This window comes from Olea europaea, chromosome 7, assembly GCF_002742605.1.
Source record: "Olea europaea var. sylvestris chromosome 7, O_europaea_v1, whole genome shotgun sequence".
In the NCBI taxonomy this organism is placed as follows: domain Eukaryota; kingdom Viridiplantae; phylum Streptophyta; class Magnoliopsida; order Lamiales; family Oleaceae; genus Olea; species Olea europaea.
The window spans coordinates 15628555-15700643 of NC_036243.1; the positions used below are offsets into that span (position 1 = coordinate 15628555).

A 72089-nucleotide genomic window follows, 5' to 3' on the forward strand; every position below is an offset into this window, starting at 1 on the left:
AGATGTCAATTTGGGACGGCGAGTGTGAATTGGTGATAAATTAAAAGGGGTGTTTTAATTTGTCAATTTTAATTAGATCAAAATAATATTTCACGTCGTCCGGCATCGTGATTGGGAACCTGATAGGTCGCACACAAAAAGAGAACTGGAAGATTGTGATTTGTTAATTAATTAATTTAATAAGCGCTGGATAAATTAATTAATTGAATTGCTTATTTATAAGCCTAAATTAATTAATTGGATTAATTAATTCACGGACCGAATTTAATTAAATGAGTTGATTAAATATTAGATCGGGTCAAACCAAGCCCGTTCGGACTTATATAAATATAACTAGGATTTTCAATATTTAATGAGAATATTCATTCTTCTTGCTAGCACAAGAAAGAAAATCATAATCTTACAATCTTGTTCTTTGTGTGGATCACCGTTAGATGCTGGACAATTAAACAGTTGTGGGTGGCAGATCAAGGCTGCTGGAACAAAGAAAAACAAAGAAGTTTGCAAATCTAGAAAAATGTACATCTTTTATCACAATTTCTATCTAAATACAAAGATGAATCTTGGTGGGAATCGAAATTTATTTTATTTTCCACTGCACACGTTAAGTAGATTCCCAACAACAACTACCTTCGCCATCTCTTTCTCTTTTCCTTTCGGCAAAAATCTCTTCATTTTTGCAGCATCCTTCATGCTATCAATATCCCCGTCATAAAATCCCTCTACAGCCAAAGACACAAAACTCGGGTCATGCTTCAAAAACATGCTAAAGACACCGGAACCATCACTTTCGCTCTATGCATATTCTTATATGCGCGATCAGGGTATTTATCGATTTTCTTACTCAAATGCGATTGAATTGCTTCAGGAGCTTTCATATCACCATCATTAACAATCAAGAATTTAGCAAAGTCTAATAAATCTGGGATGGTAGGAAAATGTATGGGAGAAATAATATGTAGGAGACCGCAGCGAATAAAAAGGTCTCAGGGTTCATCCATGACGAATTTCACATGTGGCCAGTTAAATATGTCTGACTAAGGAATTAAATGCCACGTCAGTAAATCCCAAACATGGCTCTGTGAGCATGCATTGAAATCGTGAGAAGAAACCCTCATTTCCAACACGACTTCCATTTCTTGCAGAAATCACAACAGCTTCGAAATCTAAAATTCCCAAAATGGCCGTGAACCCTGACCCCCAAATCGAATTCGATCCACAATCAACAGACCGAAAAGCGTGATTGTCCGTGGTGCAAGTATCGTTGTTGCTGAAAGCACCAAATTTCTGGTGGCCAGTTTCAGAATTTAATGGACTTCAGCTCTCTTCTGGGTCAAGTGGAGGGCAATTCACAGATTTTTCTCAATGGTCTGAGCCCAAATTGTTCAAAATGCAGTCAAGACAGTTTACAAATTCTTATCATTTCTCTCATACTTTCTTTTTCTCTCTAGCCTTAAAGTTAAATGCCGCCCTTTCTCATTCTCTCTCGTTCAAGTCTATCGATCGTCATCAACTCTATGTACATTTAAGCTTGATGCTAATTGCCAGCCTTTACTCCTTTTGGTACTCTTAATTTTAAACTTTAAGTTTATTATTCATTTTATGTTTTGCAAATGTAGATTTTGGGCTTATTTTTCCTTTAAGCAAGGTTATAATTTGTATAATATACACATTTTCTTTATGCATGCTTACAAGTTTTTATTCATGGTTGAATGGTTGTGGTCGATAAGTTTTTATTATCGAGAATATTTTTATAATTTTTAATGTCTAAAACAACCAACTTGATTGAAATTCGATCAGGTTGGATTGGGTTAAAAATCGACCCGGCCCAATCCAACCCTATTTAGAATGGGTAGTGTAGTTTTAACATTTTGAATGTTCTTAACGAACAATTTAAAAAATATTTAAAATGTGAAAAACAAAATTTTTAAAGAATAAAAAAATAAAATTTTAACAAATAAAATTATAAAATTTATAAAAAAAAATTTTAATTCAAAATAGTATATTCAAAAAATAAAACTGATAAATTCTAAAAAAATTAAAAACTTAGAAAAAATAAATTCTAAAATTCTAAAAAAATTAAAATTCTAATGAATTAAAATTGAAATTTTGAAAAAAAATAAAATTTTAAAAAGTTAAAGAAAAATAAAAATATTGAAATATAAAAAAAAATATAGTTCTTACTAATGATTGTTTACATAAAGATTTAAAAAAATATATTTAAATGAACACAGACAAAAATATTTTAAGTTCACGTCGTTAATTTTTTTTATTTTTCTATATTTAATATTAATTTATTATTTTAATTTTTTTAGCAAGAAAAAATATTATAAGTTTCAACAATTTTAAAATGTATATAATATTTGATAATATATTAACATAAAATTATTCTATTTTTACTGGATAAATAAATTTAATGGAATGAAATATAAAAAAACAATTTTTCAAAATTTCAAATCAAACATTTTTTTTTCTAGTTTTTAGATTTGAGAAATAATTTTTCAGAATGACTAATCAAACGCGCTTTTAAAATTTTAAAATAGAAACTCAAAATGGAAAATAGAAAATAAACTCAAAACTCAAAATTGAAACCAAAACATAAACCAAGGGGTCCAAATTTTCATGTTGAAAATTGATAACTCTTTGTTTGTTGAATATAATTTTATTAAATTTTTCATGGGTTAATTTCACAAACGGTTACTGAACTTACAAAAAATTACAAAACATTCACTGAAGTTTAAAACTTTCAGTAACGGTCACTTAAATATTGCGACGCTTTCAAAAATGGTCACTGAAGTTTAAAAATTTTTGAGATTAAGTGATCGTTACTGAAAGTTTTAAACTTTAGTGACCATTTTGTAATTTTTCTGTAAGTTCAGTGACCGTTTGTGAAATTAACTCTTCAATTGTTCAAACTCGTAATCATGGTGGAAAGTAAAGTGAGAAATGTGCCAAATGGACCTGGTGCAAACTGAGTACTCGACGTCACTTGAAAATTGAGTTACATTATTTTTACTTTCAGTTAATACTTTTTCACACTTGCAATTTATTTTTCTTTTGTTCGAAAGAACAGCTGACTCATTCTCTTGCAGGAAAGGACCCAAACAAGGCTCCCAATCCTTTCTCAACCTGGTCAGTTGGCTTTGACGCTCATACGCCAATCAATGATCAAGATCATGGTCGAAATTAATTTTTTCGCTTAAAAAGACTATTACTTCATACTTATTACACATTTTTTCGAACATATTTTACATTTATACTTTCTACCCAAAAATGATTCATCGATTGAATAGTGACTTGCCGATTGAACCATTGACCTTGATACCTTGGACTCGTTTGTAACCAAAACGGTTGTGAAAACCGTGTTCAAAATTACTTGGAACTAAGAATGATGGATTCCTCTACTCAATTTATTTACTTTCTGGCAATTTACATGTATACACTATAATACTCGAAATTGACATGTACTGGCTCATCAAAAAATGGGGAAAAATACTCTTAATTGATACTTCTTATTTGAAAATTAATTCACAATAAAGAGGCCGTTTAGTTTTTAAAGGTCTTTCCCATTTGAAATCTATTCAACTTTTACTTCTTCAAATAACCTTCCACGGAATAAGCTAATCTAAATTAAAATTTCAAAAATGCTAAAAAGACTTTCCATGAGTAAGAACCCAAGACGTTGGCCTCAGCCGAATGTTTGAAGAAAGAATCGTAAAAAATGCAAAGAAGAAGCATCTTTTACCTAATAGCACCAAAACTGGCCTCCTCACACTTATTGAATGAAAATCTCTTTCGCGGGGGTCAAGCCACTCTCCTTAAAGCATTAAACCCCTTCTTTGTTTGTGGTGCCCCCTCTATCCGAGAGAAACCTAAGTGACAGGAGTAGACGTTTAAAAGACGATGAATCATAATAATCGTTTACTAATATCAGAGCTATTTTACAACTGAAATAACTATTACAATGAAAAGAAAATTACAATTCAAACTTGAACTAATATTTACAATGTGCGTCGAAGTTGGGCAAACTATGGCTACGATAGTGTCCAAGGAGCCATCTCTAATTTCGGGCAAACCATCCATTTTGATTGTTGAAATTCTTGCCAATCTCAACAGTTAGTTTTGGGTATATAGTTCATTCATGATTTATAACAGTGGTATCAGAGTATGTCATCATGTCCCTCCATTGCACTCATGCAATGGGAATGGTGACGTCGACTTAGTTGTGTTTGTACTTCGTACGAGACTAGCCATGGCTAGTGTAAAGTCAGTTTGATGTGGCCACTGAGAGCAAGGAGGGAGGAGGGTTTGTCATGGTAATAATTTAAGATATGGATCTTAAATTCCACATTTAAAAATAGACATTTTATATCGAGTTTATCTGGATTTGGTCTCTCCAACCTCAACCTAACTAGCTTCATGGGTATTTTTCTCCATAATCCATAACGAGGCAATGGAATCTTAGCTAGGTTATGGAAGAAAGTAAATGAGAAGGGATCTTTGAGAGACAATGAAAAAAATAAGTTTTAGGAAAATTTATGTTTTTATTAACATTAAACTAAAATACTATTGTGCTACATGTACATAATTAGTTTACATATACATAATGTAGTGAGATATTATAGGGTCAGATTTTTTTTCACCAAATTAAAAAAAACTTTCACTCTCTTTTTGACACCTCATCTGTATATAAATATATACAAGTAGGATTATTCTTATAAGTTTACAAGAGCTAATGTATCCTAAACTAAAGGAAAGTAAAATAAAGATCTTAACTAATTTAAGGTTGGCAACAAGGCTGGTTCGAACAGGGCTGGCTCCCCCGTCCCCCCTCCCGTCAGGCATTTTCCCACCCTGTACCCGCCCGTTACCCATTTAAGGCGGGGTGGGGCAAGGCGGTTGCCCCGTTTACACATCCATTTATTTATTTATTATTATTTTTATAATTTTTGATAATTCAGTTTATTGTCCCCACAATAATATAGTTATTAAATTTTTTAATTAATTAATTTATTTTTAAAAGTTAAATTATTTGAATATATTTGATAAACTAAGATTTTTATTGTTTATCACATTCCTCAGATAATTTTAGTTGCCATCTTCTAATAGAATTAATGAAATTTCGTGGAGTTTTTCCATTTAAAGTATTGAATTTAAAAAAAAAAAAAAAAAAAGACAGGGACGGTGCGGGCCCTTGTTACCCGTACTTGTCTCGGGATGGAATTCTCCTCCCTCTACCTGACTCGATTACCTAATTAAGTGGTTAGTTTCAGTCCCGTTCAGGATGGGGTCTGTTGATATCGAATTTGACGAGTATTTTTGTCATCTCTAAACTAATTTACTTATAGAAAGGGATTACAAATCACCTAAAAACATGAAATAATATCATTTAGTTACTCAAATCATAGGTTATATGGTCTTAACACTCCCCTTGAGTTGGAACATGTATATCCAGTACATTCAACTTGGTTCTTTGCTTCTCAAACACATTCCTTCAAGAGCTTTTGTAATGTTATTTGCTAGCTGCAAATGAGATTGTACGAGATTGGGGATGATTTGACCTGACCATATTTTATCTTTTCTCTTACAACGTGATAGTCAATTTCTATGTATTTGGTGCGTGGGCGATATACTGGATTTGCTGCTATGTGGAGAGCAGCTTGATTGTCACATACCAAGCTTGTTGGTCCTATAGAAACTTGCATATCATTCAGCAAAAACTGAGCTAAGTTAGCTCACATGCATGTTGCTTTTTTAATAAAATAATATTATATATAAATTCATTTTTTTTAATTTTCTAATCGCGCATTATTCATCAATTTATTATTTCAAAATGCATTCTTAACCAAAATATGAGGCTCAAACACATATGATTGAAAATGGGGAAATGATAAAAAAGAGAGGAAAAAAGGAAAACGAGAACTAATGTAATTGATAGAAGGAAAAAATGAAAATTAGTTTCTTAGAAGAAAAGAAGAAAGAGAAATATTGAACGAACAAAATACGTATTTAAAAATTTCTTTTGTGAAAGTCCCATAATCTTGAAGTGAATGAGAGACGGCTTTTGAGATTTTGTTATTAGATTATCTCCAACCATTATGCCATCTTTCACCAAAAATTTGGTGCAACCCCTATTCAACCAAACACCATAATTTGCACAATTTTGGTGCAAAATGGTTAATGTCCCTCTTGTCCTTTTTTCATTTTGCACCAAATAGTTGTTAAGGGTATTTGTGTACATTTTTTTATACAATAAATTTCAATTTTAATTTATTAATAATAAAAATTATTATTATTATTATTATTTTGATACTACTACTACTACAACAACAACAATTACTACTACTACTATTTTAATTACGTATATTTGTAATAAACTTTAATCAAGTAATCAATAATAATCAATGAATGAATTAAAATAAAAGTACTCAAGAAGTTCTAAAATTGTTAACGATACATAGTTAATTAATATTTTCATTAACGAATTCAATAGTTAATATTTTTGTTATATATTAATAATCAATGAATTAATTAGTTATTTTTCTTAATGAAACGTAATTATTTATTTAGTAATATATGTACTAGTAAACTAAATGAATAAATAAATTCTCAGATAAATAAATTGTTTAGAATGAAAAAAATGAAGAAATTAATTAAATACTATTCATTTGGTGTAATGAATTGAATATTATCTTCAGTTTGATACAAGACGGTGCAAAATTTATCTCAAAATTTAATACAATGTTAGAGATTGTCTTATACTTTTAGCTTGAAAGTTGGTATCTAAATGCTTTTATAAAAACTTTTAAAAGTCATTAACATTTTGAATATCTCAAGACTTATAGAGATTTTTACAAACGTTTAATTGTATACATGGTAACTTTTAAATACTTTTTAAAAATGTCTATTAAGTACAATAATATTTTTAGAGAGTATTAAAAAGTCTCTATGAATACTCTTAATTTTTTTTTTTAAAAAAAAATTAGAAGTTTTAATTGAATACTCCTAATAATGCAAGGAGATATTTTATCTTTTTATACAAAAAAAATTAAAGTTTGAGCAATTCTTATCTTCATCTCTAATGATTTGGTGATACGTCAATTTCATCTCCAGAGTTTCATTTGATTGGAAATCAATTTATCAGAAGAATAAAACTTAGGTCAAAATCTAATACATTAATCTCAATTTATGGCAGGCAAAAGCTATAATTAAGGAGCCCATTTGGTGTTTGGTCATATATCACAGTGGGGTGTAAAGTTTATCTTTTTAATGACGTTTCCCAATCCAACTACTCTGTTTGGTTTGACTAAATATCAGATATTAACAAATTTTGATAAAAATTGATGAATTATGTGGTTAAAAAGTTAATAAAAATCTGTGTATCTCATAAAATGTGTGATTAAAAAAGAATTTGGAAAAAATAAGTTTTAAAAAATTGAGATCAAATACGAACTCAATAAGTTATATATAATTTGACGGTAATATATTATACATTAAAGAACGATATGGTAACTTGTCATTATGTTCGTAAAAATGGTTTTTTCTACAATACTTAGAAAATCACCATTGTGATGATTTTTCTTGCGTCTATGTAAAGGATTAATGAATGCAAAGGTCTATGAGTAACTTGTAAGCACACAAACTTGACATGAGATTGAGGTCATAATAAAAACAGTACGAATTATACTTCTAATTGCAATACTAATGTGGAGAAAAATTTTAATGGAACAACCTTATATGTACACATGATAGGATTGTTCATTTAAATTACGGCATTTCAAATTTTATGTATTGTAATTTAAATGAATTATCCTACAACGTGTGCATATATAACTATTTTATCAGTAGACATCCTTGCTATAGTCTCTAAAAAAAAGTTAATTTTAAGTAATTTTAATATCTATGCATGATTAAGCCCATGTTTGACAACCATTATAATAATTTCTTTCCTTCTCAAATTCATTTTCAATCAAAGATTTACACAATAAAATATTTTGTATATAAACCCCAAATTTTTTTTTCTACTTTTTAACCACAAATTTTCCAAAAAATCACTAATCAAAAGCTCATTTTCTTAAAAAAAAAATCTTTTTAATGGTTGTTAAACATGGACCAAGTAACTTACCATTTTCAATTTTAAAAAATAAAAAATTTATTTACTTTAAAATTTTCTTTTACTTATAAGTAAACCTTTTAGACATTGCCAAACATGCTCGAAGCAAATTGGCTTTAAATTTATAAAACTCTTAAGCAAGTATTGTTTATAAACAATTTATCTCAATAATATATTTTTAGAGATTTGAAAACAAATTTAAATCATGATACGTAGACCAAAAAAAAAATAAAGGTAATAAAAAATTGTAACAAAATTTATCATTTATCCAATATAATCTATTAGTATGGCTTATCAAACATGTCTTGATTGTTTTAAAGAGTCAACCTTTGATTCATAATCTTTCGATATTTCACCAATTTTATTTTATTTTAATGAAAACAACAAATATTGTGGGACACTATCCGAGGACGTTAAATACATCATATCAATAGTAACTCATTCAGGGTTTCAAACACAATAAACAGCCAAATGAAAGGGTCTTGCACATGGTAAGAATTCTATTCGAAGACTTTAGAGTTGCACTCGAAGTCTCTCAATGAAACCAACTAAACATGAGGGTTCTCTATGTTGTGAGACTTAGCCCCTATCTCGTTTGATCAAGCATTTCAGTAAATTTTGATAAAAATAAAATAAAATAAAATAAAAAATTAAAGAAATGTGTGGTTGAAAAGTTGATAAATTTGTGGATCTCATGCAATGATTAAAAATAAATTTTAAAAAATAAGCTTGAAAAAACTCGGGCCAAACTGGAGTTAATGCAAAACCTTACTGTACAGATCAAAGAAAGCCGTGCTTAACCAGTAACAACCCATAGGTTCTTGAAGCTTAAAGGGTTCTTGAAGTTAAAAAGTTCCACTAGTCTAACCTTAGCTCAGCCACTCATTATTGCTGCATTAACCCCCAATTAAATTAAAGTAAAAAAGGAGCTGAAACTTCATAATTAAGGAACCCTACGTTTGAGAAGGACACTAGTGACATGTCCTCCAATAGAAACCCACTGTTTTAACGGCCATCTGATAAGGATATTCTTGTCATTTCATTACTCCCATAGCTACGGTTTCTCGTGGCCCAAGCGGTCACAAAATACCAGAATAAAGAGCTGATAAGAAGATGCTGTTGTCAGCTATCTTGCTCACTCTCGCCCCCACTTACCTCACATTCACTTTCACATTCACACCTCTTCCTCTAGTTAAAACCCAGGACTTTATCTCTCTTCTTCTTGAAATCAGGAAGATTGTGAAAAACGAAGGAAAAATAGATTTTTGTTGGAAAAAAGAAATTGAATCATTAGGAAGTGGGTCGAGCTTATAAATGGCAAATATGGGTGATAGAGAAAAGGGTCAGAAGCTTGGTTCTGTTCTGGAACCAAAGATTAAGCCTTTTGCACCAAGAAAAGGGCATGATCCAAGGGAGTTGAGATCTTGGGCTAAGAAGACTGGTTTTGTGTCAACTTTTTCTGGTGAGACTGAGAGAAATATGAGTGGAAGGAGAGATTTGAATGAGAGATTTAATAATGATGTTTTTGTTGATAGGGTTGATGTGGAGAAGGGTGGTCTTGAGAAGCACGAGTCCATATCACCCAAGATTGAGATTGATCCAATTCTGGGGAGGACTAGAGATAGGGGAGTTGAGATTGAGCCCGTTCGAGGGGGTGGAAATGGAAGGGATAATAATGGGGTTTTGGGGTTAAGGGATGGAACAGTGAGGGGTGAGAATGAGAGGAGGAAAAACAATTTATCTCAATAATATATTTTTAGAGATTTGAAAACAAATTTAAATCATGATACGTAGACCAAAAAAAAAATAAAGGTAATAAAAAATTGTAACAAAATTTATCATTTATCCAATATAATCTATTAGTATGGCTTATCAAACATGTCTAATGGGAATGGAAATGCAGCAGCGAACAGAAATGGGAATATGAATGGACGTGGTGCGGAGGTGAATGAGCCGGTTGTAGAGGAAAAGAAAGATGATGGAAATTTCGATAGAGAAGTGGGAATTAATGTGTATCCAGATGGGGAGAATTCAGGTGATGGAGGGGGGTTGAATCAGTCCCCAAAAATAATATGCGGACCAAGGGATAATCCGGGTGTTGGTTAGTTTGCATTTAGCTTTAATATTGTTGATTTTGTTCTTACTTACTTTTAAATAGCATTTTTGGTTTTCCCAACCCTTATCTTGTGCAGGCTTGTTGGAAATTTTGAGATTGCCTAGTGTAGTTTGTTAGGAGAATATAAATAATTGTCATTACTCTAAAGAATTTGGTGCTGGAAAAGACAAATCTTTTTGACACTGCTGATATTAGTAGTGGAAGACGCGAACAAAAATATTATCATCTGCCTTTGATAATAAATCAGTCGTATATGGAATAAATATAACAACAATGCTCGTCATTGTAGCGAGAACCTGCAGTATCTTTGTTTCTCAGAATTGATATCGTACCAAGTTCCAATTTGTTGGTACTTAAAATAAGTTTATATTTGAATATTTCGTGAAAGGAATTTCTATTGAAGCCTGAGAAGGTAAACACACATGACACAACTGAAAATAGGAGGAAACAACATTGTTTAGTCCGTTCTTTAATTTGTATTATTTGGATCTATCTGATTGGAAGGCAAAAATAAAGAGCAAACAAAAATGAGAATTTTACAAATAAAATCCTGCACAAGGTCTAGTTAGTGGGGAATCATCTGATTCCAAGCTGCACTGTGTCACCTGTCATAGAAATACTTTATCATCTTTGCAAGTGGATTATAAACGAAGGAAAAATTACACCCCACATCCAACTTTGTGCACATTGATTAAAAACTCACTCGACCAATTTTTGTTCCCGTATTGGTGAGTGCAAGAAATATTTATTCTATCAGTGAACTAGTACCGAACTATTGTTTTTGTTCATAATATCCAAATTTTGTTTTGTTACAACAAATAGGCTGATTATTTGGCCCTGTATTCAGTTAATAGAAAATGACATTGCAAGAAGACTACGTGCTATGTAATGTTTAGAAAATCTCTCACCCTTGTTGGTAGGACCAGTTTGAAAGAGCTACAGATTGTTTAAAGCATCAAGAAAAGCCTCTTGTTTGGCTAGTTTCTCTTCTTTCCTTTTCCAATTATTCTTATCCATTAGTATTAGGCGATCATTCAATTATGACAAGTTATTGTCTTCTGTCTATGGGAATCCTAATTAACATTAGATGTTTTATACTTTCTATTGACTTTCGTTGGTCTGTAAACTGCAGTGCCCCTTATATTATATGGTTTGCAGCACTATTTATCCATGGCTGGTTCACTTATTTTCATCCCTCTGTTATTTGTACCTGCCATGGGCGGAACTGATGTAAGCATATGCTGTCAAATTTTCTCTTTGAGATTAGAGGATATAATTGCATCATCTCATTCAACCCCCTACCCCCATGACAGAAAGATACTGCCTATGTAATTTCCACAATGCTGCTAGTTTCTGGTGTTACCACAATACTGCATTCATATTTTGGTACTAGACTCCCGTTGGTTCAAGGCAGTTCGTTTGTGTATCTGGCACCTGCACTAGCTATCATGAATTCTAGGGAGTACCGGAATCTCACTGAACATGTAAGTTTATTTCATTGCATAAGGCCATTCTCTCGAATAATTGAGACCTCTTTTGCTATTAAATAAGTTTCTGTTACAACGTTGCTCAGAGGTGTGCAACGCATAAGGAATACAAACGGCAGCTATTTTTCTGTTCATCATTTTAAAAAATAAATATTAGTTGCTGCCCCACACACACACACACAGGGGAAACAAGGCTACTGGTTATCAGAAAATGAGTGATCAAGCAGTGTTTTTTTCTCTCTGTTTTATTATCTCTGTTACTTCTCCATTCACCAATAACTCTTTGACTTGACTTTCTCACTACTAAATTGACTATTGAGAAGTTCAGAAGATTTTTAAAGCACTGTAATTTCCTTGCTCTAAGCTTTTGGATTTTTGTGTTCTATTAAAAGAAAAGCAAGATATTTACACCATTCAGGTGGTTAACCCGGTGATTGAAGGTGTAATGGAGTTGAGGTTACTATGCCAAACTTTGATTTGTTACTCCCTTCATTCTTAATCTCTTTAAATACGCTTTGATGTATATTTGGTTATCTACAGAAATTTAGGCACATTATGAGGGAGCTTCAAGGTGCTATAATTATCGGTTCAATTTTTCAGAGTATCTTGGGTTTCAGTGGTTTGATGTCTATACTTTTAAGGTAATATGTAATGGAGTGGTTACTTCGCAATGTTTCATTGTCTTATTCTTTCTTTAAAAGGACCGATTACCCTTGTTGTTTTATCAATACAACCTTTTAAATCCAAATATTTAAAGGTCCAGTTCAAGGGGCTCATATTTCAAGAAATCTAATTTTATTATATAACTTTTTGAAGGTTCATAAACCCTGTTGTGGTTGCACCAACAGTTGCCGCAGTGGGTTTAGCATTTTTCAGCTATGGCTTCCCCCAAGCTGGTGCCTGTGTGGAAATAAGCCTTCCAGAGATATTATTAGTTCTTATTTTTACCTTGGTAAGCATCTACAGCTGATATCTTTGGTAAATAAGTTCTGGTATGAATGTATTTTTTGATTAATAAGGATGTTACGTTTCTATTTATGTTCAGCTAGGAGACTTCACATAGCTTAATATCCTTATTTTAATTTGCAGTATCTTAGAGGGATATCGATTTTTGGTCACAGAGTTTTCCGAATATATGCGGTATGCACCTTAATTTCAATCATGTTAATGATTAGACAAAAGTATGCTAAACAACTCTTCCTCCACCTCTAGCAAATTTACAAAATTGCAAAATATTTCCCTTATTTTATTTTACTTTGTACTCAACACATTCTCAAAAATTGACTATTGCAGGTCCCTCTAAGCGTTGTAATTATTTGGACATATGCATTCTTTCTAACGGCTGGTGGGGCATATAATTACAAAGGTTGCAGTCCTGATATACCGAGTTCCAATATTCTAGTAGATGTTTGCAGAAGACATGCATACACCATGAGGCATTGCAGGACAGACGTTTCTGATGCAATGAGGACAGCTGCATGGGTTAGGATCCCTTACCCTTTGCAGTGGGGTATACCTATCTACCGATTGAGAACTTCGATCATAATGATCATCGTATCACTCGTTGCATCAATTGACTCGGTTAGTAATCAGCCATTGTAGGACTAAAAATGCAGTGTTATACTAATACATATTCTTGGAATGAATTCCACTTCTCCAACCCCCACCCCTACCCCAACACATACACACACTCACACACGCACACAAAAGAAAAAACACAGCTACCTTCTGGCAGAAATTATAGGCCGCACAGTGGCAGGATAGGAGTTTCTTAAATCAAATGGTAGCAAAGTAATAATATCTAGTTTTTATAAAATATTCTGACCAGCTTGATTATTGAAAGTCAGAAGTTATCTTAATTGAATTAATATGCCAAACAACGTTGTAAAGGGGGAAGTTCATTTATAAAGAAATATTTATCCCATCAGTTAGATTTTTGATTCTTAAGAACAAGTTTTTTTTACAGCTAATAAATTAACGGAAACTAATTAAAGAGAAAAGCTTGAATACTGTCCACCAGGGTATATCATGCACACACATGCTTTTTCTTTCTTTATTTCCTTTTTGATATATTAAGAGGTACACATCCTGTCTTAACATATATTTGAAGTTTCTATTTTGATTTTTAAAGATAAACTGAACCAAACCCGAATTTTCGAGTATTTAATAAATAGAACCATGGGTCCATATTTAAGTATGGATCCGTTTGGATTCGAATCCATTCAGTTAGGTTTAGCTTGGTTTGGTTCCATTCGGTTCCCGAGTTTCGTACAATAATTAATATTTTATATTTACAGCAACGCTACATTAATTCAACTTGATATGTTCAATCTTAAATCTAACAAAATAACATAGTCCAATCCCATAATATCTTTTGTGCATCTCTTTGTTGAGTGTTTAATAGATTTAATTGTTAAAATCACAAGAATAGAAAGATAGTGAGCTCACAATAATGAAGAGAGGCACAATCGAGCTTCCAAGTTGAGTTCTCCAGAATGGCAGAAACGATAGAATTAGTTTTTTGGTAAAACTTAGGTCAATTTAATTAAATTTATCTTGGTTGGAAATTAGAAATAGGAAAATCATATTTTGTTAGTTAGCAAATTCATTTAATAAAATAAAATAATTTGACTTATTTAAGATAATAAAATTTAAAAAATTAGGGAGATTCGATTCTTCAATTTTTGGTCTAAAATCGAGAATTGAATCGAACCTGTCAGTTCTCGATTTAAATATCCCGTTCAGGTATTTAACTTGAGAAGGCCTTTTGGTCCGATTCTATTCGGTTATTCGGTTTAGGAATTTTGTCCAGCCCTAGCTATTCCTTTCAATGGGAGATCCTACCTTGGTCCTTGTTATGGATTATCTTCCGTGGTCTTGTGTTCCCAAGATCCTCTATCACCAACTTTGAACCTACGGTTAAATAAGTAGGAGATTAATATTTTACTGAATGATGGTTTCTATAATTTAGAAAATGAACCGGAGACAAATTTTGTTAAGTTGTGGAGACTAATAATTGTCGCCCTAAGGAGTTAGTACGTGGATCGACCTATGCGTTGTGGTTGCCTGGGGTGATAGGAGGGGAGAGGAGAGGAAGCTGGGGTTGCCCCCTAATCACAATTTCATTAAGGGCAGTTAAGAAATTTTTGTCCTTGTAGATTCCATTTTGAGGAATTTAATCATTGTAAATTTCGATTTTACCTTAATTTATCTTATAAATGGAGAGTCGTCATTAGGCTTTTAAATTACCGTGGAGAATGGGTTAGAAAAGTTAGGTGTGTGATTTTCTCTTGTAAACTTCTAATCATCATATTGAATTACTGCAACTGTGGAAGAGGATATAATCACAGATTGAGGCCAATATTTATAAATAGTGTGTTTTTTTTTTTCTCTTTATTAATTGATTGTTAGAACAGAATTAGGATTTCTAATTTTCAACAAATTTACAAACAAATAAAACTACTAAGAGTTAACAATAGATATTAATGCATAAATTTCTATCGTCTACCATTTCTAGAATATATTTTGGTGACAGCTAGTTTTGAATTCTTGGTACTTTTTATAGTATGTAGACTGAGAATTTTTGAGGTGACTATGCTACAATGCAAAAGCAGGTTGGTACTTATCACTCTGCATCCATGAGAATAAATTTGAAGGCTCCAACACCTGGCATTGTCAGTAGAGGAATTGGTTTGGAAGGTTTTTGCAGTATACTTGCTGGACTTTGGGGATCGGGGACCGGGTCGACCACCTTGACAGAGAATATACATACTATTGACATCACGAAAATGGCAAGCCGAAGAGTTGTGGAAGTTGGAGCAGCTCTCATGATCCTTCTCTCATTCATCGGTATAATAATCTCAGCATACTTTTTACAGAATATAATGTTGACATTGTGATGCTCTCTGTGTGTGTGTAAAACTCGGAGCTGGGTTCATTCAATCTCATTTTTGTGTCTCAACAGAGAAAATGCACTAAAGTTGCTTTCTTATCACAAGCACTTTTGCAGAGTTCCGTTAAATTCACTCATTCAATAGTTTTCTTGATGTTTTAAAACCGTCAATACTCTGTCATTTGGAAAATTCATGAGATTCTCATTCTTGGAATTCTAGTGTGAGCATCTTTGGAACGCCGGTAAGTTTTATCTGTATGAACAATAAATAGCAGAAAACCACATAAAGCATTTGTAGCACTGGACAGTCAAGTTCAATCTGTATTTATATGTGAATTACCAAACATGCACTTGTACTTGTAATTTGAGTTCCCAACAAGTTTAGATGTGTAATTTGACTTCTCAACTTGTATTTGGTAGGTAAAGTGGGTGCTATTCTTGCTACGATACCACAAGCTTTAGCTGCTGCTGTATTATGCTTCATGTGGGCTCTGACTATTGCCTTGGGTCTCTCAACACTGCAGTATACTCAAACAACAAGTTTCAGAAACATTACAATAGTTGGTGTTTCTTTGTTCCTTGGTTTATCCATCCCAGCTTATTTTCAACAGTATCAACCCAACTCCAGTTTAATTCTTCCCAGTTATCTCATTCCCTATTCAGCAGCATCAGACGGACCAGCCCGCACTGGAAATAAAGATGTAAGCCATCAATCTCGTTCTTCTCTTTTTTTTTTCTACTATATTCATTTGGCGTTGAAATCCAGGGTCATTTTTCTTCGAAGCAAATAAAGTTGCTTATTTCCAACTTTGACCAATGAAGATTAATCCTCTTGTTTCCTTTGTGGATTGCTTTCAGCTAGATTTTGCCATAAATGCACTTCTGTCACTGAACATGGTGGTGGCACTCATGATTGCATTTTTACTCGACAACACTGTCCCAGGTAGCAGGCAAGAACGTGGTGTTTATGCATGGTCAAGTAAAGATGAAATAAAAACAGATCCAGCTTCTCTTTCTGACTATAAACTACCAAATCGAGTTGCAAGGTGTTTTCGGTGGGCAAAATGCTTGGGTGTATAGTGTTCTGAACGCTGGTATATAGATTATACATGCATTGAAGCAATGCATATAAAGTAGATTTGTCTTTTATTTTGTTGTCAAACAGAATTCAAGTTGCTTATTTCAGTATGGCATTTTAGTTGTAAAAGAGAAACAGAAGATGGGATAATCCCACAATATTACATTAATATTTAATTCATCTGTATTGTGAAGTCTTTAGTTCCTCACTTTTACTATTAAGAACTACCAGCTTCTCCTTGCAGAATTTCCCAACTGAGATCACAAAAATGGCACATTCTGCCATTTGATGAAAAAAAATATAGGAATCGAACTCCAAAGAATGAGTCTCTTTCCTTGTCCGCCCCTCAGGTGCCTCGAGAGAGGTCAGGGGTTCTAGTGCCTAGTTTGCAACTTGAATGGAGTCTCTTTTCTCTCAAGCTTTAGGTTGAGATAGGAGAATTTCCTTGCTTGATCATGTCAAATTATGAAGGTCATGTAATGTCTAAGGGATCTAAATATGGGGAAAAAAATTTCACAAAGAAAGGGGAAAAAAAAAATCATTTGGAAAGACAATGGTAAAGATATTGTGAAATGGTTTTATCACTTTTGAGATGAGCTTAATAAATGATAATAAATCTCTTACTCGTATTCTTAGATAAAATCATCAAATTCCACGTTATACGCTTCCTGATGATGGATGAATCAAGCATTCAATATGATTTTATTGAGAACTCATCTAGCATATCTATGTTGAAAAATCTCTCACTAACTTTGACTTACTTGAAATGAAACTAGAAGTTTAATAAGTTGTCCTTTGTTAGGCAAATTGTTGTCAAACGACCTCCTCGAGCTATGATGTTAACTCGATATATTTTTTAGCCGGCATTGACCAAATGATTGAAAGGTATATCAATGCCTCAAATTGAAACGACCCGACCCGAAATCTAATTGAGTCATTTGAAGCAGCCTAAATTAAGAGGAAAGGACATAAACTAAGAGATTTAAAGATTCAATTTCATTAATCATATATTAAGTTTATTATTTCAAAAATCAGAGGCTTATTTTAATTAATTACTCCATAAAAATCAATTAATATACCCATCCCATTCGAAGCCCTAATTCATTCATTTTCTTCAACCCTTTATCTCCACTCTCTCTCTATCCTATATCTCTCAAACGTCTCCTTCTTTCCATTGACACCAGCACCAGCACTGATCGTCACAGTGGCTGCTGCGAAATCGTCAACGGTGTCAGCGCTCAGATACCGCAACTGAGGGCTATTAGATTCTCTCCATCTCAGTGGTGTCGGCGCTCAAATTCTTACCATTTTCCTTCTACCCCGGCTGCTGCAAAACTATTGATTTCGATCTGACTTTTGAGCCCCGCTGTGAGCATTGGAGGCAGCTCTCATAGCGGCCAATCTAAGTGTCGTTGTAAGCGATGCTCACAACAGTGCCAGCACTCAGATAACGGGATTTGTACCTCTCTAATCGAGAATGCAGTAGCGTGGTGATGACGATGTGATGTTGTTCGGATGTGTGGTGCAGTGGTGTGGTGGGGTGTGCAGTGCGAGTGGTGTTGTGTTGTTGTGTGGTGATGGGTTTTCATGTTTTGGTGTTGGGATTTTGAGGTGATTTCTATTGGTGGATCTAGTGATGAAGGTGGTGGATATAGCGGTGTCATAAACAATGTTGGAATTGGCGGTGTGGTCACAAACTAGGTGGTGTAGATGGCGATGGTGCGGGTGGTGGTGGTGAGTTAGTGTGGCTAGATCTCCTTCCTCTTCGCTCGCGGCACAGCCTCGCACTAGTGGTGCGACGGTGTGGTGGCGGTTTCTGTGATGGTTAATTTGTTTAAGGTGGTGGTATTACTGTCGGCGATAGTGTCGAGAGGCAGCAGTGTTGGTTCGTATGAGATGGGGATGGTGCTGCTGAAGTCATGAAGTGGTAATTGTCATAGATAAATTTTTGATTTGTGACCAATGAATAAATCGTGACTTATAAAATTTTTAAATTGTGATCGAAAAATAATTTGTGACTGTAAAATTAATTGTGACAAATTATTTTGATAATTTATGATCAACAAATAAGTTGTGATCAGTAAAAATTTTGATCTTGTGACCAATCAATTAATTGTGATTTAAGAAAATTTTGATTTGTGATTGACAAATGAGTTGTGACCAATTAAAATTTTGATTTTGTGACCGATCAATGAATTGTGATTTATGAAATTTTTTATTTGTAACTGACAAATGAGTTGTGATCAATAAAAATTTTAATTTTGTGATCAATCAACTAATTGTGACCTATGAAATTTTCGATATGTGATCGACAAATAATTTGTGACCTATAGAATTTTCGATTTGTGACTTAAAAATAATTTGTAACCAATTAATTTGATAAGCTGTGACCAAATTTAATAGATTTGTGACCTCAATATGCTTAATTAATAAAATATTTTTTTAATCAATTATTACAGAAATAAATTTTAATAATATCTAAATTTTGAAATGTAAACCTTCTTTTCTTAGTTTTGAAATAGGGAACAGATAAACTCTTATAAATGAATTTTTCCACTAAGCTAATTAGTACTGCTCATTGTCCGATTTTTCCCTTACTTGGATGGTTAATAGTTGGGGATCCACTTGATGATCCGCTTACTATCAATTGGGCCTTTGACCCGTTATTGTGACCTGATGGACTTACCTTATTTACTCGTTTAGCTTGGTTATATTCGTATGTTTTCTTTTGCCTCTAGTAAGCCATATGATTTTGGGTGATTTCTATGGTTCTCTCTGCCATCTCAGCTTCATTCACTTCACTACCTTCGTGGTCTTTTTTATGATCTTGCCTTTCTTTGTGGTGGTTCTTTAAGTGTGTGAACCTTAAGCAATTGTAAGTGAGGGTTTGTGGAGTTTGGGTAGATTTTGGTTGGAGGTGTCAATTAGTTGAAGAACAGAGCCCTGTAAAGCCTTAGTGGCCTTCATCTTTTGCTTAACATCTGGTGTCAGAGTTGGGTTAGGTCGTTTCGGCTAACGATTGACCAGAAAACACAAAACTCACGGCAGTTTTTCAAAGAAGTCGAGCTTACTTCTCAAAATTTCGAACAAACCACTTACCTACGGACAAATCAAGGCCATACCTATAATCTGCAGGTGGAGGCGGTCCTCCCTACACGACGCATGACAGGGAATTTTAGTGAGCTTCCTTCAGGCAGTTTTCTTATTTCAATATCTTAAACGTACTCATATCGTTTGTTTCGTGTTTCAGGTTACACAGGAAAACTTGGACCATTTTGCCTCTGGATGTCAATCTGCGTTCGTTGGCCAATTGCATTTATCTATTTTTTGAATCTTTAGGGTGAATAGTGATGGCTCTAAAGTAACAAATTCGCATCTCTCTATATTACAGACTTGAGACATGTCTGCTCTGGTAAATTGGTTTTCCCTGTTGAATTTATACATTAGCACGTCATCATGTGGGGGTAATAATAGGATTTGGGATTACTGTGTGGTCAATCATTGTTTGTGCTAGAAATTAGAAACTATCTGCTCTTACTTGATTGCAATACTTTGCTCTTTGATAAAATTCATATATTAGCTTTATGATATACTATGTGTGGGATTGCCGTGGTTTTGAAATTGATTTTGTTTTGACATTTCTCATTGTTGCCCAGTTAATTTCGTAGGACATTCAGACTTTACTCGTTCAAATATTCTCTTGATATGAAATCGCGAATCTCACGAAACCCTGGGAATCTAGAACGACATATAATATCTGTAATCCTATGACTACTTTGTGCGGTCTAATTGTGATTTTGTACATTTCTGAATTGAATTTTAAAAATGACAACTCACAATTTTGAGTTGAGATTTTTTAACGAAAATGAGAGATTTTTCAATATGACAACAAAAGATTAGGAGTATTTGGTCCAACAAAAAGCTTCAAAAGTCATTGAAAGCAATTTTCTTACTAATTTTTCAAAAGAAAAAAAAAAGCTGATGAACTTGCCTATGCTTCAATCATTTTACACTTGTTTGACGCTATTTTGAGAAAAAAGGGTAAATGAAAACCACAAAAGAATTTTGGAAAAAGTTAAAGGACTTGTATTTGCTCAAATATACTCCAAACAAGCTTTACTTATTTGAGCGTTTTTTTCAGTTTTAAAATGGATCATTCAAAAGATCTGATGACAATTTAGACGTATTTAACAAACTTGTCCAAGATATCATTAACTAAGAGATGGTATCAAAAACCTATAAAACTATAATTCTACTTAATTTCATTCCTGACACTTATAAAGAAGTTAAAAATGCGATCAAATATGGTAGGAACACTTTGACGTCTGAAATTGTCATAGACTCTCTCAAAAATAAGGAGATAGAGATTAATGATAAGAAAGGTGGTGAGATCCATATGGTAAGGGATAGAATTCAGTTTAGGCAAAACAGTCATGAAGGTTTCCATAGTAGTGGCGAGTCTAGTAGTAATAGAAGAAAAAAGACGGGCAATGTAGGTCTAGATCAAAATCTAGAATTATGGTTAGAAAATGTTTTGGCTGTGGAAATACAGGGCATTTTAAGAAAGACTGCTATAAGAAGAAGGGTAAGTTGAAGGGAAGAAAGAGAGAGAGTGAATGTATTGCCTTTCGCTTTTGATGTTGATGAGGGTGAAGTGTACATGATCACGTCCTGTTTTTTATCCTGCTGAATTGAATCTAATTGCCAATTCTCGTTTGCATGACTAAATAATTGATTCTGGTGTATCTTTTCATGTAACATCACAAAAAGATTGGTTTGAAAATTTACATGAATCAGATGATGGGCATGTTGTACTGTGTGACTATTCTTCTTATACTGTTGTTGGGGTTGGTGACATTACTTTAAAGTTTGACAGTGGCTTTGTGTATACTTTAAAGGATGTTAGATGTATTCATGTACTATCTAGGAACCTGATTTCAGTAGGAAGATTTGAAAAGACTAACTTCATCGTTAAAATTGGAAATGGAATCTTAAAACTGATTAAGGGTGCTCTTGTTTCCATTAAAGAAGCCAGGAAAAATGATATTTATATCACTATTGGAGAAGTGATAAGAGGCCTAGATTCCTTTATCTTTTCTGCTAAGGTCAATCACACACATAAATGGTACAATAGACTTACACATGTAGGTATTAATGGTCTTAAACTACTTAATGAAAATAGTACTTTTGGTAATGATTATGTGTTTGATTTATCTTTCGGTGATCACTATGTGTTTGGTAAACATCATTGATCTTCTTTCTCCAGGAGTGTTCATGAAACTAAAGGCATGCTTGAATATGTGCATTTAGATTTATAGGGTCCTGCTAGCAATCTCACCTCGAGTAAAAATATGTATTTCTTGTCTGTTATTAATGATTACATGAGGAAAGTGTGGGTCTATCTTTTAAAAGATAAGTCTAATACCTTTCATATGAAAATACAAGTATAGAATCAAATTGGCAAGAGGATCAAATATTTAAGAACAGATAACGGCCTAGAGTTTTGTAACACTAAATTTGATAATATGTGTCGAGAAAACGGAATAATAAGGCATAAAACTGTTCCTTACACTTCTAATAAAACGGGATAGCTGAAAGGATAAATGAATCATACTTGATCAATTGCGTTGCATGGTGTTAAGTTCTGGTGTCCCAAATTCTTTTTGAGGTGAAGCTGTTATGATTGCTTATTATTTGATTAATTTAACTTCATCTGCTGCATTGAATGGTGATACTCCTCATGAAAAATAGTCTGGTAAACTAAGTGATTACTCATTGTTTAGAACTTTTGGCTATGATACTTTTTTTCATCAAAGTGAGGGAAAGCTTAAAACTAGAGTTAGAAAGTGTATTTTTCTACATTACCCTAAAGGTGTTAAGGGATACAAGTTATGGGATGAAGCCATAAAGGGTTGAGTTCATTGTAAGTAGGTATATCATGTTTAACAAGGCTAAAATGCATTGCCTTAAGACTAAATCTAAACCTATGAGTAAGAAAGAGAAATGTGAAGAGAGAGATCAATTGAAGGTGGAGTTTAAAAAATTTAGCACATCTATACCCACCACCCTAATGAGGTGGAGACTCAGACTTAACAGGCTAAAGTGGAGAATAGAAAGCAAGTAAAGATAGAAGAGCATCGTGAGAAAGAAAACTCTCAAGTAGATTATAATCTAATTAGGGATATAGAGAGGAGACAATCAAGACCCCTTAGAAGGTTTGGATATGAGTTTGAGTTAGCTTTTTCTCATCCTAGCTATGAGGAGCCAGCTGACAAAGAGCCAAATATCTTTGAAAAGGCAATAAGAAGTGAACAATCAGAAAAGTGGTTTAAGTAAGACAATGAAAGAGGAGATGAGCTCTTTACGAAAAAATCCAACTTGGGAACTAATAACTAAACTTAAGAATAAATCTACAGTTGATTGTAAATGTGTTTTTAAGGTTAAAGAAGGTGCTAGTGAATCTGAACCTTTAAGATTTTAAGCTAGATTAGTGACCAATGGATACACACAGAAAGAAGGTGTTGATTATAGTGAGACCGTTTCACCTGTTGTTAAATATACTATTATTAGGGTCATGCTTGCATTAGTTGCACACTTTGACTAGGAACTTGAATAACTTGATGTAGAAACTATCTTTTTACATGTTGAATTTGATGGGTAAATCTTTATGAATCAACCTAAATGTTTTAAAAATAAACTAAAACCTGATCATGTGTTTCTTGAAAATATCCCTATATGGCTTGAAGCAATCACCTAGACATTCGTATAAAAGATTTGATTCTTTTGTACTTATTATAGGGTTTCGAAGGAGTAAGTTTGACCATTGCCTGTATTTCCAATATGATGATGCAAATAATAATTGTGTTTTTATTGTTATATGTGAAGGACATGCTCTTAGTTGATTTATCACTTAAATGGATAAACAAGATAAAAACAAAGTTGAATGGAAAATTTCACATAAAAGACCTAGGTAAAACAAAGAGAATATTTGGTATAGAAATTCAAAGAGATTGGTCAAATTCTATTTGTTTTTGCATCAATCTTCATATGTTTCAAAGATGTTGAAAAGATTTGACATGCATGAGTATAAACTAGTTACATTTTCTTTAGCTAATTATTTTGTGTTATCTAAAAACCAAGCACCATGTAATGAAAAAGAAATAGAATACATGAGTAGGATCCCATATTCTAATATTATTGGATCTATTATGTATTTGATAATTTGCACTAAATCGAATTTAGCTTTTACAGTTAGTACTCTTAGTAGATACATGTATAATCTAGGTCTTGAGCAGTAAGCAGCCTTAAAATAGATGTTAAAGTATTTAAAGGGAACTAGTCATAAAGGTCTAAAGTTTAGTGTTAATAAAGAAGATGTAAAATTAAAAGGCTATGTAGATGCGGACTATGCGGGGGGTAGAAATAATAGAAAATCTACTTCTTCATATGTGTTTACCTTGTCTAACTCTTGCATTAGTTGGAAGTCAAAATTACAACACATAGTTGTACTATCCACAACCGAATCAGAATATATTGCTACCACTGAAACAATTAAAGAAGCTTTGTGGCTTAGAAGTTTGCTGCATGATGATGGATGAATCAAGCATTCTGTATGATTTTATTGAAAATTCATCCAACATATCTATGTTGAAAAATCTCCCACTAACTTTGATTTAACTTCTGTTGTACTTACTTGAAATAAAACTAGAAGTTTAATAGGTTGTGGTTTGTTAGGCAAAAATTGTTGTCAAATGATCTTCTTGGGCTATGATGTTAACTCGATATATTTTTCAGTCAGCATTAACCAAATGATCGAACGATATATCGATACCTCAAATTGAAAGGCCCGACCCAAAAGCTAATTGGGCCATTGGAAGCAGTCTAAATTAATTATTGTTGCTCGTGGCCCGATTTTTCACTTACTTGGATGGCTAATAGTTGGGGATCTACTCGATAACCCATTTACTATCTATTGGGCCTTTAACCCGTTACTGTGACCTAAGGGACTTACCTTTACCCATTGCTTGGTTATATTTGTGTGTTTTCTACTGTCTCCAGTAAGCCGTATGATTTTGGGTGATTTCTTTGGTTCTCTCTACTGTCTCTGCTTCATTCACCTCACTACCTTCGTGGTCTTCCTTGTGATCTTACCTTCCTCTGTGGTGGTTCTTGAAGTGTGTGAACCTTAAGCAACCAGTGAGGATTTGTGGATTTTTGGGTTGGTTTTGGTTGGAGTAGTTGATTGGTTAAGGAATTGAGCCGCGTAAAACCTTGGCGGCCTTCATCTTTTGCTTAACATTTGTTCCTTAAACTTTTAGCCTAGTTCTCAATCTTATCTTTTGTGCCAACAATGAGATAAAGGGGCTGTTATTGAGCTTGGACCTTCTTATTCAAATGTACCTGCAGAGAGTGCGTAGGAAAGATTGCTCTTAAACCAAATCAAAGAGCAAATATTCCTAATTTCTATATGGATGGAGAATCTTCAAATTCATCAACGATTTATTTAGAAAATGAACACATTGAGGGGGTGTAGCTCATATGGTAGAGAGCTTGCTTTGCATGGGAAAGGCACGGGGTTCGATTCCACACCTCCATTTTCATTATTCTTTGCCTTATTATAAGGTGCATTTATCCCTACCTTTGAGACCCATAGTGCAAAATCCCCCACCTTCTGGAATCGACGGAAAACATTCTTATTAGAAAATTAAAGTGCGGAAACAACCTATAAAGAGAAGAAAACCCCACTACATGAACTTTGAGAAATTTAATGAAAATAATGATTTTTGCAATGGAATGTGTAATATGGGTGAAAATGCAATAAATAAATAAATAAATAAAAATAAAAGGTAGAGACATTTTGTACAATAAACTTCAAATATGGGGACGTTTTGTGCTAATACTTTGACTCATTGTTTCTATGTGCTTATAAATAGCTTGGTCAAAAATACTTTCGATCAAATCGCATTTTTTTGCACATAATTCATACAATTCACAAGTACTATTTGCTGCTCATCTACCCTTATTTATAAACAATTTGCCAAACATACTCTAAGTAACCCATAGTTACTATTGCCTAGGATGTCCGAAGTAACATGCTTGAAACGAAAGCTTGGATGTGTTCCACCGATGGCCTGCCGAATATGTAACTGACTACATATGAAACTAGGGTGTTTGCTGCATTGTTTCCCTATGTAAATATGAGATACTTTGAATTCCATTTGAGAAATAAAGGTCAAACATTGTGCCATTTCGACTACAGTTGCAATGCTATTGACTTTTTCTTCTCCTTTTTTATTAGGTTCACCGAAAATGTTGTGTCACTTTCGAATCGAAGGTAAGGCCATCCTTTCTCCCATGCAAAGGCTCATTTGGGATGGCAATTAAGTTGAGCAACTTATCGGTTTGTTTGATCGACTCATCTAGGCTCTGCTCATGGGCTAGTCTAGGGACGAGCTCAAGCGCGAGCAGTGCCTCAAAAAAATATAGACATGCATGGCACATGGATCAAATTGCGTTTGATTAAGTACATGAGTATAAAGAATTGTCAAGACACTGAGTAATGAGTCCAAAATAAATATGCTCAAATTGTGTTTGATGATGTAAATGATGTTTAAATTTGTCATACATTGTTATTTTGTTAATAATATTCATTTTCTTTAAAAAATAATTATACGTACCAAGTTGTAAGTTTATAATTTTAACTCCGCCTATTTGAACATTAAGTAGCCCACCCCAAGCCCAAAAAAGGAAGTATTTTTAAATTTAAAAAAAAAGAAGAATTTAATTGAGGGAGCTCGTGGACGAGCTAGGCTAGATCTGTGGGCAAGAGCCGAGCCGGCTCGCTTCGGCTCATTGCCATCACTAGGCCTATATTACTACTTGTAAGTATAATTATATTTGTACAACCATGGATTACAACTTTGTTAACAATTGGTATGTTGGCATACTATTTGTCAAAAGAACAACTTTGTGTTAAAACTATACAATGACAGAATATTACTTGATATTCTATAAACAAAGTTGAGTTCTCCTACTTGTAATTATTTCAAAAGCTCAACTGACCAAACGACATCATAAAACATCCACTTAGTAAATCTTATATATGTGAAAGTACTACCCCGCCGGGGGGGCCTAGTCTCCTAAAAAATGCAGCATCAATATTTACCTTAGTCCAACCTGAAAATTCTACCACAATCCAAGACTTGTTTACAGCACTTGCTACCAACACTCACATACGTAAGGTCTATTGTGGAAATTTATTTGCTAGATCGAGATGCATCATTTGGTTTGACAATATTACGACTCGAAAAGAAATATATATTTATATGCGTCAGTCGCTTCAAGCCGATGAAGATGGCTTTCTGGTATATTTTCAGATGTGCAATTGAAGACTACTAATACAATATTGTTAGTATATTTAATTTTCTTTCATTATTAAATTATATTTATTTTATCTTTGTATGAAAAATTGTAAACGAAATATTAATTTGCCACGATTTTAACTTCATCTGCTATACAGTAGCCATCGCAAACCCAATAAAAAATGAGATTGTTTATAATTCTTTTGAAAAAAATCAAATATTCCTTGCAAATTCACACTTTCATTATATTTGGGGTGGAAAAATGTCAATTTTTAGCTTTTCAGAAAAATGAAAAAAGAAACAAAAACAATGGCACCAATCAGGGAGTTGGTAGGACAAGCAAACTCGAGATATTTAGAAACGAGCAAGCTCTGACTCGGCTCGCATCGTAAGAGAGTGCGAGCTAGCTCACTGTTGGGAATTTACTTATCATGCACAGCGGAAATAAAACAAATTTCAATTCCCACTAAAAATCTTCTTTGTATTTAGATAGAAATTGTGATAAAAATTATACATTTGCCTAGATCTGCAAACTCATTTACTTTTCCTTTTATTCCAGCAACCTTGATCTGCCACACACAGCTATCTAATTATCCAGTCTCTAACCGAATTTCACACAAAGAACAAAATTGTAGTCACCAGGGTTTTCTCCTCTTGTGCTAGTAAGAATGAATTCTCTACAAAACTGTAAACTCTAACTACTTATTTATATAAACTCAAACGGGTTTGGCCTGACCCGATCCAATATTTAATTAAATTCGGTTCATGAATTAATTAATCCAATTACTTAATTCGGGCCGATAAATAAGCAACCCAATTTATTAATTTATTCAACGATTATTAAATTAATTAATTAATAAATCACAATATTCCAGTTCTCCTTTTGTCCTTTTGTGTGCGATTTATCATGTTCTCGATCTTGATGTCTAACGACGTGAAATATTTTTTTGATCTAATTAAAATTGATAAATTAAAACATCCTTTTAATTTATTATCAATTCACACTCGCCGTTCCAAATTGACATCTAGCTATGTGTCAGGGCAATAAATATGATGGGAAATGTCACGTGGTATGACAAAACTAAACTTATTCGTTTACCGTGAAACTATAATTCATTTGTCAATATGATCTGATCAATTATGAGATATGGAAGTGTGTCAATCCCAATTATCGATCATATCTTTCATTCTTCTATTAAGTCAATATAAGTCGAAAACTCATTTTCCACTTCTGATTACACATTGGCCAATGATTTCGTTATCAACTCAATTGAATGAATTGTGGATCATAATCTCTTATTATCTAAGAGTAACGAATCTTCTATTGGTAATTCACAACATTCATACGATTCTTGACATATCCGAGCGATGCCGTATTAGCGGCTCTTGATAGAGCAATATCAAATACCGTTAAAGTATGACTGTCCTCATATAAGGGACTATGATGGTCTCAAGTTAAAGGACCAATTCCACTACTGAATGTTAGAAATTAACCACTAACATTCAAATAGTTATCCATGTGGAATCTCCCAGCGGGTCTCCAATGTTTTGTTCTATAACAAAAAATTCACGCGTTCATTTAAGTGTCACCAAATTTTAACTTGTGAGATCAGTTACTTACTTCATAAGTAAGAAATTCCACACGTGATGGTCTATCTGTAATAACAATATCTGTATCTCGTTATTATTTACAACCATGGATTATTCAAGATTCAATCATATGTAATTTATATCTCACAATCACAACTCTTTGTAATTAACAATTTACTGAAACTTAAATCTTCAGACTCTATTATTTAATATTATTCATTAGAATATTAATTTAAATAATAATAGATCTTGCCAAAAAATAAATACATTAAATATATTAAAGTGTTTACAACCTAAATCGATTGGACCTAGGACATTAACACTTAAACTCGCACCGGGGCATGTCGAACTCAGCAATTGAGCAACTTGACTCCGCACATATAATACACCTACTTTGATGTGTGTTTATAGCCTTTATGTGTGCTGTGGGAGCCCCTCTTGCTCCACTAAGCGCTGCAAATGACTAATTCAAATTCTTCAAAAAAATTCATCCTACTGTTTCCAACCTCACTACCGTCTTTGAAAACATTAAGTCATTTGCCTCCGTAAGTATAGCTGGTTCAAGATCGTTTCAGACTTAGAGGATGTTTGATGGGGATTAAAATTAGATTTTTTTAGTAGATTGTGATAAAAGTTTTTGATATGTGTTGTTAAAAAGATGTGGAGTCTATAAAAATGTGGTTAATATTAATTATTTGACGTTGACATTTTAATCCAAACCAAACAGGCTCTTAACTAATTATGGCACTGTTTGATTTAGTTAAAAAATTTATAAAATTTTAAGTTAAAGTCAACAATTAGTTTAATTATACATTTAATGAAATTCAAATTTTATGAACTTTTAAATCATACATGTCATCAATATCTAATTTTTTAACAAAAGTTAACATGGGCTGTATTTCATATAGATTTCAGTGTCACAGCTTATTGGCATATGATCTAATGGGATGCTGATCTTTGGTTTCTATGGAATCAACTTTTTTCTAATTCCATCATTGTTCCCTCTCGCACACTCTCATACCATCAATGGCTTCTGTCAAGATATCTAGAAAGACAATCGCAGTCACTATCCCAAACAATCTTGCCACCGAACAATGCAAGTAAAAGGATAACCATCAAATCTATTCCTTTGCAGCTGATATATAGATTTCGTCAGTTAATGCATCATGTCAAGTGTTACTGCATTATATACATGGCAACCTTCATGAGGGTATCTCACTTTGGCGCTCATATTCTTGCTAGCTTGCATTTGCTGACACTGACTGAGCTGAGAACATTGATGACATGACATCATCCACAAGTGTTTATATCCATGTTTTGTTCAACTAAAAAAGTGAATTAAAATTCAAGTCAAAGCGAACGAGAATTTTAATCATATATTTCGTAGAATTCATAACTTTTTAATTACACATTTGATAAAATTTTATCAAAATCTGATAAAAATATGATTTTTATCTAAACTAAACAGGGACTACGTAATTTTTCATAGTTCCTAGAAACAATAATTTGTTACACGAGTATAGCAAACTTACCTCAACCATCTTTGAATTGCTCTGGCTCACACAACTATGCCCTGTTTCGGTTTTGTTAAAAATTAAATTTTTAGTAGATTATGATAAAAGTTAATAAAATGTTGTGGTTGAAAGTTGATAAAATTTGTGAGCCTATAAATGTGAGGCTAAAATTAATTCTTGATTTTAAATTAAATTTTATCAACTTTTTTTTAACTATATTTTAGACTAAATGAGATATGCCATTTTGTTTTTCATCAAATCTAATAGAAGTATCAAATATGCCATTTTGTTCTTTTATGAATGTGTTTTGTTGTTTAAATATGTCATTTTGTTCTTTATTGGCGTACGTATACTTTGGACATATTCAAGATTCTTTGTACTTGCAATAAAAATAAACAAATAAAAGCCAAGAATTCTCACACTCAGTGTGTCCAATCCAATTCGGTGGAAATCATCCACTTGTTGCAGTACATGACATGATCCTATGAATTTCGAGAAATTTAATGAAATTTTCAATGTAACAATCATGTAATTTTCAATCTCCAAATATTTCCCTAATCTCTTTAGCATTGCCTCGAATTTTCTTTCCCCCACTTTCAACCATGACCAACTTTATCGAATTGGACACCGAACTTCTTGTATATGATCCATCTTCATCGTTTTTCGGGATTTCTATCTCGACCTGCTTATCAGCAATAACTCTAGCATTCAAACCTTGGTCTACAACAAAGGGTAAGGCAATTAAGGGGTGACCAAAAGTGAGTCCCTCTATAATAGAACTCCAACCACAATGAGTCAAGAATGAACCTACCGAGGCATGACTCAGTATGTTTAACTGAGGGGCCCAACTCTTCCACACCATACCCTGGCCCTTAATTCTTTCCTCAAAGCCCTCTGGTAAATCCACTGAGCTAGACTTACCTGCCTGAGATGGCTTCCTCAGTGCCCAAAAGAAGGGTACCCCAGATAATTCCAATCCGAGAGCTAACTCATTGAGTTGATCTTGACTCAACGTTAACTCACTTCCTAATGCCACGTAAACCACTGCTTCCATATTTTGATTATCAAGCCAAGTTTTGATTGACACCCATGATTCATTGTCATTTTCTTCCAGTTGGGGGAGCATTAAACCTACTGGAATCACTGGCTTATGGTGAAGCTCTTCGAGCAATTTCAACCAATCTGGTTCGAACTCGCGGCAGTGTCTTAGAAGAATAACCTCGGATCCATCAATTATCTTACCATTAACGTATGCATCTGAAAATTCTGAATCATTCTTCTGAGTTGACCCAACAAACCAGCGTGCTTCATATCGTCGATAAGCCACTTTCGTCTTAAATCGAACCCATTTTGGAGGGATCATGAAATCTTCCACTTTTTTCCTTTCATCTAGGCCGTTCATCATAGTCTCTGATGGTCCAAAAAATGCTAAAAACCATGCACTGACGGCCCGAAAAGTGGCACGAGAAATTCCAAGCCTTACCGCAATTGGAGGCAACCAGTGTGGAGTAAAATCATATATAATCCAGTCTGGACGTGACTCTTCCAAGAAACGAGTCAACCCAGTTTCCATCCCACAAAATGCTTTCTTCAAATAGGGCATATCTTCATTGCTGATATCCATGGTTGCCTCTGCAGATTCAGGGAGCCCTTCAACTTTCGGCAATGAAATCTTAACTAGGGTTATCAAAGAAACTAAATGGAGAGGTAATCTTGGGAGACGATCTATGTTTCTCGGAGTGGAAACAAATGAGATTTTGTGACCCTTTTGAGATATGAATTTGGAGAGCTCAAAGAATGGCATTATATGCCCAAAGGCCAGCCACGGGAACATCACAACATGTAATTTAGTGTTGTTGGCCATGAAATCGGAATCCATTATTGCAGGCTTTGAATTCTCTGTGTTGAATGAGCGGTGCAAATCAATGAGATATTGCCCTTTTAAAGGGAATAATTATTTCTTTCAATTGGAGATTCATCGTGCATATATTTTGCCATTTGCATATTACAAAAGTAAAGCCATTGATTGACACCATGAGAAAGGGCTTTCGTTTTACACAGAGCATATGGTAGGAGAGGCATCAAAGGAATAAACAATGTGAAAGTTGATAAAGGCCGTTTAAGAAAAAAGATAAATTAATATATTGTAATGGAGACAAGTAGAAATCGTCAAACCACGGAATTCATTACTTCCTAGTTTCTATCAAATCATCTGTATAATTGTTGTCATAATCATATTTTTTTCCACGCAGATATTACAGAAAAATCATAAACAAATAATTATGGATGATTGTTTTGTTCAGGTAATCCTCGTCCCATATTATAAATCAGTTTTGCAATACTTATATAATGATTGACGATTTTGTTTACATTCTTTGACATAACACACAGTCTTACCATTAATTTTAACAATATTTATTTAAATCAATGACATTGATTTTAACACTTCAAAGAGTGTCAAATTGGATGTACAACAAAACAAACTTAATTCATTATATGAATTATGAATACTTTCGGCTTTTGTTACATGATAATTAAATGCATACATCTAAACTTAATTACAGCATGAGATAGCCAAATTGTAAAATTTCAACATTATTGGATTATCTTTGTGCTCGAAATAACAATAGAAGTAAAGAATTATGAGATTCTAATGGTTCAATAAAGAAGAAAGTATCCACTTGTAGCAGCACTTGGGATGATCCAGTGATTTCCGAGAAAATTAATCACGTTATTTATGTAAAGATCATGTAATTTTTTGTCTCCAAATATTGCACTCATTTCTCTAGCTTTGTCTCAAGATTTCTTTCCCTCATTTTCAACAATTACCAAATTAATCTTCGTCGTTTTTCAAGATTTCTATCCCTACTAGACTCTGTTGCATTGCCAGAAGAGAAGCAACGGAAGCCCTGACTGACCCTGACGTTTGGGGGTGGGGTTTGCTTCTTTCTTCCAATTATTTATCATGTGGGCCCCGGTATTGTGATAATCTGTCAAAACCCCATGTCAAAAATTTTCTGGCACTTCAGCATTTTCCATCCCAACCTGCTTGTCAACAATGATTCTAGCGTTCAAACCCTGGTCGACAAGAAATGGTAGACCAAAAGTGTGTCCCCCTATAAAAGAACTCCAACAACAGTGAGTCAAGAATGCACCAATCGAGTCATGGCTTAGTATCGTCAACTGAGGTGCCCAATTGTTGAGCGGAAGAAAAGGTCACCAAGGCTTTATCCGAGCTCAGTTTCTCCAATAATTGACACCACTATGAAATCAACTCGAAATTCCTCAAACAACTTCTCACTTACGATTACTCCTTGTTCACCCACTTAGAATATGCACAGAAAGAGATAATCACAAAGAAAAAAAAACCACAAAGGCAGTGAAAAGCAGTAGGCAAAAACCACAAAGAAAGCCACCCGTTTTCACACATAGGGGAGAGAGACAGAGAGTGAAATCATATGACCAAGAGATGAGGCAGTCCAGGATATATAGGTATCAATTAGGTTATAGTGATAGGTCGAGCCCAATATGGAGGTAAGTGGGCTGCTAAGTAGGTTACTAAATGTTAGCCGTCCAAGTAAGTGAAATGGGCCATGGGTAGCACTAATTAAATTAGGCTACTTCAAATGGCTCAAATGGTTTTTTGGGTCAGGCTATTTCATTATGGCGTCAATTTACCGTTCAGCCATTTGGTTGATGTCGATTGAGAAAACATACTGAGTATGGAAGTCATTTGACAACAATTTGTCATTTATGTGTGTGATCGGCCTTGTTAGAAAAGATACGGGAATCTAGACCTCTTTTCACTTCTCCGATAGTGATATAAATATCATTTCTCTTAGTTCTCTTAATAGAAACAAGAGCACTCTTAACCAATTTTAAAACTCCATTTCCAACCAATTTTAAAACTCCATTTCCAATTTTATTAGTGAAATCAGCAATATCAAGTCTCCTTACTAAGATTAAGTTCCTAAACAGTTCAGGAATATATCTAACATCTTTTAAAGTATCCACAAAATCGATCCCAAACTTTAAGGTAATGTCACCAATCGCAACTACAGTATAAGCAGAATTGTCACATAGCACAACATGCCCATTATTTGATTTATGTAAGTTTTCAAACCAATCTTTTTGTGACATTACACGAAAAGATGCACCAGAATTAAGTAATCACTTATGCTCAATTCATCAGGATAAGCAATAAGACTTGTAATAATATAAACTTCACCATCATCTATGTTGAAAACAAAAGATGGCATATTTACTTCATCTATCTTTTTTTCCTTCAACTTACCATTCTCTTTATAGCAGTCTTTTATAAACTCATGTTCTCACAACCATAGCATTTTCTAACTTTAATCCTAAATTTTGATCTTGACCTACTCTTACCCTTCTTTTTACTTTCATTACTACTTGCTCGCTACTACCATGGAACTCTTCATAACTATTTTGCCAAAATTGAGGTCTACCCCTCACCATGTGAATTTCATTGCCTTTCTTATCATATTTTTCAGTTTTAATCTTCATTTCCTTACTTTTGAGATAGCCAATAACAATTTTAGGCAACAAAGCGTCCATACCATACTTGATCGCATTTTTAACTTCCTTATAAGTGCTAGGTATTGAATTAAACAAAATTATAACCTTATAGGCTTTCGATACCGTCTATTCATAGCAAACAATATCTTGAATAAGTTTGTTAAAATCGTCTAAATTGTCATCAAAATCCTTTGAAAGATCCATTTTAAAATTGAAAAATGCTCAACTAAAGCTTGTTTGGAGTAGATTTGAGCAAATACAAGTCTACTAATTTTGTCTAAAGTTCTTTTTTGGTTTTCAGTTTACCCACTTTCCTCAAAATAGCTTTAAAAAAGTAAAATAATTGAAGTAGAGGCAAGCTCATTGACTTCCTCTTTTTGTTCTTTTGAAAAATCAACAGAAAAATTACTTTCAACGACTTTTGAAACATTTTGTTGGATCTTTTGTCGCCATATATAAAAAAATCACATTTTTCGTTAAAAATTGTCAAATCAAAATTGTGAGTTGTCATTTTTACAAATCAATTAAAAAAATGTACAGAATCACAATTAAGCCACACAAAGTAGTTCTGGAGTCACAAACAATATACATCATTCTAGATTCCCAGAGTTTCGTGAGATTGCGATCTCAGATCAAGGGAATGTTCGAATATGTAAGGTTTAGGTATTCTGACGGAATTAACTAGGCAACAACGTAGTATGTCAATCAAAAGATGGTTTCAACCAAAACAATTCCAAAATAGAGTATACTACAGAGATAATAAATGAATTTTATATATAAAAAAAAAAATGCTTCAATTATGTAAAAGCAAATAGTTCCTAATTTTTGACACAAGCAATGGTTACCCCCATACGAAAACCTTAAATCATATTGTCACCTCACACGATAGAAATTTAACAGGGATAAGCCAATTTACCAGAGCAGACCACTTCTGAAGTCCATAAAATTGAGAGATGCGAATCTACTATTTTAGGACCACCACTATTCACTCTAAAAGTTCAGAAAATATTTTAATGCGATTGACCAATGATCACAAATCAAGCGTCCAAGGGCAAAATCATCCAAAAAAACTTACGTATAACCTAGAACACGAAATTAACGATAGTAGTACGTTCAAAAAATTAAAAGGAGCAACCTGCCTGAAGAAAGCTTCTCCAGATTCGCTATCACACATCGTCGCCACCAGTTGTCACCGTCGCCACATGCCACGCAAAGAGGAGCGCCTCCACCTATTGAAGCTAGGTCTGGACTTAATTTGCTTGGTCGATGATTGGTTTGGCCAGAATTGCAGCCTTCAGGTTCCATCCCTTCAAAAATCGACGAGATTTGGACGCTGTTCAATCGATTTTCGATCGGTAAAAGCACACCGATGATCTGATACTAGATTTTGAGCAAAATAGATGGTAGGGTTGGGGCAAACTCTCGAACCAAGCTGAACCGAACCGGACTCGAACTGAACTGAGCAGTTCTTCTTACGTTAAATACTCGAATAGGTATCTGAATCAAGAACCGACGGGTTCGATTCTCGGTTCTAGATCTAGAATCGAATCTTTCCAAATTTTTTGATCTATTTATTTTTAAAAAAGCCAAATTATTTTATTTTTTTCTAAATAAATTTACTAACTAGTTAATTTAGTTCAAACCCAAAAATATGATTTACCTATTTCTAATTTTCAATACAAGCCCAACATAATCAAATTGATCTAAATTTTATCCAAATTTATTATTCTGTCATTTCTATCGTTCTGGAGAAATTGAACTAAAGCTCGACAACGTCTCTCTTAATTATTGTGAGCTCGCTATTTTCATCTTCTTGTGATTCTAACAATCAAAACTACGAAGAACTCAGTAAAGAGAAATGCAAAAGACACGTAAAATTGGACTGCATTATTTTGTAAGAGCTAAAATTGAACTTGTCATTAGTATAATTAATGTAGCTTTGTAAATATTAAAAAAATTAATTATAGTACAAAACCTAAAAATCAAATGGAACCGAATCGAACTAAACCGAATAGAACCAAACCAGCACGGTTCCACTTACTAAATACCCAAAAATTTTGGGGAATCGAACCAGACCATACCCAATCATAATAGAGTGTCACCAAGGCTTTATCGGGCTCAATTTCTCCAGTAATCGACACCACTATGAAATCAACCCAAAATCTCTTAAACCACTTCTCACTCACGATTGCTTCTCGTTCACCCACTTAGGATATGCATAGGAAGAGATAATACAAAGAAGAAAATAACCATAAAGGCGGTGAAAGGGAGCAGTAGGCAGAATTCACAAATAAAGTCGCTCATTTTCACATGCAGGGGGGAGAGACAGATAGTGAAATCATATGACCAAGAGACGAGGTAGCTCAAGATATATAAGTATTAATTAGGGTACAGTAATGAGTCGAGCCCAATATGGAGGTAAATGGACTGCTAAATGGCTTACCAAATATTAGCCGTCCAAGTAAGTGAAATGAGCCGTGAGTAGCACTAATTAAATTAGACTACTTCAAATGGCTCAAACAGTTTTTGGATAGAGCTATTTCATTATAGCGTCAATTTTTTGTTCAGTCATTTGGTCAATACCAACTGAGAAAACATACCTAGTAATATCATAGCTTGAAGAGGTCGTTTAACAATAATTTGCCCAATACCAACTCTTCACACCATGCCTCGGCCATTAACTTTTTCCTTGAACCCATCTCGTAAAACAACCAAGTAAGACTCACCCCAGCCGGATGGCTTCCTCAATACCTAAAGAAAGGGGAATAACAACTCCAATCCAAGAGCTAACTCATTGAGTTGATCCTGATTCGGTGTCACCTCACTCCCTAAAGCAACTTAAACAACTGACCGTTTATTTTGATGATCAAGCCAAGTTTTGATTGAAACCCAGGATTGATTGTAATCTTCTTTCACTTGGGGAGGCATTAAACCTACTAGAATCACTGGCTTACGGTGAAGCTCCTTGAGTAATTTCAACTAGACCAATTCAAACTCATTGTAATGTCTTATGAAAATAGCCTCGCATCCATCAATTACCTTATCGTTACGATGCTTATCTGAAACTCCTGACTCATTCTACTGAGTTACCGCGATAATCCAGTTTGCTTCGTATCGTCGATAAGATGCTTTTGTCTCAAACCGTACCTACTTTGGGGGAATTATGAAATCTTCTACTCTTCTCCTCTCATCATAGCCGTTAATCCTGATCTTTGTTGATCCGAGAAATGCTAAAAACCATGCGTAAATGATCATGAAAAAAGCAAGAGAAATTCCACGTATAATGGGTTGTTTATAGTTGAATTTGCAGCATGATTTTGTTGGGTGCCATTGACATTTACCTAGAGAAGCTCTACTTTTAACAAAGATAACAAGGTGAATTCTACGTTTTGGTTCCTCAATGCTTGCTTACCCTGGAATGTGTATATTAATTGCTTTTATACGATTACAATGCAAACAAAGTGTCATAATAGCTATATTTTTGGTGTCCTACGGATTTTCTCATTACCTATAGAAGCTAACCCAAATTTAGAACATAAAATTTGTGAAAGTCATGTGTTCTTTCTGGGATCTACAAACCAAGAGGATCAACAGAAAGTCCCAATGATGCAACCATGGAAATTAAAGAGGGCTCTGTTCTAGCAACAGACAACACATCGATCCATCATGATGAAGCCTTCTTGATCGAATATTCCCTTTTGAGTTCAGGTTTACAGTATCCTGTTAGTTCACGTAAAGGCAGACATTGAAGAAATAGGCGGGAATCATATCGGGAAATTTTTGGAGGTGGACACAGATCAAACTTGTTTTTGTTGGCTGGATGCCAACTAAAATACTTATTGGGGAGTTGCAGAAATATTGGAGTCATACCCGATCAAAAACTAATGTGATTTCGAGGACATTTACACAGCGGATGTCACATTAGTTTTGAAGACAATTATGTAATGTACAAAGAATAATGCTATCTGGAGGAAAATTTAGACATTATGAATCCTTTTGAACTAAATCTTAACCTTCGGCTTGGAGTTGAAGATCAAATGTTTAAACTTGATTTTAATGTTAAAAGTAACAGACTTGTGCTCCTCATGTGGAAATTTTAGGAATCGCAACCGGGTAAGAATTAAAACATCTTAATTTCACATCGCTTTTTTTTTTCATTTATTTATTTAAATTTTGCTACTTTTTTTTATTTTAACACATGATTAAATCTAAAAATTAAAGTTAAAGAATAAGCCTATCCCCTCCCCAATTTCCCTACTAACTGGGAAAATCCGTGTCAAAAATTTATTGTTATTTATTCTCATGATCAGTGAACTTGAACCTGAACGGGTAACGATTGAATTAAAATAAAAAATAAAAAAGGGCACCAACATTTCTCCTTTTTTCTCTCTTATTCTCCATTTTCTCTTGTGCAGCAGCATATTATGTTTATTCGCAGTTGATAGCGGTATCATAGCCCTTTTTAGACTAAATCTGTCTGTCGTTTCAAGTATTTGAAGTGCGAAAATCCAATCCATTTTGCATTGATTTACTCATTATTGTAGGAGCAATAACAATTAACAAACTCATTTAGATATATTTTTTTTTCCCCTTTCCTGTCATATACATATATATATATGCCCACTATGATCATTGGAGCATGCTAATGGAGAACTTCTTAAGATCCAAGGAGTACTGCCATGTTGTTGAACACGGTTTAGCAGCACTTGCTGCTAAAGTGGCACTCATAGAAGCTCAAAAAACATTGTTGGAGCAATCGAAGTTGGAAGACAGCTAATAGAATATTTAATTGTAAAAAGAAGTATGTACAAGAAATTTATTATATAAATGCACATTAGTTCTTAGTGACCTAATCTCGGGGAAATTTATTTATTTATTATTATTATTATTATTATTTTGACTTAGCACTAGTTGAATATATAAGACATAATCGTTGAACTTGTGGCTGAACTTATAGTCAATGGTGATAAGATATTTCCTCAGGATTTTATGCATAATTCTATTATACGAACGACTTTAAAGCCCCTCGGTTGAATTAAAACCTCCATTTTTCTCTTATTCTCCATTTTCTCATGTGCATATCGTGTTTATTATCCATTGACATTCCCACTCTATATGAACAGGACAGAGACAAAACATTTTAAGAAACAATTATGCTTGATGTACGTCGTTGTTAACATTTTATCACATGTTATTATTCAATTGGACTGTTCAAAAAAATAGTTTTTCATCCAGTTATTTGTTGATAGTATAAATAAATCAACGAATGGATGGTATATAATCTTTCGAGAAATGGGCAATTTTGTTGAGTGTTTGGAAAAAGTGTGTGAAATTTATTGGACAATGATTGAAACCACACGGGGGAGACAAGACAACATAGAGGACATATTCCTCACATGACGAGTCCGAACAATTACAGTATCTTGTTCTCCATGTTTAAAGACTATTTATAATTTATAGAGCATCCAATGAAACAAAAAAATTTAAATCCTTCAACATCCTCTTTATTTTTAACATTTAGCCCATGTTTGACTCTCTATAAAATAAAATAATTTATTTTTCATACTCATTTTAAACCACTTATTCACACAATAAGATATTTTGTTCGTAAATCTAAATTTTTTCCAATTTTTAACCACATATTCTTTAAAAAAATATCATTTTTACACAATAAGAATCATCAAATGATGATAATTTTACTCCTCAACAATGCAATCATTATTTTTTTCATGTTTTTTTCATTTTCACTTACTTACCTCTGTATCATTATACTATTTCCCCCCCCATTTTCTTCGTAGATATTATATTCGTGCCATGATAGATTTGATTTCCCTTTTTTATCTGTCCCAAATTATAGATCAATTTCATTTCTGACAATTTAGTTGATTTCTTGGTTTTCTAATATGTCCTTATTTAATGTGTCTTGCTATTAACAAATATGAACTATTCACATTTTGATTGTTATTTAATATAGGGTATATTAGAAAACAAGTAAGAAAAATTTATATTTCTAATTATCTTAATTACATTTTCTTAACCGTAAAATGGAAGCAAATCTATTTTTGTGGAATGGATGGAATACTATTTAGTTGGGGTCAATAAATAGAGCATTGGAAATTGAAATATCTTGAATGTAACGATCTGATCTCTATGGTAAAATCATTAACTTTGGTACTATTCACTATGAGAGAGTTAAAGTCCATCTTACCCCTCACGAATTTCTATTGCATTCTCAAGATTCGAACTTAGGGGAGATGATAGAAATTCATGAAGAGTAAGATGGCTTAAGTTCTCCCATAATGAATAGTACGTAAGTTAACGACTTGAGCAAAGATACTGGATCATTACATTAAATGTATTTTTTTTAAAGAAAGATTGGCTTTTCAATTTTGGGGAGTTAAATTCACTATCTATTTTAAAATATTAATCTGAAGAGTTTTCAAAATTTTAACTATTAACTTTTTAAAATAAAGACAAAATAGAAATATCCACTTTTATAAAGTCTCTTGAAAATGTGCTTATAGTTCCAAGTCTTTCCACTTGAGTTCAAAATCAGCAATTGTAGAATCCCAATGCAAATGAATTAAATATTTTTTCATTGATAATATACAACCCTACTGTAGGCACAGAAGCCTGCTAGAACACACGTATATGAGTTGGGTGAGGGTAATTTTTGGCAATTTTTTATTTATGGTAGGTCCCACACATGAGAGAAATATGGCCAAATACTGTGGAAAATTTTCTGTACAAATGACTAAATACGATAATAAATATTGTTTCTGCTATGGATATTTAACTGGATTATTGAATTTTATATACTTGATATGAACTAAAATTTCGTTTTAAACACAAATTTCATTGTACATTTATTCCCTTTTAATCATATTTCTTGCAACTCATCAACATAAATAACTCCTTAAGTTCAAAACATAAAATCATATATATAGCTTAATACAGCCAAATAGCAACATTTTAACATAATTAGAAATTCTTTGTGCTCCAAGGAACAATAAAAGTGAAGCATTATGAGATTTTAATGATCCAACATACAGGAAATTATCTTGTAGCAGCCCTACAAGATCCTATGATTTTCGAGAAACTTAATAAAATTCTCTATGTAACGATGATGTAAATTTTTATCTCCAAATATTGGACTCATTTCTTTGGCTCGATCTCGAAATTTCTTTCCCTCGTTTTCCAACATCACCAACTTTATTGAATTGGACACCGAGTTCCTTGTATATGATCCATCTTCGTCATTTTTTGGGATTTCTAGTCCAACCTGTTTATCGGCAATGATTCTAGCATTCAAACCTTGATCTACTAGAAAAGGTAAGGCAATTAAGGGGAGACCATAAATGAGTCCCTCTATAAAAGAACCCCAACCACAGTGAGTCAAGAATGCACCCACCGAGTCATGGCTTAGTATCTTCAACTGAGGTGCCCAACTCTTCCACACCATACCCCTGCCCTTAACTCTCTCCTCGAACCCGTCTGGCAAAACCACCGAGTAGGAATCGTCTGACCCAGATGGCTTCCTCAGTGCCCAAAAGAAGGGAACATCAGATAACTCCAATCCAAGAGCTAACTCGTTGATTTGATCTTGACTCGGCGTCACCTCGCTCCCTAATGCCACGTAAACAACTGACTGTTTATTTTGATCATCAAGCCAAGTTTTGATTGAAACCCATGATTGACTGTAATCTTCTTCCACTTGTGGTGGCATTAAACCTACTGGAATCACTGGCTTATGGTAAAGCTCTTCAAGTAATTTCAACCAATCTGGTTCAAACTCATTGCAGTGTCTTATGAAAACAGCTTCGGACCCCTCAACTACTTTGCCAGTTCGATAAAGATCCGTAAATCCTGATTCATTCTGCCGAGTTGCTCCGACGATCCAGTTTGCTTCGTACCGTCTATAAGCTGCTTTTGTCTCAAACTGGATCCACTTTGGTGGGATCATAAAATCTTCTGCTCTTTTCCTCTCATCAGAACCGTAAATCATGGTATCTGGTGGTCCAAGGAAAGCTAAAAACCAAGCGTTTATGATGAAGAACATAGCACGAGAAATTCCAAGTCTTGCTGCAACTGGAGGCAACCAGTGTGGAGCAAAATCGTATAAAATCCAATCGGGTGCTGAGTCTTCCAAGAAACGAGTCAATCCAGTTTCCATTCCATCAAATGCTTTCTTCAAATAAGGCATATCTTCATTTTTTATATCCATGGTCGCCTCTGCAGATTCAGGGAGTTGTTCAACCTTAGGCAATGGAATCTTAACGAAGGTTATGGAAGTAGCTAAATGAGAAGGGATTTTTGGGAGACGATCAATATTTCTTGGAGCGGAAACAAATGAGATTTTGTGGCCCTTTTGAGCTAAGAATTTGGAGAGCTCAAGGAATGGAATGATGTGCCCAAAAGCCAGCCATGGGAACATCACTACATGTAATTTGGAATCCATTGTTGCAGTAATTTTCACTGGTGGTGATTTGTATATATAAGGGAGTGAGTATTGCAACTCAACCGAGTTACTACCCAATTTAAAGGGGCTTCTAACAAGACAAAACAATGCTACGCGTATAGAATTTTTGGACAAAAATTTTTTACAGACATTACATGACGTGAAATCATTGAAAGATAAAAAAAAAAAGGAAAAATTATTCAATCATGATTTATCACATCAACGTCGGCACAATTTTTCTCGTGACTTTTTTTGACTAGAGAACGTTTAGTTTATTATTATTCCTTAAATAAGAATGAACGGCGAGAATCATGTGGTGCCATTTGCAATGGTGAAAGAAGTTGTCTCTATTCTTCTTGATAATGATGCGCAATCAATTTTAGACTTTTACCGACTCTGAAGGCGGGCAATATAGCCCTTGTTTGCCTCCATTTTACCCGTTGTTTGATGATCTTTAATTTAGTCCTATTTGATTTTCATCTTTATCAAAATGTATTTTTCAATCTCTTCATTTTAATCACACAATTTTCATTAAAATAATATTTCACATAAATAAAAAACTTTTTTTTTATTTTTTATTTACACATTCTCCATCAATTTACTATTTTCATTTTTTTAACAAAAGGGGTGTCAAGCACCCTCTTATTTTTTATAATCATTTTTAACTACAGATTTCTACAATAAAATATTTCACAAATAATTAAAAAAAATTCACTTTTAAACGTTAAGGGTGTATTTGATTACATTTATTTTCCATGGAAAATATCAGTTTTCAATCCAAATTTTCACTTAGAGTGTTTGATTGCTATTTTTTTCCATGGAAAACATTTTCCAACTTTTGAAAATATGCCTAATTTTCCTTATTTTTAAGGAAAATATTTTTCTTGTGTAGAGGTGGTTTTTATTTTCCACAAAAGATGGAAAATATTTTCTTTTTTAGGTAATATTTTCCATGTCAATCAAACACACTCTAAATTCTAAAAAAATAAAAAATACTATTCAAAATATAGCATTTTCAAATTAAAGGCCACCAAATAGGGGCTTGATGAGGTTTTGAGAAAATTATATTTTGAAATGATAATCTTTTTGAGATTGTATATGATTAATAAGTAAGAAAATATTTTGAATTTACGCATAACGTTATTTTATTGAAGGATGTATGATTAAAAAGAAAAATATATTAAATTTTTAATGGAACCCATGGGATTACTGTAATAAAAGGAAAATGACGTTTTCCATTTTAGCACGTTTGATTTCTATCAATGCACTTATTCGAATCAAATCGAGCTTTCAGTTGGATTCTTCTTTAACTTTAGATTGAATAGTTGTATTAGCATTGATTTTTAGACCCAGAATCAATGCTATATATCCACGTTAGTATTTGGAACAGTCTAAATATTTCTCTAAAAGAGAGCAGGTTTGCTGATTTTTTATTCAATTTTAGAAATTTGGGGTCTTATTGCTGTAATTGAAAATACGGAATAAGGCTTGTTTGATCCTTTTTTTTTTTTTTTTTTTCAAAAAATACATTTTGTAATAGTGTTATGATGAATAATATGTAATTGAAAAATAAGAAAATTTTTGTATTTGCGTATAATATTATTTTGTTAAAGAATATGTGATTAAAATATGATTAGATTACTATTCAATAATATATTTTGATAAAAAGTATGGCTCAAACAAAGATCAAATTTCACGCATCATGTGTATGTCATATAGAACCGTTGCCGTAATGTAGAGTTACTAATAGCAATACTCTATTGAAAAATTACTAATCCCAATTATCCCATAATTGAAATTGGAACAATGATTAGATATTCGATTTTCTTTAAAATTTCTGTTCATAAGTTTGACAATAAGGATGAAAACAACTCTGAATTTTATACTGTTAAATGGCACGTTCTTGAAGAGATGTGTCACGGCTCTTGGTCCATTTGAGCCCACCCACGTGTCCTTTTATTATCATGCGGTGCAGTGCATGATGGACTTGGAACACTGCCAGCAAAACACGTGCACGGAAGCAACTAAGACTAAAAACTATTTATACCTTTGACTCGTCCAACGTTTTATATTTGTATTATTTTTGCGTTTTAAGATTTTGACGGAAATCTTGAGACAACAACGATAATATTATAAAATTTTGGCCAAGATTTTGATCCAATTACGAGCCAAAACTTGGAGAATTCGTGTCAGATTCTCGTTATCTGTCTCCCAGCTAATCATTTACAGAGATACATATATAATAGTTAATATAATTCTTGACATAATATCACGTAGGGATGTCAACGAGTCGAGTCGAGTCAAGTCGGCTCATGAGCCGAAATTTTAGGCTCGAGCTCGACTCAAATAAAATATCCAAGCTTTTTTCCGAACCCGAGTCGGGCCTAGCAAAAGATCGGCAAAAAAATTATGCTCGATCCGAACTTTCAGCTCGGGTTTTGTATGGTTTTGAATATTTTTTAATTAAAAATGGCAACTTATTTAAGCTGTCATTTAAGTCAGCAAGTTGCTGCCAAATAAGGCAACAACCTGCCACGCTGCCTTTAAATTTTTTTTAATTAAATATCTGCTTGGTTGTCTCGAGTCAGCGAGCTATACGGGTCGGCTCGGGCTTTGCCTTGCATCTAAAAGTGGGGCTCGATTTGAGCCTCGAGCCAGGCTGATTCGAGCTTTTTTCAAGCCGAGCCACGGACGATCTGAGTCGACGAGCCCAATTGTCATCCCTAATATCACTTGATAACTTATCATTTGACTATTTAAAATATATTCAACTTTTTCATCCAATTAAAGGGCATGTTCTAAATTAAGGAGGGCCCGTTTGATTGTAAAGATGGAATTTGGGTGGAAAAAAAAAAGAATTATAAGGAATTGAATTGCTTAGAAATTGTTTTATTTGGAATTGTCAATTTATTGTGTTTGATGGGTATAATTTTTCAAATAAAAATGTTGAAATAAATTTTTTTTTGTACTCGTTTGGCTTTGTTTTACATGAAATTTGTCAATTAAAGGGATAAAATTTACTGATTTTTGGGGATGAAGTTTATTTCCATTGCAAAAATAATAATAATAATAAAGCCAACAAAATCATCTATCTTTTGGTGTTCACTTGACTTTAAACCAACAAAATCATTTATCTTTTGGTGTTCGCTTGACTTTGATTTACATGAAAATTGTCAATTAACGAAAAATTTTTTTACAGTTCGAGATAGAATTTATTTCCATTACAAAAAAAAAAAAAAAAAAAAAAAAAAGCAATAACCAAGAAAACCAATTCCCTAACCCACAGAAATACAAATTCCTCATTTTCGTGGAAAATAGGGTCACGTGCCAAAAAACAAATTGCCAAGAAAATATTGCCTATCAAACATAGCAAAAAGTGGAAAATGACATTTTCAATTCCAACTTCCATGGAAAATATGGTATATCAAACGGAGCCTAAGATTTTAATAAATTTTAAAATATTATGAATTCTAATGAATTCCATGGATTTGAATGGATTCTTACAAATTTCATAAGAATCTCATCAAATATGGTGAAATTTCAAAAGATTTGGAAATATGTACTTTTAAGTTTAAAATTCATCCAAATATTTTAAAATTCTTCGATTAATGAAACTTTTACAAATCCACTAGTTATTGATTACACTTAAATTTTAATAGATTTTATTAAATTTTATTAAAATCTCAATTGGAGATACTTAAATTTAATGAAATTTGTTAAAATATATTAAAGTCTCAATTGAAGACATCTAAATTTAGAATGACTTACAAAATCCATCACAATTTTAATTGCCCTCCCCAAATCTTGTCAACACCTATTATATAACTATATCTGTCACCTACTTTTGGACAAGGTAACATTTTTCATCTCCCAGTACAAGAGATCTTCAAATCAGGTTCTTTGAAGCATAAATTGATTAAGGAACAGGAGAGGGGGTGACTATTGATTTCACTTTGATCATTATATCTGCCTGTAACTAATACGGGTTAGTAGAAAGAGAATTGTTACGTGTTTGCACACTTGGGCAACCCACCAGGGCTTACAGTCAACTCATGTCGAACCACGTGGCACTCAAGTCAAGGTGATTTGCATAGCCAAGGCTCACAAACCGAGGTCCACAGAAGCCTAGGCCCATATATACCAAGGCCCATCTATCATTGCCTCTTGAGGAGTTTCCGAATACCATATGCCGAGGCCCCTTGAAGGTGGACGAGGCCTTGTTGGCCGAAGCTCTGTAGCTGAGGTACCAACCTCCGAATCACAAAGCAACATCTTCCGTAGACACTTCTCCTAAGAGATTCTCTGCACAAAGATCTTACTCGAATGATTTATAGGACATTTGTCATGAGTGCAAATATTAAGTTTTGTCACTAATAGAGGCGGCTCTGCCAATCAATAAGTGTATAGCAGGTTAGGTACGGCTGATGCCTACAATTTGACATGTAAATTAACCAGATGAGGTCACATGTACCTCGAACCAAAAGTCACGATCTAACTTATGACATTATAAATACTCCCCCATGTACCCCATACAAAGGCTAATGCAAGAATCAATACAAGAAATCATATTTTACTCAACTCTTTCTTTCTTATTATCTTGCAACATAAACAAGTTCATACATATTTAGATACACATTTAGAAATATCGATTGGTAATTATTGTACAATCGGTCTAAGAACATCCCACCCAATTCCGAATGTTCTCGTCCCGCGCCGTTGAGCTACTCCCACGCCCTTGATTTGTCCGTTTTAGACCGTTCATGTGTCTTAGCGTATTGGATTTTCGCTCACGTGTGCACGAGTGGGTCCGACGTCTGTTGATAACATTTTTGGGGTCAACAGATTGACGCCGTTATGTGGGAATCCATACAATAATCACGAACAACATTGTGGTGAAAGCTTATTGAAGAGAAACATTTGGGTATCCCTATTGAAAAAAGATTTGTTCTTGAAAAATAACAAGAGGAAGCCCCACAACTTAGCAAGAATTTGAAGGTCAAACAAAGAAAATGAGTTCAAACGAAGATACACCCCCTAGGAGGGTAAGAGAAAAAGCAGGTCTGCCCCCTCCAGCAACTGCCCCAACAGCTCGGCACCGACTCCACCACTGCCATAGAATAGGTGGAATGCGAGTGACAGCCCGGCTATCAAGAGAAATGGCCATTATGACAACCAACATGAGGGACATTGCTAACCAGAACATGGCTATGAGGGAACTCATGGCCCAAATGCAAGGCCATGGATGCTTCTTTATTCCTCCAAATGCCCCCCAAGGGCACTACCAGCAAGAAGATGAAGTTCAAAGTCAGAGGATTGCCTCGCCGGACTATAGTCGAAGTAGAAGCCCATTCGAAAGGGAAGTGGAAGTTGATGTTTATTCCAACTACGCTTCTGGGCGACCCACCGAGGTCCTTTGAACCATGATAACTTCTCACCTCCATATGAGCAAAAGCGAAGATATAAGAGATCAGGTAGTGTATTTGACAAAATCATCCTTACAGAACTAAGGCCTAGGCAACAACAGCCTCACGAGCCTTGGACAAGGCCACAGTTCCCACCTCCAATGCCTCAACAGTCGGAAGAAAGGCATGAAAATGCCCCCCCGGTGCTGCATCGCCTAGAAATAGGCGCCACCCGGCACCTCTCACCAACCACCAAGGTATGAGGCCGATGAAAACGATTCAGATGAGCAGCAGAGGTCTTGTGACTTAGACGATGATGATAAAAACCTACCATTCTCAAGGGAACTAAAGAGTGCCCAGGTCTCGAACCACTACGCTATGCCCAAGATACCAAAGTATGACGGGAGAGGCGACCCAGAGAAGTACCTGAATGCTTACAAAACTCACATGAGCCTAAGCGGCGCCACCCCAGCTGTGAAATGCAGACCTTTCCACTTAGCACTTAGTGAAGCAGCTGAAATTTGGTATAGTAGGTTACCACTTGGGAGCATAAGAAGTTGGCTTGGATTCAAAACCACCTTCTTGAAGAGGTTCGCTGTGAACAAAGAGGGAGAGGCTCCCATCCAACATCTCCAAGATATGAGACAGGCACATGGGGAGTCCCTGAAGAGCTTCTTATCACGCTTCACTGATGAGATGACGTACTGTGTACAAGTCACCGATCGTGAGGCATTATCTACACTGAGAGGAGGCCTGAACATGAACAAACTGTTTTGAAGGGACGTGCAAAATCAAGACCCCACCACCTATGACGCCCTACTCGAGATGATGAGACGAGAGATCATCAATGAAGAATTGATTGAGCATAGGAACAAGGTAAGTAGAGGCCTCCCATCTCCGCAAAGATAGCGTGCTAGAGGGTCGACCTCCCACTTGATGGATTACCAAATGAACCAAGCCGGTAATGAGAGTTCTAGGCAAGCACTTGCCACCACCACTCTGAACGCATTTCCTACCTTGGCATATGAGGATATCAACCTAGTCACTAACACCCAGCAGATGGGAACTCCGCAAGGATCCTGCAGGGGAAGACGCCAAGGCCGAGGTTCGGGACCTAGAAATAGGTTAAATTCGAACCTTTCCGAATACTACATATACCACCGGTCCTATGGTCACGACACAGAAAATTGTCGAGACTATGCTTACTGTACCCGGTAAGTACCTCCCAGGGATAAAAATGAATCGCCCCAGACGAACATGCTCCCACCTAGGTATGACAATCGACTTGAACGTGAAGAGACCGCTCCCCGTCAAAGGGATGTTTCCCCGTGACGAAAGGAGCATGATGCAGAGAGGCCCAGGGAAGGGCACAGACACCGAAGAAATCGGCAAACTCATGATAAGACCCTTATCCATGAGGTGGATACCATATTTGGAGGCCCATATGTGTGCAGTGAAACGCGAAACGCTAAAAGGAATTACGCCAGTGAGGCTAAGCACCCCCCGCTGACCGGCTATATTGTGGACCACAGCTCCCGGAGGAATCAAGTTCCATATATTGTCTCCACCCAGGAGGACGATGAAAGAATTCAACCTCCACAAGTCTCGCATGTTCGATTTCTCAAACCACCTCGGCTTCATCATTCTTCCACAATAGCACATTTATAACTCCAACCATAATATAAATATCTATACTTGGACTTGAGGGACTATTATTTGGGGTAGAAAAATTTCTTTCAACTTAACTGGCTGGCTTTACTTCATCAAAATCCTCGTATTACATAAATGATTATATTTGGATTTAGGGGACTATTGTTATGTGTTTGCATACCTGGGCAACCCACCGGGGCCCACAGCCAACTCATGTCGAACTAAGTGGCACTCAAGTCGAGGTGATTTGCATAGTCAAGGCCCACAAACCGAGTCCACAGAAGCCTAGGCACATATATACCGAGGCCCATCTATCATTGCCTCTTGAGGAGCTTCCGAAGCCCATATGTCGAGGCCCCTTGAAGGTGGACGAGGTCCTGTTGGCCGAAGCTCTATAGCCGAGGTAGTAGCCTCCGAATCACAAAGCAGCATCTTCCGTAGACACTTCTCCCAAGAGATCCTCTGCACAAAGATCTTACTTGAATGATTGAAAGGATGTTTGTCATGAGTGTAAATGTTAAGTTTTGCCACTAGTAGAGGCGGCTCTGCCGATCAATAAATGTATAGCAGGTTAGGTGCGGCTGATGCCTACAATTTGACATGTAAATTATTCGGATGAGGCCACGTGTACCCTGAACCAAAGGTCACGATCTAACTTGTGACGCTATAAATACTCCCCCATATACCCCATACAAAGGCTAATGCAAGAATCAATACAAAAAAATCATACTTTACTCAACTCTTTCTTTCTTATTATCTTGCAACATAAACGAGTTCATACATATTTAGATACACATTTACAAATAATGATTGGTAATTATTGTACAATCGGTTTACAAAACATCTCGTTGGATTCCAAAAGTTCTCGTCCCGCACCGTTGAGCTATTCCCACGCCCTTGATCTGTCCGTTTTAGATCATCCATGTGTTTTGGCATATTGGACTTTCGCTCACGTGTGCGCGGGTGGGTCTGTCATCTGTTAGCAACATTTTTTGGGGTCAACAAGAATAATTAGGGAAGTAAGACAACTTTTTTTAAGGAACTCGACAAAAATAATCTCGTAACTTCGGGAGAAGGAATGTCTTCCTTTGCAGTGATTATGATCGGACGACTGTTTACAAAAAGTATAGTGTTTATCTTTGAAAAAGGAACAGTGGAGGGAAAGATCCGTAGTGGATAGCACAGTGCATTTGCGAACATGCTTTGATTAAGAGGCGAAGCAAACGTTAATATAACCATCCAAGGCAAGAGCAATTTGATTGGTCTTATTTATTGTCAAGGTGAGTGAAAATCGGACAAGCTTTAATGCTTTATTACCAATTTCGATGGGTAAAGATTTAAGAAAGTTCATCTGCGTACTAAATTTAGTATTCTTACTATAATCCACGAAAGAAAGAAATATTTAAAAATTTATTTTTTCTAATAACGTATAACACGTCATTTGTAAAAAAATATCGAAGACGGAGAAATCAAACCATACCAAACTGTTTCTATGAATTGAAAATGATGATAATTTAAACGAGGACAAAGATTCTCTCTCGATAGTGTAATACTAATTTTAGAAGTTCGATTCAAACATCGTCAACATCATTTTTTGGCAGTAGTGTTATGAAAAAGACGACTGACTTTTCGGAAAATTATCGTAAACAAAAATTGACAAGAATCTAACCAACATTTGATGAAACGGGGTAGTATGAGTCGAGCTCGAATAGCCTCACGTCATGCTTCAAGTCGCTTGACGGTGCATGAGTCGAATGACTTAACTCATTTAACACTCCTATATATAATTGACCCGTTGAGCCCATTTGATTTTTAACACTAGATCCATGTTACTGTTCATTTAAACAAATTTAGTCCTGATCGAACAACCTTAAAATATGATCAATTCACATTTATGGTGCAAAAATGAATGACTCGGAAATTGAATATTCTATTTTTTACTGCGTAAACTGAAATTCTTGGATGTCAAAAGGATTGTCTTGTCTTGATTATTTATTGTTCTTTCCTCTGTAGATTTCAGAATATATAATGATCAATAACAACGTTCTTGGATGTCAAAATTAAGGTTGTTAAATTTTAACTGCAAAACTTCAAATCATAAATATAGCATGACGTCATTTTCAATGCTGTATCAAATTTTGCACCAAATTAAAATTTATCTACGATTATTATAGTAAAATTTACAACAAATGAACAGTATTTAACCATTTTCTTCCCCCTTTTTTATTCTTTATAATTTATTTATTTGAAATATTATTTATTTAATTATTTTATAAAAATACATAAATTACTAAATAAATACTAACGTTAAATTACGGAGAAGATTAATTTCATTAATAAATATAAAAAAAACATAGTATAATTAATAAAAACACCACAACACGAAAAAAATATATCATGCCATCAAAAAATAGTAGATTATCATATGTATATCGTTGTTTACTAAACTATACACTTTTTTATGTATCATTTTCTTTAAATAAAATTATATTATCGAATGTATGTCGTTGTTTACTATATTTCGTGTTAACTTTAATAAATAATTGTGTTTGTTATATTTTAAATTTTCTTCTTCTTTTAATTAATTCATTAATTATTATTTCTTACATTTAAAATTTATTTTAAATGCAAATAATAATAATAATTTATTGTATTAAAAAATATATAACACAAATGACACAAATACCCTTCACCAATTTATTTGGAAAAGAATAAGAAATGGCAAAAAAGACTTTGACCACTTTGCACCATTTTTCACCAAAATGGTGCAAAGTATGGTATTCCATTGAAGCTCCTTAACACCAAAAAATGGTGCATTTTGGTGTTTTGGCGTTCACGTTGAAGATGGTATGAGACAAACAAATTGTAACATCTGAACATAGTTGGAAATTCTTAGTGCTCCAAATAACAAGAAGTCAAGAATTATGATCTTCTAATGGAAAACTATGCACTGGTACTTGTAGCAGCACTTAACGTGAACCTAGGGTTTTCAAGAAATTTAATGAAATTATCAATGTAGCTATCGTGTAATTTCTTGTTCCCAAATATTTCACTCATTTCTTTTGCTTTGTCTCGAAATTGCTTCCCCTCATTTGCAACCATTACCAACTTTATCGAGTCGGACACATTGTTCTTCGTATATGATCCATCTTCTTCGTTTTTCGGGACTTCTATGCCAACCTGCTTGTCAGCAATGATTCTAGCATTCAAACCTTGATCAGCCAGAAAAGGTAAGGCAATTAATGGATGACCAAAAGAGAGTCCCTCTATGAAAGAACTCCAACCACAGTGAGTCAAGAATGCACCCACCGAGTCATGACTCAATATCTTCAGCTGAGGTGCCCAACTTTTCCACACCATACCCCGACCCTTGACTCTCTCCTCGAACCCGTCTGGTAAAATCTCTGAGTAGGAATCGTCTGACCCAGATGGCTTCCTCAGTGCCCAAAAGAAGGGAACATCGGATAACTCCAATCCAAGAGCTAACTCATAGATTTGATCTTGACTCGGAGTCACCTCGCTCCCTAATGCTACGTAAACAACTGACTGTATATTTTGATCATCAAGCCAAGTTTTGATTGAAACCCATGATTGACTGTCATCTTCTTCCACTTGGGGTGGCATTAAACCTACTGGAATAACTGGCTTATGGTGAAGCTCTTCAAGTAATTTCAACCAATCCGGTTCAAACTCGTTGCAGTGTCTTATGAATATAACCTCGGACCCATGAATTACGTTACCTCCTCGATAAATATCTGAAACTCCTGAGTCATTCTTTTGATTTGATGCGACGATCCAGTTTGCTTCGTATCTTCGATAAGCCACTTTTGTCTCAAATCGGACCCACTTTGGTGGAATCATAAACTCTTCAGCTTTTTTCCTTTCATCAGAACCGTTAATCAAGATCTCAGATGGTCCAAAGAAAGCTAAAAACCATGCGTTAATTATCATAAAAAAGGCACGAGAAATTTCAAGTCTTGCTGCAACTGGAGGTAACCAGTGTGGAGCAAAATCGTAGAGAACCCAATCTGGAAGTGAGTTTTCCAAGAAACGAGTCAACTCAGTTTCCATCCCATCAAATGCTTTCTTCAAATAGGGTATATCTTCATTCCTGATATCCATGGTTGCCTCTGCAGATTCAGGGAGTCCTTCAACTTTAGGCAGTGGAATCTTAACTAGGGTTATGGAAGAAACTAAATGAGAAGGGATTTTTGGGAGACGATCAATATTTCTTGGAGTGGAAACAAATGAGATTTTGTGACCCTTTTGAGCTATGAATTTGGAGAGCTCAAAGAATGGAATAATATGACCAAAAGCCAACCATGGGAACATCACTACATGTAATTTGGAATTGTTAGCCATGGATCTTAGATTCCAGTGTTGCAGAAATTTTCACTGACCTATCATCCAATTTATAAAGGGACATCTAAGCAGACCGCACGTATTATTATATTATTATTATATATTCCAGGAATAAACTGGAGAATCATTGGTTTTGTGATTTAATTGATTTATGAATTTAGCCCCCGTTTAGAGCTTGTTTTATCCAAAATCTCATTAATCTAAAGTGAAAAACTAATAAAAAAATAGTTGAATCTATTTTGTCAGACATTAATTTGCCTTTATTGGACAATTGGAAATCGGCTGGATGCATTTACCTATAATAACGTGTCAATGGCAAATTTGGACAACGAAGTCCATATAAAAGTCGAAAATGGTAGCGGTCTTGGTTGGAATGGTGCAACAATTTCATTTGTTTTTTGTTTAAATGATGAAAGAGATGACATTGACACTTGATAACGATGCCTTATATTTAAAATTATTTTTGGTGTACATAATAGAGTTTCACAAAATCCCTATCAACTACTTACAATAGGTGAGTTAATGATGAAAAAGATAATATTGACACTTGATAATGATGCTTTATATTTAGAATTACTCTCGCTGTATAGGATTATCCACATGTTGTGAGTAGTTGATAGGAACCTCTTCCTGTACATCGAGAATAATTGTTATATTTATTGCTATAAAACTTAAGAGATATTGTAAAATATGGAGACAAATGGGACAAAAGAAGTCTCGTGTGCCCTTGTTGGCTCCCAGGTTCCCACAACTCATTTGGACTCTTTCCACAAAGAGAGCTCCCCTCACAACGATGCTTTATATTTAAAATTATTTTTGGTGTACATAATAGAGTTTCACAAAATCCCTATCGACTACTTACAATAGGTGAGTTAATGATGAAAAAGATAATATTGACACTTGATAATGATGCTTTATATTTAGAATTACTCTCGATGTATAGGATTATCCACATGTTGTGAGTAGTCGATAGGAACCTCTTCCTGTACACCGAGAATAATTGTTATATTTATTGCTATAAAACTTAAGAGATATTGTAAAATATGGAGACAAATGGGACAAAAGAAGTCTCGTGTTAGACCCGACTTCTCTTAAGTAAATGGCGTTTCATTTTTGTACGCGTCTCAAAATCTACAAAAGATTATTAGACTATTAGTATTTTGCATGTTCTGGCAGATGATATTTAAATTAGTTCTAAAGCTTTGTTTAAAGGAGTAGGAAAGACAAAGATAAACACACCCAATTGCCCAAGCTAGGTACACTTTGATTTGAAAATATAACAAGATTCCAAATTAAAAGCACAATTTTGGCGAGATATTAAATTTGAACTCGATTGATCGCTCTACATAAAACTTGATAAATATATTATTATTATTATTCGATTCATTCAAACATAAATGGACAAATATATAATTGAATCAACATTGACTCATCAAATCGAGTGAACCGATTGATTTAAACCAACAGATTTTGAAAACAAAAAAGCCGTAAGTACAGGCTCAAAACCAGCCCTGAATACAAGGGAAGCTGCCTGGTTTTGAACCTGGCCAAAAAGCAGGGTTATTTTGAAAATTTACAAAATAGAAGCGCAAATATTTGAACCAATCACATCAGGTATGCAAGAGTCATACTTTTCAACTCGAATACCCCCATTATTTAATAGAATTATCTCTTGTTTGAGCTCTATTATTTTCATAAAAATACATTTTTGAATAGTATATTAATGAAAAATGTATAATTAAAAAATAAGAATTTTTTTTGAATTTACGTGTAATATTATTTTATTGAAGAATAGATAATTGAAATGGTGTTAAAACACCATAATATATACATGGCATAACATCATTGAATGGTTGAAAAATAGTGTATATTATGTACATTCTTATGAATATCATAATGCACATGTAACATAACCCACAAAATATATATCACATAATTTTTAGATATTTTTCAAAGATATATATATGAAAAATATGACAAACAAAATTTTAATGATGAATGGGAAAAAAGAAAAAAAGCGAAGTTATATGAAAAACTCATAGTTATATCTATGCTCCTTTTTTTGAAAATAAATAAATGAATAAATCACCTTCAGACACTGCAATATTTCATCAATTGACAAGTTACCCACTAACCTAGTGCTTTGGCTAGATTAATGATCAGATTGGATATGATAATTATTGGCCATTTCCAGCATTGCATCAAAATTTGCACCAAATCAAAATTCATCTCCAATCATTATATCAAAATTTACACCGAATGAATAGTATTTTATTATTTTATTCATTCTTTCAATTTTTGACAATGTACTTATTTAAAAAATGTATTTATTTATTTATTTTATAATTATATAAATTATTAAATCATAAAATCGTTAATTTAACAAATATATTAAATTATTATTGATTACTAAATTATTCACATGTTTTATATATCATGTTAAATTGACGAAAATAATTGATTATATTATTAATTTATTATAAACAATTACGTTAAATTTACAAAAAATAATTACTAAATTATACAATCCATAATTATTATTATTTATATTATTAAATAATAAACTTTAATAATGCAATTAATTATTATTGTTATTATAGAACGAAAATGACACAAATATCTTTAACCATTAATTTTGAAAAATGAAAAAGAAGGGCAAAACGAACATTGTATCATTTGGGGCAAAAAATGGTGCAATGAATAGTATTGTACTATTTTGCAACAAAATGGTGCAATAGGGCACCCATTGGAGATGACCTTAGAAGTTAGAACTACAAAATGTGTTGATCTATTTTGGCTACCACGTTGCTGTCTCAATCATTTTTTTTTTCCTTTCTTTATTCCGATGTATTCAAAATGGATGTCTCACTCAATGACTTGTGGCCCCATTTTTTTGTCATTTTCAAAGCAGCGTGCCCTTTTGGTAATGGGTTGAGGGTACTTGTGTAATTTTAATTGACCAAAGCAGGGTATTTTTGGCATTCACTTTTCAATGAGCATTTTGCTTTTCGTGTTCATCTCACAAATATATTGACAAATCTAAAATTTTTAATTCATTATCATCGTGGGAAAATGTTTTTTGGTTTAGTATTCTCAATTTATTGAGAATCAAATAGGGGATTAACTTGTGAATACCACATTTTTGAAAAATAAAATAAAATAAAAAAAGATATAGAGAGAGAGAAATGTTTGATCATATTTTTCTATCATTTTCTTTGTCTTTAATAAACACAATAATATTCCACTGAATTTTCATTGAAGTTATACAATAAAATTATTTCTATCTGAGCATGAGCTAATGTAGTTATTGATACATATGGATCTACTAGTCTTATGCCCGTGCAATGCAAGGGTCATGTTATTTTTAAGGTAATATTAAATTGACAAATATATTGAATTATTACTAATTACTAAATTATTCACATATTTTATATATTATGTTAAATTGACAAAAATAATTGATTATATTATTTATTTATTATAAACAATTACGCTAAATTTACAAAAATAATTACTAAATTATAAAATCCATAATTATTATTAAATAATAAACTTTAATAATGCAATTAATTATTATTATTATTATTATAGAACAAAAATGACAAAAACATTTTTAACCATTATTTTTGAAAAATGAAAGAGAAGGCCAAAATGAACATTGCATCATTTGATGCAAAAAAATGGTGCAGTAAACAGTGTTATACCATTTTGCACCAAAATGGTGCAATAGGACACCCATTGGAGACGGTTTTAAAAGTTAGAACTACAAAATGTGTTGATCTCTTTTGGCTACCACGTTGTTGTCTCAATCATTTTTTTTTTCCTTTCTTTATTTTTATTTTTGAGGTTTCATGGACCATTAATTTGTCTCATTGAGCTCCAATGTATTCAAAATGGATGTCTCACTCAATGACTTATGGCCCCATTTTTATGTCATTTTCAAAGAAGCCTGCCCTTTTGGTAGTGGGTTGAGGGTACTTGTGTAATTTTAGTTGACCAAAGCAGGGTATTTTTGGCATTCACTTTTCAATGAGCATTTTGCTTTTCCTGTTCATCTCACAAATATATTGACAAATCTAAAATTTTTAATTCATCAACATCGTGGGAAAATGTTTTTTGGTCAAGTATTCTCATTTTAATGAGAATCAAATAGGGGCTTAACTTGTGGATACCACATTTTTGAAAGAGAGAGAGATGTTTGATCATATTTTTCTATCATTTTCTTTGTCTTTAATAAACACAATAATATTCCATTGAATTTTCATTGAAGTTATACAATAAAATTATTTCTATCTGAGCATGAGTTAATGTAGTTATTGATACTTTTGGATATACTAGTCTTATGCTCGTGCAATGCATAGACTGTGTTATTTTTAACGTAATGCTAGCGTGTCAAATATTATTGGAATTATTCTGAAAGTTCCATAAATTTTCACCTAAATCTTAGACACTTACTAATCTTTAGTGTTTAGAAACACACTTGGTAAATAATTTTTTTGGCTCAGTTCACTCTAAATAACATATTCCTAAATGTTATTGTGTCTGTATGAGATTCTTTTAGGGATGAGGTTTTCATGTGCAAATGAAGGTACATATTTTAGTCACGAAAGTTGATACATATAAAACCAAGCTAATATGAACATGGAATTGGATGCACACACTATCAAAAAAAGCGTTTGCCTATTGAAATAACTTTGTGCATCCAACCAGTATGGCATGTAAAATACTTATGGATAGATTAGGTTCATATACTCGGATGATCAATACATCTAAAATAGTAACCAAATGCCAAAGGCAGGAAATAATGCTTTCTGTAGAAAAGAAAATGTTTATAATATCGAAGATATATCTCCAAGGCGTGATAGTGAAATAAAAAAACTGGGAAGAAGATATCGATGCTTTTAAACTAATTTCAATAACAAGAAAGTAGCTTGAAGCAAGTTGAACAACTATAAGAAATAATAGCAATTGAATTTTCATTTAAGAAATGTTAAAATAGACATGCAATCATGCCGAAGTTTGCGGACCAAAAGGCTTGTAGGAAGGTCTCTTTTACGACTCCTGTATCAGCTTCCTCTGCTTGGGCTTTGATGCCTCTTCTTGTACTTTCTCAATATTGTCCGCCATTACCACTTTCACTTATGTTATTTGAGCTTTAAATTTGGACAGCTTGTTTCTTCTAGATGGTTCATATAATGAAGATGAAAATTCACTAAATTGTCATTAATGAATCTATCTTTAAAATCAATCTGATCAAAAAAATTTCCAAAATTTCTTCATGGGAGCAACCTAGGCAATAAAGCAGATGGGGCCTATAGGAGAAAAGAGAGCCATAAAGTCTAAGAAACTGAAATGAAATTATCTATAAAGAACAACTTACCATCTGCCCTTGCTTTGCATTTTTTTTTTATCTCCACAATCAATTTCTTTTCTTGTGCTTGTAAATAGTCTTTTTCCTTCCAATTTCTCGGATGGGTTTATCAAGCATCCTCTTATTCTACCGGAGCTCTGAAAAACATAGTGTAGAATTTGAAATTAGAAAGTGGCTTACCTAGAATATTAATAGAATTAATTATGGTACATAGATTCTCAAATAATACCAATTGTTGACCTCAAAAAGTGTTGCCAACAGATGCAGGTCCCACCCGCGCACGCATGGGCGAATGTTCAACATGCTAAGACACGTGGATGGTCTAAAACGAGCGGTTCAAAGGGCGTGGGAGTAGCCCAACGACGCGGGATGGTGACGTTCGGAATCTGGCGGGTTGTTCGTGATCCGATTATACAATAATTACCAACCGATGTTCGTAAATGTATATGTAAATGTGTATAAACTCGATTTGTGTATTGCAAGTAAATGAGAGAGAGTTAAGTAAAGTGTAGTTCTTTGCATTAATTCCTGCATTAGCCTTTTGGTGTTACACAAGGGAAGTATTTATAGTGATATATGTGAAATGAAAACCCTTGGATGAGGTGGTACGTGGCCTCATCTCTTTGATTTAAACATATTATCAGGCATGAGGTTTGACTTGCTAGCTTGCAGCGCATTTATTGCTTGTGCAGAACCCCCATACTAGTGACAAGACTTGACCTTTATGCTTATGACAAACGTTCCATCAATCATTTGAATAAGATCTTTGTGCAGACGATCTCTTGGGAGAAGTGACCATGGAGGATACTCCCTTGTAGTTCGGAGGCTCCTGCATCAGCTTCGGGGCTTCGGCCATTTCATACAATACTTCCACTTGAGGGCTTCAGCTATCTTCAACCAGTTTCAGCATCATGGCTTTGGCTCATAGGCCTCAGCATGTGGACCTCAGTTACGTTCACAGGCCTCGGTAAAAAGGCGCCTCGGCTAGTGGACTTCGGCTTGAAGGGCTTCGGCCATAGCCCACCTCGACAATATATGCCACCTCGGTTGGAGTGCCACGTGGTTCGGCGTGAGTGGGCCATTGGCCCAAGTAGGTTGGCCAAGTATGACAACATGCAACAATAGTCCCCCAAGTCCAAGTATGGTCATTTCTGTAATGCGCGGACTTTAATGAAGTAAAAATTGAAAGAATTTTTGAACCCCAAATAATAGTCCCCCAAGTCCAAGTATAGATATTTATATCATGATTGGAGTTAGAGATGTGCTGCTGTAGGTGAATGATGAAAAGACCGAGGCTGTGTTGAAGAGAAAGCCAAGGTGGTTGGGAAATTGAACCTGCGAGGCTTGTTGACTGAACGTTGAAGAGGAAGCCGAGGTGGTTGGGAAATCGAACCTGCGAGGCTTGTTGGCTGAATGTTGAAGAAGAAGCCGAGGTGGTTCGGAAACCGAGCTTGCGAGGCTTGTTGGTTGAACGTTGAAGAGGAAGTCGAGGTGGTTGGGAAATCGAACCTGCGAGGTTTGTTGGCTGAACGTTGAAGAGGAAGCCGAGGTGGTTAGGAAATCGAACATGCGAGGCTTGTTGGCTGAACGTTGAAGAGGAAGCTGAGGTGGTTGGGAAACAGAACCTGCGAGGCTTGTTGGCTGAACGTTGAAGAGGAAGCCGAGGCGGTTGGGAAACCGAACCTGCGAGGCTTGTTGGCTGAAGAGGAAATCGAGGCGGTTGGGAAACCGAACCTGCAAGGCTTGTTGGCTGAACGTTGAAGAGGAAGCCGAGGCTATTGGTAATGATTGCGCGTCGATAGATGTGCCAATGATTTGATATTTTGTGCTTGTTTTCGAGAAAAAGTGGCTGACCCGTTACGATTTCCAAGGTGCCTGCTGCCGTCGAATTAAAAACACAATTATGAGGATAGTTGGAGGTTTTAGAAGCAGACGCGTTGGATGGGATGCATGGGAGGCACTCTTGAATCTGAGGCGTAGGTTTGAAAAATCGTTTGAATTCAACGCCTCAGATTTGATCTACAATGGAGGGTTCAGATTGATCGAGCTTCGATCTGACGGCTAGGGTTTGTCCTGGACCTCTATAAAAGGTGAGAAAATTCCATTTTTCAGGACTTTTGAGCATTTGCAATCTGATTCTCTCTAAAATCTTGAACTTTCCGACGTCGAGGCTGTTTGTTCTTTCATTTTTCGGCCTATCTCCGTTCGCGTAGTTCCTCCCTTAGGTATTATTCTTAGAAGAGCCCCCTTTTTTTGTTAATACTATGAAATGGAGTCCACCTTGGGTAGGGAGCTGGTGACAGTGGCTTCATTATATTATGGGGTCAGTCACAGGGGGGGTTCCGAGGTTGATAGGTACGCCATGACCGAGGAGCCAGTAGATCATACCAAAGAGTGGGGGGGCATCTAGGGTGCCTTCAAGTATGACGTGGAAGAGGTTGGGGGAGGTCAGGAAGAGATACAGTATCCCCCACACTATAGAAATGTTAGTTTCCAAGTCGAACGAGTGGGCCTGCTATCCGAGGCCCGGTTGTGTGGCAGTCAGTGAATACCTGTTTAAGGCAGGTATGCGTCTTCCTCTGCACCTCTTCTTTAGCGCGATGCTGAGGAATTTCATGTTGTCGCCGACCCAGGTTCTGCCAAATGGGTGGAGCCAGCTGGTCGGCAAGTACTTCCTGTGGAAGGAGGTGTCACTTGGGAAGGACATGCCTCTCCATGTATTCATAACTCTTTTCCAGCCCTGGGTCATAGGGAAAGAGTCCAGGAGGTGATATTACCTTACACTTTGGGGGGCTCACGCACCTTTGTGGTGGGACTGCCTTCCTCCATCAAGGGGCGGAAAGAGTCATGGTTCTAGGTATGAGGAAAGTGGTAGGCAGTAGAGGGAGACAAGGCCCTTTCTTGCACAGTGCCGACCCAGTACTACGAAGCCCGTGAGTCTTCCAGCCTCTGCTTGTACTTCTAAATTGAACACTTGAACTTTTCTAACTGTTGAGGCTTCCATTGAAGATAGTAGTATGAGGTTCAAGCTCAGCAGGGAAGAGTTCGAGGTGATAGAGGACATCTACAAGAGGCCTCTGAAGCTCCGCCACTTTGACCACCTAATCAACAGGAGCCGCTACTTCCTGGATTTTGGACTAATGGCTTCCAGAGGTACGAAGCTCCCACAGTTGTAAATTTTCTTGTTCTTTTGTTTTGATACTGATGTGCTGACCTGACGTGCTATGCAGATAAATTCAAGAGGAGGGAGTACCTAGCTCCGGACATGGCTTCTATTCTAAAGGCCACATCCATTGTCAAGGCGAAGCCCCTGAAGCTAGGGTCCAGTGGGGCTAAGGAGGTTCGAGGCAGGGTGGAATGCCTTTCCAAGGACAGCACTTCAAGGGCTTCCGAAGAGGGGACTCCTCAGAGGCAGGAGAAGCCAAAGGAGCCTCGGGGGGAAAGAGAAGGTCCTTGAGGAGGCGAAGAGGAGGAAGCTGGTGCACGTCACTAGCTTGTCAGGGAAGTTTGGGACATCAGTGTCCCACGAGGCTAAATTAACTGGTGAGCCGAAGCTGCTCGCATCCGCCTCCAAAGCCATTAAGATAGAAATGGTTAGAGAGGCCGAGGCTGAGGAGGCCAGAGAAGAGGCTGCGAGGAGAGCTGCCGAGGCTGCTGAGGAGGAGGCAGCAAAACAGAAGCCTCTTCGAGAGAAGGGCAAGTCTCCAAGCTTCCTAGCTGGTAGGGAGGAGACCTTGGCCCCAGCCTTGGTGGAGGCTCTACCCCAGGAGATTCGGAGCGCTACTGAGAGCTTCTACCGATTCTGGACTGATAGGTGGTAGCTGCATGCCTCGTCCTGTGATGCCACCGACCTGACGAGGGCTTTGGTGAGCCAAAGCGTCAGAACCTTTGGCCTCGTACTTGAATGCAGGGAGGCCCTGAGTGATTTTCAGACAAGGACCCAGTCTTCGGAGGAGAAGACGGCTTCCCTCGCAGAGGAGTTGAAGGCAGCTAAGGTCGAGGCGGAAGAAGCCAAGGCCCAAAAAGTTGAAGAATTGGCCAAACTTGAGTCTGCTTTGGCTCAGATTGAGGCCTTGAAAAAGGAAGTGTACGAGTCACAGTGCGAGGTGACCTCCCTGACAAAGAAGGTCGAGGTCTCCAATAAGCACCAGAAAGTGACCGTCGAGGCCCTGGAGAAGGCAAATGCCCACTTGGCGTCATCCTAAGAGGCTTACCAGTTCTTGGGGGGGCCAAGTCAAGTGGTATGTGGATGATGCCTCCCATACAAGAGAGGAGGCCCAACAGGCGAGGGAGGAGGCGGTGCAGGAGTACATCGCCAACTTTCATAATACAGAGGAGTATAAGAGCTTCAGTGCTTATTGGAGAAACTTTCCCTATGCCGAGGTGATGGAGCGGGCAGAGGAACTGTATCCCAATTTGGATCTGACTCAACTCAGGTCTGAATTTGTAGACGAGGTACCTCAGACCCCTACTGAGGAGGTGCAGGGTCATGAAGCAGCGGAGGTAAAGGAGACAAGTGCCGATGCTCAAGCTGTCGAAGCCCCAAGTGCTGAGGCACCTCCGCCATCTACCCAGGCTTATATTAGTTTTCTTTTCAGTCTCTTGAATGTAATGGCCTGAGGCCCATCTTTGTAATCTTTATTGAAGATCAATATGATGCCTTTTTGATTCGTTGTTGTTTCATTGTTGTTTCTTTATCCAAGTGTATGCGCCTCGTTAAGCAAATGAACTTAAAAGTTGACAGAAGCACTAACTAAATAACTTTAACTTGGTACCTTAACTTCAATCACTTTAAACAACTGGATTGAACGACTGTATGAGCCTCGGATTTAAGCAAATGAACTTTACTTAAGCATAATAACGGTATGGGCCTCGGACTTAAGCGAGCCTCGAATTTAAGCAAATGAACTTTATTTAAGCACAACTGTATGGGCCTCAGAATGCACGTGAGGTGGCTTCTCCCCTTGGCATTCAGCCTGGCCTAAGGGAGGCATGTGCTAGCGCCTCGAAGTTCAAGCGAGGTGGTCCAGAGGTGGGACGCGAGCCTCTCCTCCGAGGTGACGATGCACCCTAGACATGGTGGACGGTGCAGCCATATTGAGGCTTCTCCCCTTGGCGTTCAGCTTGGCCAAAGGGAGGCATGTGCTAGCGCCTCGGAGTTCAAGTGAGGTGGTCCAGAGGTGGGACACGAGCCTCTCTTTCGAGATGACGACACATCCCAGACATGGTGGATGGTGTAGCCATGTTGATGCTTCTTCCCTTGACGTTCAGCTGGCCAAGGGGAGGCGTGTGCTAGCGTCTCGGAGTTCAAGCGAGGTGGTCCAGAGGTGGGACGCGAGCCTCTCCTCTGAGGTGTCGAGGTAGTACAACACGTTAATTTAATCACTGAATTTTATTGAACCATAGAAATGTTACAAAGGCTGGGAAAGGTAGATTTTTTGAGGTGTTCAATGTTCCATGGACGGGGTTGTGCTTTATCGTTCATGTCTTCAATCCAGTAAGTCCCAGGTCGAACCTCTTCTCTGATTTTGTATGGACCTTCCCAGTTCGAGCCTAGGGAACCAGAACCAGGTTCTTTTGAGAACAGGAAGACCCTCCTAAGTACAAGGTCGTTGATTCGGAATAACCTCTTCTTAACTTCGAGTTGAAGTACCTTGTCATCTTTCTCTGATATGTGCCGAGTTTCAATTGGGAATCATCTCTTCTTTTTTCGATGAAGTCGAGGTCACACCTCCGAAGCTCATCGTTGGTTATCTCGCTGAAGTGCAGACGTCTTGGAGATGGAAGTCTGACCTCCACGGGGCTCATCGCCTCAGTTCCATATGCCATGAGGAAGGGCGTTTCCCCTGTTGGAGTCCTGATGGTGGTTCGGATTGCCCAAAGGACTTGGGCCAGCTCATCAACCCAGACCTCTTTTGATACATCAAGTTTCCTTTTCAGGACGTGCTTGATTGTCTTGCTCACGGCCTCAACTTGGCCATTTACTTGTGGGTGGTGAGGTGTGGAGAAGTGCTTCTTTATGCCGACCTCTTCGCATAATTCTCTAACCTTCTTGTTGTCAAATTGTCTGCCATTGTTTGAGACAATTGAGTAGAGAATTCCGAACCGGCAAATAATAATTTTCCATAAGAACTTGGAGGTGTTGGCTTCAGTGATTTTTGCCAGTGGTTCAGTTTCGACCCACTTTGTGAAGTAATCAATGGCCACAATTGCAAAACTTGCACCTCTTCTACCTTTAGGTAGGGGACCTATGAGGTCCACACCCAATTTTGAGAAAGGCCAGGGGCTGGAGATGGCGGTCAAATCCTGCGATGGTTGTCTTTGCACAGTAGAGATGCGCTGGCATTTATCGCATTTTCGTACAAACTCGAGGGCATCCCACTTTAGGGTAGGCTAGTAGTACCCCTGCCTCAATATTTTTTGTGCCAGAGATAGACCTCCGGAGTGGTTGCCGCACGCGCTTTCATGGACTTCTCTTAATATGTAGGTAGCCTATTTTCCTCCAACGCACCGTAAGAGTGGAGAGAAGAAGCTCCTCTTGTAGAGAATGTCATCAATGAAGAGGAAGTGGGCTGACCTCCTCCTTAACTTGTAAGCCTCATTCTTGTTAGTGGGCAGTACCTGGTCTTTGAGGTATGCTATGATTGGCTGCATCCAAGTGGGAGTTCCAGCGACCCACATTACAGTAGGGGCCTCGATCGAAGGCAGGAGGAGGTCCTCAATAGGTACTACTGTGAGTAGCTCTAAGTCCTTGCTACTAGCCAGCTTCGAGAGTGCATCCGCATGGGCATTTTTGATGCAGGAGATTTGGATCAACTCAAACTTTTCGAAAGATGGGATGAGGTTCATCACCATTTTCAGATAGGAGGCCATCGTTTTGTCTTTGGCTGAGAAGTTACCATTGACTTGGCTAACAACCAGTTGGGAGTCACTACTGATGAGTAGCCTCTTTACTTGCATTTCTATGGCCAGCCTGAGGCCCGCAAGAAGTGCCTCATATTCTGCTGCATTATTGGTAGCTTTGAATCTGAACCTCATCGCCAAGGTGAGTTTGTGACCTTCGGGGCTGATGAGGACAACCCCGGCACCTGAGCCGACATCCCTAGCTGACCCATCGACGAAGAGGTTCCACGTGGGAGGCTCGGTGGGTTCCATGATTTCATCCACCTCGGGTAGGTTGGCGAATTCAGCCACAAAGTCAGCCAAGGCTTGTCCTTTGATGGCTGCCCTAGCCTTGAACACAAGGTCAAATTCACTTAGTTCCACTGCCCATTTCAATAACCTTTCTGAGGCATCGGGCTTTTGGAGTACCTGCCTCAGGGGAAAGTTCGTCAGGATATGGATGGTGTGAGCTTGGAAGCAGGGTCTCAATTTCCTAGAGGCCGTGATCAAGGCTAAATCGAGCTTCTCCATATCGGGGTAACGGGTTTCTGGCGATAGGAGTGCTTTACTTGTGTAGTATACGGGGAGTTGGGTGGACCCTTCTTCCTGTATCAGAATCGAGATGATGGCCTCATTGGAGACGGCCAAATATAGTTGTAGGATATCACCGGGCTTCGATTTGGAGAGGAGGGAGCCTACCCAGGTGCCTTTTCAGGCATTGGAAGGCCTCTTCACATTCCTCAGTCCACTGGAATTTCTTCCCAGCCTTCAGCACTTTGAAAAATGGGAGGCATTTGTCCGTAACTTTGGAGACGAAGCGGCTAAGTGCGGCCTCTCGCTCGGTAAGACTTTTCACCTCCTTTGGCTTTTGGGGCGACCTCATGTTGCATAGAGCTTCAATCTTCTCGAAGTTGGCCTCAATTCCTCGTTGGTTGACCATGTACCCCAAGAACTTGCCGGAGGCTACCCCAAAAGCGCACTTGAGGGGGTTGAGCCTCATCCTATACCTTCTTAAGATTTGGAAAGTGCTGTTGAGGTGTGTTATTTGGTCCTCAACCTCCAAACCTTTTACTAGCATGTCATCCACATAGACCTCCATTGTTTTTCCAATGAGTCCATAAATATCTTATTTACAAGTCTTTGGTAGGTTGCTCCGGCATTTTTCAATTCGAAGGACATCATTCTATAACAATAGAGGCCTTGGTCCGTGATGAAAGAGGTGTGCTCTTCATCGGCCAGGTGCATGGAGATTTGGTTATAGCTGGAGTACGCATCCATAAAGCTCAACAACTCGTGCCCAGCCGTGGAGTCCACTAGTTGGTCAATCCTTGGGAGTGGAAAGCTATCTTTCGGGCAAATTCTATTGAGGTTGGTGAAGTCGATGCACACCCTCCACTTGTCGTTGTGTTTCTTTACTAAAATCGGGTTGGAGACCCACTTCGGGTAGGTTGCCTCCCTGATGAAGCCACTTTGGATGAGCTTCTGAACTTCTTCCTTCAGAGCCTCGTACCTTTCAGGATTGAGGGCCCTCCTTTTTTGCCTGTGTGGGGGCAACCTTAGGATCGACCTTCAGGTAGTGGTAGCTGATCTTGGGGTCTATACCTACCATGTCCTCATGCTTCCAGGCAAAGACATCAAGATTTTTGCTTAGGAAATCTTTAATCTTTTCCTTCAGAGTGTTGGATAAGCATTTGCCTACCTTCAGCACCTTTGATGGGTCTCGAGGGTCTGCCGAGAAGCTCTCAAGTTCCTGTACTAGAGGATGCTTGAGGCTCATGTTCCATTATGCGGGGGTCAATCTCATCAATGACCAGCACCTCCGGATTAGGTGGTGCGTCGATCATATCAACATCTTCTTGTTCGGTGGGAGCATCACCTGGGACATCAGCCATGACCACATCAGCTATGATTACATGGACGTCCCGGGGCTCTACCTTCTTGATGGAGCTTAGATAGCACTCTCTCGAGCCTCTTTGGTCGCCTTTCACAGTTGCCATCCCATTTTCTGTCAGGAATTTCATGCATAGGTGGTGGATGGAGGTGACTGCTCCCAATTCCTTTAGGGCAGGTCTGCCCAACACTCCATGGTAAGCCAACCGGCTGTCGACAATGAGGAACTCCATGAAGTTCATCGTTGATTGTGGGGATTCTCCCATCTCCACTGCAAGTGTTATCTTTTCCCTCAGAGTGATGTTATCTCCGGTAAATCCGTACAATGGAGTGGTGGTGGGCGTCAGCTGATGATCCAATATCATCTTGTCAAAGGCGGATCGGAATAGAATGTTGACGGAGCTGCCATTGTCAACTAACATTCGTTTGAGCCCATTACGGGCTATGACAGCCCTCACCACAAGTGCATCGCAATGGGGGTAATGAACTCCTTCGGCGTCTTCCTGGGTGAAGACAACGGGTGAAACTTGGTTTCTTCGGGAGCTACTATCCACAATGTATCTTGTCAAAGGGGGGTGTTTAGCCTTCCGAGCGTAATTCCTTTTGGCGTTTCGTGTTTCACTGCCAACATACGGACCTCCAAATATGCTATCCACCTCGTGGATAGGGGCCTCATCTTGAGCTTGCCGATTTCTTCGGTGCCTACGCCCTTCCCTGGGCCTCTCTGCATCATGCTCCCTTCGTCGTGGGGATACATCCCTTTGATGGGGAGCGGCCTCCTCACGCCTACGTCGGTTGTCATACCTAGGCGGGGGCCTGTTCACCTGGGGCAAATCATGTCTATCTCTAGCGGGTTCCTGTCGCGAGCGGTGTGCATAGTCTCTGCAATCTGCTGTGTCATGCCCGTAGGACCTGTGGTGCACACAGTATTCTGGAGAGTTCGGGTTTGACCTATTTCTAGGTCCTGAACCTCGGCCTCGGCCTCTCCCCTGACGGGTCCCTGCTGGGCCTCCATCTGATGGGGGTCAGTAATCGGGTTGACATCTTCATATGCCAAGGTTGGAACCACATTCAGAGTGGTGGTGGCAAGTTTTGGTAGCCCATCAGGTAGAAGGTTAGGCCTCTACCACGCTATCTTTGAGGAGGTGGGAGGCCTCTACTTGCCCTGTTCCTATGCTCAATCAATTCTTCATTGATGATCTCCCTTCTCATCATTTTGAGTAGGGCGTCATAGGTGGTGGGATCTTGATTCTGCACGTCTCTTCAGAATAGGGTATTCATGTTCAGACCTCCCCTCAATGCGGATAGTGCCTCTCGGTCAGTGACTTGTACGCAGTACATCATCTCATTGGTGAAGAGGGATAAGAAGCTCTTTAGGGACTCGCCATGTGCTTATCTCATGTCTTGGAGACGTTGGATGGGGGCCTCTCCTTCATTGCTCACCGCGAATCTCTTCAAGAATGTTGTCTTGAACTCGGACCAGCTTCTAATGCTCCCAGGTGGCAATCTACTATACCAAATTTCAGCCGCTCCACTAAGTGTTAAATGGAAGGCTCTGCACTTCACAGCTGGGGTGGCGCCCCTTAGGCTCATGTGAGTTTTATAAGCATTCAGGTACTTTTCTGGGTCGCCTCTTCCGTCATACTTTGGTATTTTTAGCATAACATAGTGGCTCGGGACCTGGGTATTCCTTAGTTCCCTGGAGAATGGTAGATTCTCATCATCATCGTCCAAGTCGCAGCACCTCTGCTCTTCATCAGAGTCGTACTCATCAGCCTCATATCCTGGTCGCTAGTGAGAGGTTCCGGGGCGATCCCTAGCCTCTTCCTCTCTCCTCTGCAGCCTATTTCTAGGCGGAACAACAAGGGAGGCATTTTCACGCCTTCACTCCGGCTGCTGGGGCATTGGAGGTAGAAGAGGTGGCCTTGTCCAAGGCTGTTGAGCCTGCTGTTGCCTGAGCCTCGGTTCGGCAGGGTTGATTCTGTCAAAAATACTTCTTGCCTTCCTATGTCTTGGATCTTGCTCATAAGGAGGTGGGAAATTATCATGACTCATTTGGACCTCGGTGGGTCGGCCAGAAGCGTAGTTGGAAGAAACATCAACTTCCACTTCCCTTTCAAATGGGCTTTCACCTCGGCCATAGTCTGACGAGGCAGCTCTATGACTTTGAACTTCATCCTCTTGCTGATAGTGCCCTTAGGGGGTGTATGGAGGAATGGAAAAACCTCCCTGTCCTTGCATTTGGGCCATAAGCTCCCTCATAGCCAAGTTTTGGCTAGCAATATCCCTCATATTGGCTGCCATGGCGGCCATTTCTCTTGATAGTCGTGTCGTCGCACGCATCCCACCTCTTCTTTGGTGGTGGTGGAGTCAATGTCGAGCTACTGGGACAGTGGGCTGAGGAGGCACATTCATGTTTTCTCTTACCCTCCTGGGGGAGTATCTTCATTGGAGCTCATTTTCTTTTCTCAAATTTCAGATTTTGCTAAGTAATGAGGCTTTCTCCTGTTCTTTTTCAAGAACAAATCATTTTTCACGGGGGGTTGCCTAAATGTTTTTTTTAGTAAGCTTTTACCACAAGGTTGCTTGTGGTTATGGTATGGTTTCCCACAGAAGGCGCCAATATGTTGACCCCAAAAAGTGTTACCAATAGATGTCGGTCCCACCCGCGCACGCGTGGGCGAATGTCCAACACGCTAAGACATGTGGATAGTCTAAAATGAGCGGTTCAGAGGGCGTGGGAGTAGTCCAACGACGCGGGACGGTGACGTTCGAAATTCGACAGGTTGTTCATGATTCGATTGTACAATAATTACCAACCGGTGTTCGTAAATGTATATGTAAATGTGTATAAACTCAATTTGTATATTGCAAGTAAATGAGAGAGAGTTGAGTAAAGTGTAGTTCTTTGCATTGATTCTTGCATTAACCTTTTGGTGTTACACAAGGGAAGTATTTATAGTGGTATATGTGAAATGGGAGCCCTTGGATGAGGTGGCACGTGGCCTCATCTCTTTGATTTAAATATCTCATCAGGCATGAGGTTTGACTTGCTAGCTTGCAGCGCATTTATTGCTTGTGCAGAACCCCCTATACTAGTGATAAGACTTGACCTTTATGTTTATGACAAACGTTCCATCAATCATTCGAATAAGATCTTTATGCAGACGATCTCTTGGGAGAAGTGATCATGGAGGATACTCCCTTGTAGTTCGGAGGCTCCTGCACCAGCTTCGGGGTTTCGGCCATTTCACACAATACTTCCACTTGAGGGCTTCAGCCATCTTCAACCAGCTTCAACATCATGACTTCGGCTCATATGCCTCAGCATGAGGACCTCAATTACGTTCACAGGCCTCGGTAAAAAGACGCCTCGGCTAGTGG

The 72089-nt window shown here is 36.3% G+C and overlaps 5 protein-coding genes and 1 pseudogene across 6 annotated transcripts in view; 1 reads left to right on the forward strand and 5 right to left on the reverse strand.

Annotated features, from left to right (window-relative positions):
- LOC111397145 overlaps positions 1-1401 on the reverse strand; it is a 9913-nt pseudogene extending 8512 nt beyond the window's left edge.
- A 7823-nt stretch (positions 1402-9224) lies between these two features.
- LOC111397957 (nucleobase-ascorbate transporter 11) lies at positions 9225-16872 on the forward strand. Its single transcript, XM_023024919.1, has 11 exons — positions 9225-9859; positions 9977-10214; positions 11362-11459; positions 11543-11713; positions 12257-12357; positions 12533-12668; positions 12806-12856; positions 13010-13297; positions 15331-15565; positions 16029-16309; positions 16467-16872. The coding sequence occupies exons 1-11, from the start codon at positions 9428-9430 to the stop codon at positions 16686-16688; spliced, it is 2253 nt and encodes a 750-aa protein (XP_022880687.1). The 5' UTR covers positions 9225-9427; the 3' UTR covers positions 16689-16872.
- Positions 16873-30686: 13814 nt separating this feature from the next.
- Positions 30687-32030, reverse strand: LOC111397958 (putative UDP-rhamnose:rhamnosyltransferase 1). The gene has a single exon (XM_023024920.1). It carries the CDS (start codon positions 32028-32030, stop codon positions 30687-30689), a length of 1344 nt encoding a protein of 447 aa, XP_022880688.1.
- A 9576-nt stretch (positions 32031-41606) lies between these two features.
- LOC111397146 (putative UDP-rhamnose:rhamnosyltransferase 1) lies at positions 41607-43227 on the reverse strand. The gene has a single exon (XM_023023904.1). The coding sequence runs from the start codon at positions 43146-43148 to the stop codon at positions 41763-41765; it is 1386 nt and encodes a 461-aa protein (XP_022879672.1). The 5' UTR covers positions 43149-43227; the 3' UTR covers positions 41607-41762.
- A 9647-nt stretch (positions 43228-52874) lies between these two features.
- Positions 52875-54707, reverse strand: LOC111397147 (putative UDP-rhamnose:rhamnosyltransferase 1). Its single transcript, XM_023023905.1, has one exon. The coding sequence runs from the start codon at positions 54560-54562 to the stop codon at positions 53144-53146; it is 1419 nt and encodes a 472-aa protein (XP_022879673.1). The 5' UTR covers positions 54563-54707; the 3' UTR covers positions 52875-53143.
- A 4987-nt stretch (positions 54708-59694) lies between these two features.
- The window catches only part of LOC111397148, a 74224-nt gene continuing 61829 nt past the window's right edge, over positions 59695-72089 (reverse strand). Inside the window, exons 9-10 of one of the 2 annotated variants that reach the window (XR_002703182.1) lie at positions 59943-60070; positions 59695-59738 (exon numbers count right to left, since the gene is read on the reverse strand). The gene's annotated coding sequence lies outside the window, so the exon portion shown is untranslated. Of the gene's footprint in view, positions 59742-59942; positions 60071-72089 lie in introns of both variants that reach the window. The other variant, XR_002703181.1, reaches the window with a different exon arrangement.

Bases quoted from the DNA above. Each gene is read 5' to 3' on its own strand.
- LOC111397957 (XM_023024919.1), top strand. From the start codon at position 9,428: ATGGCAAATATGGGTGATAGAGAAAAGGGTCAGAAGCTTGGTTCTGTT. The intron at 9,860-9,976 runs TAATATATTTTT...ATAATCTATTAG, and splicing joins GGAAAAACAATTTATCTCAA to TATGGCTTATCAAACATGTC. The intron at 15,566-16,028 runs GTATAATAATCT...TGTATTTGGTAG, and splicing joins GATCCTTCTCTCATTCATCG to GTAAAGTGGGTGCTATTCTT.
- LOC111397958 (XM_023024920.1), bottom strand. From the start codon at position 32,030: ATGGATTCCGATTTCATGGCCAACAACACTAAATTACATGTTGTGATG.
- LOC111397146 (XM_023023904.1), bottom strand. From the start codon at position 43,148: ATGGATTCCAAATTACATGTAGTGATGTTCCCATGGCTGGCTTTTGGG.
- LOC111397147 (XM_023023905.1), bottom strand. From the start codon at position 54,562: ATGGCTAACAATTCCAAATTACATGTAGTGATGTTCCCATGGTTGGCT.